Source organism: Lactuca virosa, chromosome 8 (assembly GCF_052849685.1).
Source record: "Lactuca virosa cultivar CGN04683 chromosome 8, Lactuca_virosa_CGN04683_v6, whole genome shotgun sequence".
NCBI lineage: Eukaryota > Viridiplantae > Streptophyta > Magnoliopsida > Asterales > Asteraceae > Lactuca > Lactuca virosa.
The window spans coordinates 333,180,879-333,252,967 of NC_136433.1; the positions used below are offsets into that span (position 1 = coordinate 333,180,879).

The 72,089-nt window shown below is 36.9% G+C and overlaps 1 pseudogene across 2 annotated transcripts; it reads left to right on the top strand.

Annotated features, from left to right (window-relative positions):
- Window positions 1-28,831: 28,831 nt before the first annotated feature.
- On the top strand, window positions 28,832-30,469 carry LOC145132283 (delta(12) fatty acid desaturase FAD2 pseudogene; annotated as a pseudogene). Of its 2 annotated transcripts, none has more exons than XR_013717973.1 (2): window positions 28,832-28,879; window positions 29,121-30,469. The product of XR_013717973.1 is annotated as a delta(12) fatty acid desaturase FAD2 pseudogene, transcript variant X1 (transcript). The 2 variants fall into 2 exon arrangements; XR_013717974.1 differs by lacking the exon at window positions 28,832-28,879 and adding an exon at window positions 28,901-28,986.
- Window positions 30,470-72,089: the final 41,620 nt, after the last annotated feature.

Sequence of the window (72,089 nt, forward strand, 5' to 3'; positions counted from 1 at the left end):
ATAAGATTAAACCATGTTATTCACACATGATTAAGCTATCACATATGATTAAAACATGTTATCCACAGGTGAATATACATATAACAAAAAACTTCATTTGATAATTGTCTTTTTTATTATATGTATTTATTCACATCTGATTAAACAATGTTATTCACATATAATTAAGCTTTCATATGTGTTTAATACCTGTTATTCATATCTAAATATACACAACAATTTTTTTAATAATTTTTCTAATTATGTGTTTATTCACATATGATTAAAGATTTTTACATGTGATTAAAACTGTTTTCACATATAAATATTATTTATATATGATAAACATTACATTAGATTTTTATGAATTAAAATTAGCACAAGTAGGTTTATGAATCTTAATTCTTTTTTAGCATGTTTTTTAAATCCGTTATAATATTTTTACATCTAATCTAATAAAACTAAATATTCATCATCAAATGTTAGCTAGACAATTAAATAAAAAAACATATAATAAATGCAAAAACAAATAAATTAAAAAAAGAGAGCAAAAAACAATGTTTACACATTTGTTAATAAACATGTCATTAGGAAAATACACAAACCAATAAAAAAACTCAACAGCTACAAAAAAGAGATATAAAATGTAATGTGTCTACTCTTGAGCTTTAACTTTTTTTATTGTAACTAGTAAAGTGGCTCCTGCGTTGCGTGTGACAACCGTCAAATTTCGGTCAAGGCAAAGTCAAACTAAGTCAACAAGTCAAACCGGTCAACTCCCTTAACCCTTGTATGTTAGGGTTTACGTTATGTAATAACTGTACAATTCGCTACTTTAATGAGAAAACATCATTTGGAAAATTCGTGTGTTTGATTTTCCTTAGCCTTTACAGTGCTAAACAACATTGGAAATTTAATAAACCCTACTCAAGATTACTTGACTCTAATAGGATCAAAACCCATACACTACGATATAAATTGACGTTAATAGCAACATAGTATAGTACAACGTTATAACTATAATCAAATTAAATTATGATACCATATTAAAATCAAATCAAAGTATAATGCTCTAATTAAATTAAAAGAATCAAACTTGAATGCTATAATTAAACTTCAAATCAAAGTAGATTGTTATAATCAAATAATAACCTATCTTTTATAAAACTCCCTTTTTATAAACTTTACATTAAATTTTATAAAACTCTATTTTTATAAACTTTACATTAAATTTTATAAAACTCTTATATTAATTATGTAAAAGATGCTTGTGTTAGTGGGAAATTATGAAGACCACCAAAAGCAAAAAGATTATTCACATGGTCTCCCACTCACACCTCCCATCCACTTTCCTTTCCTTTTTTTCCCAACACATTATTCTCTTCACCACTTAAACCTTCTCTATTCTTTCTCTCACTCTCAATCTCGAAATTTCCTCCAAGAAATACTCATATTCCATCCAAGAACAATCTATTATACTCAAATCTTCATCCCTCTTGAAGCATTCATCAAGGTATGTTGTTAAAAGTTTCAAATTCATACAAGAAACAAATTAAATCCACCAAAATATCTAAAACTCATTTTATGCATAAATCTGATTTTTCTCAGAATACCATCAATAAAATAAGAAGTTCTGGAAATTTTCAGAAAATAACGTATTTTTATTGAATTATTATAATTATTGCAGTAAAGTAGGGCAATAATTCACATAAAATACTTGTTGCATTCAATAAATTCTAAGAAAATTCTGGGATGACCTATATATTGATTAAACATGATATATGAAGTTTCATGCATTTATATTACTGTTTACTATTATTTATGGTTTTATTGATTAATTAATAATGAAATATATAAAAAATACTTCTCATAGTCACAAACATCTGAAACTTATACACTGGGCTCTATATCGTGTTATAAAACTATGGTTAATTTTATAGAATTTTTGGGAATAATTTACTATTTTTCCCGAATTTTGTGTTGTTTAATCATTAAAATATTAAATAAATACTAAAACAGTTCAGAAAAATATAAAAATTTTACAGTAATTCATATTGTATGAAATAATGATTTCCTAATAATTTCATATTTTTTCAATACTGTTTACTATTTAAAACCATTTTCCTAAGTATTTAAGCATGTAAAAATGCATTTTAATGATTATTTCATATAAATAATTGTTAAAATCTGTAAATAATTATAATTGGGCAAGTTATTATTTTAATAAGAAATTATTAAAATCTGACCTAAATTGAAAATATAAATTAATTATGCAAAGTAATTAATTCAATTTAAAATTCATTTAACAAATAAATACCTTAATATTATAATCAAAATGAATTATTGAATATGTGTCTAATTATTTGTATTAATACTCCATTCTCGTTTAGCAGTTCCTAAACCAAAACTATTAATTATATTAGGTTCTATGTCATTTTGACCCGAACCGTCTATCGTACGACACACGCATTTCGTTTTGGGACTAAAGTGAGTAATCTACCCCATACTTTATAATTTTCAATACTTTTGGGGTGTATCATGTGGTTCTAATATGTTCCAACTTCATTTTATTGTTTTATCACAATTGAGACATTGTTGGGACATTTATACGTGAGTCATTAATTGTATAACTATTGTTTGTTTACGCTACATGTACTTGTAGTGCATTACCATTTTTAGTCTAATCTCCATGACTATGCCCGTATTCTTGAGGTACGTTATGGACAATAATAGCGCTATTGGGTTGACCACCCCGCCTTGGGACGCTAAGGTGATTGATCGCACGTGGTTGAGTGTGTATGATGATTAGATTCTTCATCCTATATATATTTTTATATATATACATATGTATATATAGGGTGAGGACTTATTGTTGTTGTTATCATTTGTTAATCAATTTTTGATTTATAAACCGTTATCTCAAATACAATTGTTTGCCGACTTCAAAAGAAAACAAATTTCAAATTATAAATGTTTCAACTTCACAATTTTCTCTACTAAAATTAGATTACTCACCAACTCTCGTAGTTGACTTGTTTTTACCCATGATGCAGATTTGAAGAATGAAGTTGATGAAAAATAGGTTGTGCCTTAGAAATCCACAAGACTATTTAAATTTGATGTAATAAATGTTGTTCGTATTTGGATTTGTATTTGTATGTGGTGGATCTTGTTTGCATACTTAGTACTTAATTGAATCTAATCATATTATAACATAGTTGTCATGAGACTTTGAACAATATATCACGCCTTGATCGATTCCGACAAGGATCGGGGTGTGACATTGCGGGGGTTAGATGTTTCATTTTTACCATCAAAACCACCAAAACCCTTTTTATTGTAAGAGCCAAGAGGATTGGAAGAGGATCCATTACAGGGGTCCGTCTCCTTTGTATGTGTATGTATGATCCAGTAGTAGACAGAAGAACGCGATGAGTCAGACTGAAATTCGATTTGTAGAGGTGGTAGCAAACACATTTTCTAGCAGTTGGGTTCTTGAGGAGCATGGCTTTCATATGTAAACTCCGCAACATCTTTAACTCTTCTTCTCTAATCTCTATTGCCTTCAAGGTCTATACAGAAGTATATAATGAAGTTCATTTCCTGATGGAAATATGTTAATCCTCACAATAGAGGGCATTTTGGTCATTTGACATAATAGCAAGAAAATAAAATATATCAATTGTGGTAGTGGAAATTGTTCATATGTTGCTATTATTTGGTAGAAAAGTACAATGTTGTAATAGAAGAAATGGAAGTGCGATGATATAAAAACAAATAAGCATAAGTAATTTGCTATTTTTTGGATTTTGTCTTCATTACTCCATGTATACCATTTAGGTTGACTGCAAAGCATGTGGCGTGGGATTTTTCTGATTTGGTTCCCATAGTAAATGTCTTCGAGGGTATCTTTCAGAGATTATCAGACTGCAAAGAAAATTAAATGAATTTTTTTGGTCACGTAGTTTCTAAAAAATGTAACAAACATCATATCATATAACAAACAACAAACCTGACTTGTTATGGCAGCAGATGCAGTGTCCGATGGTGAAGGTAAGGCGATAGATCTACATAGTAGACAGATGGAGGTAGGCAGAAAAGCATGTTATGGCAGAAAAGCACTTGCCTGGTCCCCCTTGGTCATCTTTCTTGGGGCCTACAACAGAAAAATGCACGCATGAGGATCATATGTCACATCAAATGTCATTATAAGCACAAAAGAATTGGTTGGTGTCGTTTTTATTTTTACTATACATGTAATGTAAGGGAGAATGAAAAGGTCAATTAGAAATCAGCTATAACTTACCTGGAGAAGTAACAATCTCTTTAAGCTTTATGACATTCTCATGATGCACCTTCTTTAAGATTTTGATCTCGCAACCGGCAGTTATTGAGAGATGTATTTAGACAGTAGATTTAGATATTAGACAAATTTTGTAAGTAGTTGTTTAACAATGTGTAGCGGAAATAAGTTTTTGCAGAAAATATGTCTTAAACGAATTTCAGTATTTCATTATACTTCATTTATCCCTATAGATGACAGTAATGGAACCAGAATATTATTATCTCACTTACCCTAATGTCAGCAACTCGATTTCGGTAAAAAAAACGTAAAAGCCTGTTTCAAACTAAAATGCAGATATTAAAAAATAAGAATGAAAATTAATTCAAGAAATCATGAAAACATTAGAAAAATGAGATTTAAAGAAAACATGCCTGTAATACTCCCTTGTCGATTATTTCTTTCTTTTTAATCATCACTTTTCAAACGCTTTGTTGTTTTTAGTTGTTCCTTCTCGAAAATTTCTTCCAACCGTGTCTTTTTTTGGTTTCTTTTGGCCACAAATTTGATCTGTAAGTTCTGTAATACAAAAACAACAAAATAAATAAGAAAAAGGGAATACAAATTAATGCATCGTTAATCGTTATTGATTTTAATCAACGTGTACAAATGCTAGAAACCTTCAACCCATTTGATAATAAAACATTTAATGTTTCAACAATAATGACAACCGCAATGTAAATCAAGAGTGTAATCAAATAACTATTATATTTTATCTATAAAGAATTTGATGCGATAATCATAAAAAAATATTAATAATAACAATTGTATAAATCTACTCACCTCAAATGTTGATTCTTCAATATCATTATCATCATAATCCAAGAGAGAATCTAGTGAAAGTGAAGAGGAACGAAACTATGACAGAAATGGTAAAATACATTATTTATTGCAATTTTCCCTAATTTTCAATATACTTAATTAATGGAACCAATAGATAAGTTATAATCACATACTTTATTACTCTCTTTTGTTTGGAGAACCCATATCTTTAACATCCTTCTCTTTTTTCACTTTCCCATCCTTTAACTTCTCCTCAGTTTCCAATTTTTCATTATTTTCAGACTGGACAATACTACCCTTCGTAGATAAAGAGTTCAAGATGACCTTTAGGCAGTATAATAATAATTGATCAATAGACTACATTTAAATCTAAATTTTAATAATATGCTTTACCTTCAGTTCTCTGCAACAAATTGTTGTAGTATTTGTAGTTAAAAATCATACCCACCAGATCATGCAAAACTTTTCAGTCAAATGAAACATAATCCAACAAATCATTAGTTATAGACTTTAAAGTTGTTTTATGCTTACTTTCCTAGAGCTAAACAAATATACAACATCAAAAATGAATTATGTAGCATTAACGTTTCAGTCATTCGATTGGTATCTTGAAATAATCACATTTGCAAATGAAACTCAAGATATTAAAAGTAACAGGTAAAAAATACAATACCAATGATGGCTTTTTCTCCTTGGAAAATCAAAGCCATCTGAAGGCCCGATATACGATGTAGTACCAGTCGAAGAAAGCAAATGTTGCTCTATTTCGGCATCTCTTGCTTACGTTTATTCCAAGTCACTTACCTGCAAGGGCAATATTGTAATTCATTAGTTTATAATAATATTTAACACGTATTAGAGTTTGACACTTTCTTCATACTTAATTTTCACCATTCATACTTAAAACACTTTCTTCAAAGTCAACTTCTCAAAAAAAAAATCCCTCTCTAACTTTATCCTTGCTCGAGACTTTATCCTTCTCTAACTTTTTGAATAAGTCAACTTCTCAAAAAAAATCCCAGCCCCAAATCAATCCTATTTCCAACTACTGTCACATTTTTTTTCACCTGCATTCATACTTAACTTGTTAGCCCAACTGAACTTGCTAGAGGGTATTATTTTTAGAAGATCATGTTATAAAGTAATGATGTTTAAACAAAAAAAATTAACAATAAGATAATAGGGTATGGCTTTTTTCCCCGTGTTTATGCTTCACTTCAACTTTGTATTCAAACATAAAGAGAACCATACCGCACATTAACACCCTGTTAAATTTTGATGCTGAAACTAAAGAGAAAAAACCAAAATTTTGACCATCGTTTGCCAATGGAGCGTTTCTGTAACAAATGCAACTTTCTAGAGTGAAGCTTTTGCGTACCTTTTTTAGCACAATCTACAGTTTTCGTTTCATAAGATGGGAGTAGTGAAAGTACCTAAGAAAAGAGTAAATGTGAGACAAAATTTTCAAAAGATAAATACAACGCAAGGCAACCGGTTTCCAGTAATCAAAAATCAAGACTCATTGCTATTCCCATTATCCAAGCAATAATCACACAATTTGTACAATATCTTTAAACATAATAGCAACTGTCATCCTAAGAAAAAAATATTCGATTATTTATGATTAGGCTAATGATTATCCAGACATAATGGCTCGAAAGCGAAAAGCAAACAGATTGTAATTAAAAGATACAATAAAAAATTTCAAACCCTTAAAACACATTTCAACTCTCAAATCCAAAACTTGATTCGTGGGCCAAATCAAACGATGTATAAAACTGCAAATATTGCTTCTAAAAAGTTATATGTCGTTCCATGATATTTTTTGGAGAATGAAAGCAAGTTATTTGTAGCCAATAACTGAACAATCTGCAACAACTTGTCATTACCGGTTCAAGAAAAGCAAAAAAGATAAAGTCACATCAGGCTCTACATTCCCCGTCTGAATACAATTACACTCAAACCCTTTTGGGCTTGGGAAGCAGGTGTCAACCACAGGAATCGTTCAATATACCTACAAATAAATACAACTAATCATTGATCATCATAATCAATCTGTCACAATATTCCAGTCACAACATAAGACAACGTTATAAGTTACCTTTAACTAACAGAGTAATTGGTTGTGTGGCTGCTCTAGCCTCCTTTTCGGGCGATCACCAAAGTCAATGGAAATAATGGAGGGCAAGCGGGACACTGGAAGTTAAGAATATAAACAATTATTTCACCTTCAACTATTGAAATGGGTAAAACCCCTATTCTCATATTCTAATGTAACAATAAAACATACATGGTGGTCGGTGGACATTTTTGCCCATATCAAGAACAAATGGTGTGTGTGCATGTTAAGTTAGAATCTGCAGAAAACAAAAATAGAATTGATTTAAAGCCGTAACTAAACTGAAAAAATATCAATTTCAGTTCGGATTTGTAGAAAACGAATTCATAAATTAGAAAAAAGGAGTGGGACGACGTTCCAGAAGAGAAGCCATCTCGTTCCATAAGAGCATGGCCTCAATCTCTGTATGTGCTTCAGCCAAATACCCTCTTTGCCCTTTTCCTGCTTTGAATCCGGTGGGTTTGAGTTTATAAAACAAATAATAAATAAGAGAAATAGAAATCAGACATGTAGAAGAGAAAATAATCAACGAAACTTGGGAATTTACAGCATAGAAAGAGGGTCAAATGGCGTTGAAGATGAAAAAGAAAGAGAAGGTACCTGTGACGATTTTTTTGCAGGTCGGTTGAACTGTTAATCGAAAGGTTGGAGAAGTTTTTTGGTTTTTTTGAGATGGTAGACTTACAAGCGAAGGTGAGGCAGAAGTTTGACAGAGCGATGTCGGTAGAACCACCGACTCTACCGATTCCTCCTAGAATCAGAACTCTTGACGTGTGATCGAAGATCGAAGACAGAGTGAAACGGGAAAACTTCGATATTAGAGGTGGTGGTCGGTGGAGGACGCATCGTTGTTCTAAGACGTCGTCTAGGCAGTGGACAGAACCATCTAGAAAGCAAGAGAAAGAAATAGATATTATTAGAGAAGGAAGATAAAGCGGTGGGAGAAAACCGAGAAGCATCGGAGACAGTGACCACACTTTTATCAGATGATTAAAAGTGATAAAATTCACAATCATAAAAAGTGCAGGGGAGAAAACGAAAAACAATACCAAAATGGTCAATAGAGAAAATAAGTGGACCAATTTTGCCCAATTTTTAGGAACTTCACTGTAGCTAAGGGAAGAGAAATTATATATATATATATATATATATATATATATATATATATATATATATATAATTAAACCCAAACCACAAAAGATATACAAAATTAAAAGTTGAAAGTTCAACCTAAAAATAAAACAAACAAATCAAAATAGACTTAGGGGCTGTTTGTTTGTGGTTGTAACATTTTTAACCTCTTAATTGGCCAGATATATCAAAATTCCATATGATTTGGTAAGTGATAAGAAGGAGTCTGGATGAGAAAAATTCCATCTGATACCCTTTTCTTATAAACACAAGATCGTCCGCCACATTTTTCTTTCTCCTTCTTCCCATCGATTCTTCTTCCCCGCCACTCTCCCTTTCTTAAATGACGATTTTTGTTGTGCCAACCTCCGACAGCGCCACCTGTGTAACATCCATAAATTTTACGCCAAATTTAAACTTTTCAATTATAAATAAAACCCAATGGTATTGTTTACAGAAAATGTTTTCAAATCATTATTCAATCAGAGCTTCCCAAAAGCCAGATCATAAGGATGAGGAGCGGTGCGGTCACACCTTCGCCTTCGCCTTGCCATTATCTCCTGAAGTACCTGAAACAATAACTGAAAACTGTAAGCCCGAGGGCTTAGTGAGCTACCCCCAAAATACCAATACCACACTGATAATACCATATCAATAATAATCAATCAATCAACATGCATACTGGGCCATCGGCCTGACTGGACTGCCCTATAGGGCCTACAGTCTAACTGAATCTATACCGAGCCTTCGGCATGACTGGACCGCCACGTGGGCCTACAGTCTCCCCGGACCGCTCATAGGGTATGTTGGCCTTCAGCACAAAGCAGGACCGCCTCAACCCAACCAACGAGCAAATAATCATGTGCGCATAACTAACATATACTGACATATACAGACATCAAATATATCTATCTTACTGGTCATCAATCATAGCAATCTCTCATAACTAGAGCACCGACCTAGCAGGCCACTAACAGACCAATCCCTAAGGATCATATAAGCATAACATACTGTCTATCATAATTCCGATCTATCAGATCATAACCGTATATATCATATCATAACCATAACAACTAAAGGGCCGGCCTTGGTGCCTTAGACCCTTTTAATATAGTGAGGATAACTCACCTTGCAGATGTCGACTCGGTAGATAAACTCCAACTCTCGGATCACTTGCCAAAGACTCCACCACCTATTACCATAATACGAATACACCCATAAGTCCTCAACCTTACGAGGTACTCCATAAACCAACTAGTCAACCCTTGGTCAAAGACAAAGTCCTCAGTCAATGTCAACAGTCCATGTTGACCCTAACTCGCCGAGTACCCTCGGCTACTCGCCGAGTTCCTTGAAGTACTTGCCCACTCGCCGAGTTACTGGGGTGACTCGTCGAGTTCCTTCGGTTTACGATCGAAGCTCTACGGCCACTCGTCGAGTTTCCTTCATGCAACTCGACGGATACGCACGCATACATAACTTGGGGAAATCTCATCCGACTCGTCGAGTTGTTCATACAACTGGTCGTGTCTATGGCAATCTCCAACGGACTCGCCGAGTTGTTCTTCCAACTCGTCGAGTTCATTCCTATCTTCATATGACTCGCCGAGTCGACCATGCGACTCGCCGAGTCCCTTCAGTCCTTTTCGCCATACATACTCATTTGAGTCATGCAGCGGCTCCAAACTACAGATCCAAGCTTCTAAGGCATGTTTTTCACGTAAAGTTGCAAACTTTACGTGCATGCATAGCTATAAAGGCTCCAAATGTCCAATCCAAGCCCATAATGGGGTTTCCTACCCAAAGAAGGCTTCATTCACGCCCAAACCAGAAACTTTATGACTCTAGGACTTAAGAAGGGTCCAGATCTGAAGTTACAACTTCAGATCTAGCCCATAGTCCACCTTATCAACTCAAAGATCCATAAAAGCCCCAAACTCAACCAAAAGAGATCTAGAAGGGAAAAGAAGTAAAGGTGGCGACTTGATACCTCTGGAAGATGCTAACTGAGGTAGATTATGATTCCCACACTTTCCTTGCTCCAATTCCCTTGCCTTCCAACTCCCTTTTCTCCAAAGATCTTCCTCCCAAGGTTAATACACACACAATAGAGCACCACACGAATTAGGGTTTCTTAAGAGCTCTCTAGAACTGTAAATAGGCCAAAGGAGGCTTAAGCCTCCTTAAATAGGGTGCAAAACCCCGGGATTTAGGGTTTCATCTGCCAGCTCCTACTCGTCGAGCCCCTTCATGGACTCGGCGAGTAGGCCACTAAACACGCGATCCCACCCCGCTGCTACTCGACGAGTAGGGAAACCAACTCGTCGAGTAGGACTTAAAACCAAAGAAATTAAAATCAATACCTGAGAATCGGGGCGTTACAATTCTCCCCCACTTGAACTAGACTTCGCCCTCGAAGTCCTCTAGAATAAATAATGTCGGGTAGTGCTCGCACATCTCCGCCTCCGGCTCCCATGTCCACTCGGATCCCCTCCGATGTTCCCACTGCACCTTCACCAAAGGTATTTCCTTGTTCCGTAAAATCTTCTTCTTCCTCTCCAAGATGGCCACATGCCTCTCCACGTAATTTAGGTGCTCATCGACCTGAATATCCTCCAGCGATACTACTGCCTCCTGGTCCATGATGCACCTTCGCAACTGCGAAACATGGAACGTGCTGTGGATCCGGCTAAGCTCCTCCAGAAGCTCTAGCCTATAAGCCACTTTGCCAACCCTGGCAATGATCCTGAACGGCCCAATATATCGGGGACCCAATTTTCCCCTCTTCCTGAAGCGGATCACACCCTTCCAAGGCGAGACCTTCAGGAGTACCATATCACCGACCTGAAACTCTAGCTCGGATCGGCGTCGGTCGGCGTAACTCTTCTGCCGACTCTGAGCGGTCTGTAGCCGCTGCCTAACCTGCTGAATCTTTTCGGTAGTCTGCAAGACTACCTCCGTCCGTCCCATCACCCTGTGTCCGACCTCACCCCAACAAACTGGGGTGCGACACCTCCGTCCATACAACAGCTCGAAAGGCGGGGCGCCAATACTGGAATGATAGCTGTTGTTGTAGGCGAACTCTGCAAGCGGTAGGTGAGAATCCCAGCTCCCACCGAAATCAATAACACACGCCCTCAACATATCCTCGAGGGTCTGAATGGTCCGCTCGCTCTGACCGTCGGTCTGCGGATGGAATGCTGTACTAAAGTGCAGTTGTGTGCCTAGTTCCTCGTGGAACTTCTGCCAGAAACGGGAGGTAAATCTAACATCCCGATCGGAGACAATGGAGACCGGAACCCCATGGCGAGCAACGATCTCGCGGACATATATGTCGGCCAGCTTCTCGGCCGACGAACTCTCCCGTATTGCCAAGAAATGGGCACTCTTGGTCAATCGATCCACGATGACCCATATAGCATCAAACCCCTTCGTCGTTCTTGGCAACATGGTAATAAAGTCCATCGTGATCTGTTCCCATTTCCATATGGGAATCTCCAGGGGCTGCAGTTTACCATGCGGCCTCTGATGCTCGGCCTTGACCATCCCACAGGTCAAGCACTTCTCGACATACCAAGCGATTTCTAGCTTCATGCACGGCCACCAGTAGCTCAAACTCAAATCCCGGTACATCTTGGTGGCCCCCGGGTGTATAGAAAAGTGCGACTTATGAGCCTCCTCCATCACTGTCTGCCAGACCCCTTCGGCCATCGGAACCCAAACCCGACCGTATCGGGTTAACAATCCCCGGTTATCCTGCACAAACCGGGTGTTCTCACCCCTGATCCTCTCCAGCTTCCAGTTCTCTGGCCGCATGCCCTCGACCTGAGCATCCCTAATCAAGCTCACAAGCGGGGAATCCACCACTATCCTCATACATCTTGCTGGGGTAGAAGACCCAGCTGACTTGCGGCTCAAAGCGTCCGCAACCACATTCGCTTTACCATGATGGTAAAGGATCTTACAATCATAGTCCTTGACTACATCCAGCCACCTGCGCTGACTCATATTCAGGTTCGGCTGATCCATGATGTGCCTCAAACTCTTGTGATCCATGTATATAGTACATCGGACCCCGTACAGATAATGCCTCCAAATCTTGAGAGCGAATACCACCGCTCCCAATTCCAGATCGTGCGTAGGGTATCTCGTCTCATGCGGCTTCAGCTGTCGCGATGCATAGGCTATCACTCGTCCCCTCTGCATGAGGACTGTCCCTAGGCCTATGATGGATGCATCACAAAATACTACAAAATCCTCGACTCCCTCGGGGAGCATCAACACTGGCGCCTCACATAAACACCGCCGGAGAGTCTCAAACGCCCTTTGCTGCTCAGGGCCCCACCGAAAATCCACCCCCTTCCTCGTTAGACGAGTGAGGGGTACTACAATCTTGGAGAAATCTCGAATGAATCTCCGGTAGTACCCTGCTAATCCCAAGAAACTCCTGATGTCTGAGGGAGATTTCGGAATATCCCACTGCATAACCGCCTCGACTTTGGCCGGGTCGACCAAAATCCCCTCCTGGTTAACGAGATGTCCGAGAAACTGGACCTCTCGTAACCAAAACTCACACTTCGAGAACTTGGCATACAGCCGTTCTTGTCGCAGAACCTCCAGCAGCTCCCTGAGGTGCTCCTCGTGCTGCTCTCGGGTCTTGGGATACACCAAGATATCATCTATGAATACAATGACCGAGCGATCGAGCATCGGTCGGCAGACCCGATTCATCAAATCCATAAACACTGCCGGCGCGTTGGTGAGCCCAAACGGCATTACCACGAACTCGTAATGACCATAACGAGTCCGAAACGCGGTCTTCTCCATGTCTTCCTCCCTCACCCTGACCTGGTGATACCCGGATCTCAAATCGATCTTGGAAAACCAAGATGCACCCTGCAGCTGATCGAAAAGATCATCTATCCTTGGGAGTGGATAACGGTTCTTCACCGTTAGCTTGTTCAACTCCCTATAGTCAATGCACATCCTGTGCGAACCGTCCTTCTTCCTGACGAAGAGGATCGGTGTTCCCCAGGGTGAACTACTCGGAAGAATAAACTTCTTACCCAGCAGCTCCTGTAGTTGAGATGACAACTCCTGCATCTCTGGTGGTGCCAAATGGTACGACGCCCTAGCGATAGGGGCCGCACCCGGCACCAGATCAATCCTGAACTCCACCTGCCTCTCCGGAGGCACTCCAGGTAACTTTTCTGGAAACACGTCAGCAAACTCTCTAACCACCGGGACCTTTGAAACTGAAGTCTGATCCCTGACCCGCGTGTCCACCACACACGCTAAATAACCAACACACCCGTGGTGGATATACTGCCGAGCCCTGGCTGCCGAACAAAACCTTGATCCTGCCCTGGTGCCCTCACCATATACCACCAGTTCTCCCCCACTTGGGGTTCGAACTACTACTCGCTGTCCCTCACAATCGATCATGGCGCCAAAACGACTTAGCCAATCCATCCCCACGATCACGCATACTTCCCCCATGGGAATAGGAATCAAATCTATTGGGAAAGATACCCCAAAAATTTCCAACTCACATCCCCGGTAGACCGAAGAAGCAGAACCCCCTTTTTCGTTGGCGATGGAAACTCGCAACGGACACTCAAGCTCATCTACCGGCACACTGAACCCCCTACTGAAAGTCTGAGATACAAACGACCGACTCGCCCCCGAGTCGAATAAAACCAATGCAGGCAAAGAGTTTACTAAAAACGTACCTAAACACAGGTACCCACGATAAGCACAACATAGATACAATAACTGAAACAGAAAATAGAAACATACCAGCAACCACATCCGATGCTGCCTTGGCCTCCTCGACCATGAGCTGGAAGGCGCGCCCCTGAGCCTTCGGAGGCTCCACCTTGACTGGCCTCCCATCCCCAATCCTCAAAGTAGCCGGTGCGGATCCCTGCGCCGACTTGGCTGCGAGCTGCGGGCAGTTGGTCTTCACGTGACCAACCTGATGACACTGGTAACAAATCCTCATATCTGTTGGAGGGGCGGACTGGCGAAAGTCCCTGGCATAATGCCCCTCCTTGCCACATTTGTGGCAACCTCCTCCTCCTCGACAAACCCCAGAATGACCCAGTCCACACTTCCCACAAGTGCGGCTCTGCTGACCCCTGGTCCGAGTATCAGTGGTCTTAGACCGCTTAGGTGCCGGCTGAGACTGTGCCGGAACCTGACACTGCTCCCTCAACTGCAGCTCAATCTCTAACTCACGCCGCCTCGCGGCTTCTTGAAGATCCAGGAGGGTATCACAACGCTGTGTAGCCACAAACTGTCGAATATCCGTCTTGAGCATACTCAAATAACGAGTCATCTGAGACTGCTCTGAAGCAAACTCCAGGCAGAACATAGCCCTCTCCGTGAACATACGAGTAATCTCCATCACAGACTCCCCATCCTGCCTCAATGTCAAAAACTCCTGAGCCAGCCGCTCCCGCTCAACACGTGGAACGTAGCGGGTGCGGAACATATCCCGGAACTGCTCCCAAGTAACAGCAGCTCGCTGGTCATCAGTGTATGACCCTGTCGTCAATCTCCACCAGTCCTTTGCCCCAAGCCTCAGCAGGTTCAGGGCACACCTGACCTTCTGGTCAGCAGGACATGAACACGTGAAAAAACAGCCCTCCACGTCAGATAACCACCTCATAGCCCTGATCGCATCCTGTGTACCATCAAACGTCAGGGGCTTCGTGTTATCGAAGTCCCGGTACTGGAAAGCCCTGCCGGCTCCTCCTCCAACCCCTGCCGCGGTTACAGCCGATGTGGCTGCAGCGGCAGTTGTCTCTGCTAGAGCTGCATATCGCTCATCAAAGTACTCAACCATCGCGGTCTTAATCGACCCAAACATCTCTGGCAGCTGCGCTCGGAATGCTGCAGCAATCTCGTCGTGCAGAATCTCCCGGATCCTGGCATCCAACTCCTCTGTCCCTATCTGTACCACGGGCTCAGGTGCTACCGGCACCTCCGACCCTCCGTCTCCCGATCCTAATCCTGATCCGGATCCAGTAGTAAAACGTCTCGTCACCACCATACTGAAAATATAACCAAGATGTCAGATAAGCAACATATATCGGGAGACCAATTCCCACCACCCTAGGGGGTTGTGACTTCCTTGCTACGTGTATGGGTCATGTGCTTTCAGTAGTATGGGCCCATACTACCTTCCGCACCTACCCATATTTGTCTCAAGTATCACCACAACGCCCTAATACTATCATCAACATAACATGCGCTCAACCCTCAATCCTAGGGGAATATCGACTATCTCGCCACTGGTCTCACCGCTTCTACAACTCACACATCCATGAAACTTTCACCAACCCTGCAGCACTAGTGTATGCTAGCCACACATAACGCTGGACCCGATAGACTTTCGAATATCCAATCCTACACCGAGGTCGAATCAGACATTCTCAGGCTATAAGATCTTGGTTATACACAGCCGTAACGTATACACTAAACACCTACAGTTATGATGTCAATTCCATATACAAGAAACCTTAGGCTAGTAGGCATCATATAATCAGGCAAGTCTATCATGCGATTCCTGAAGATTCCTAGCCTAACACTAGCATGCTATTCTATCATATCATAATATCAAATAACTGTATGGTATTTTGGGGTTTACTTACAGGCTCCGGCTGATCGTACCCTCTGCATCCTCCATCCTTTATTTTGAAAACCATTTTAGAATTTATTCCAAAAATTCCCTTGATTTGAGACTGGGTTCACACGGGTGTTTCCCCCAATTCACTCAAACCAAGGCTCTGATACCAACTTGTAACATCCATAAATTTTACTTCAAATTTAAAGTTTTCAATCATAAATAAAACCCAATGGTATTGTTTACAGGAAATTTTTTCAAATCATTATTCAATCAGAGCGTCCCAAAAGCCAGATCATAAGGATAAGGAGCGGTACGGTCACGCCTTCGCCTTGCCATTATCTCCTGAAGTACCTGAAACAATAACTGAAAACTGTAAGCCCGGGGGCTTAGTGAGCTACCCCCAAAATATCAATACCACACTGATAATACCATATCAATAATAATCAATCAATCAACATGCATACTGGGCCATCGGCCTGACTGGACCGCCCTATAGGGCCTACAGTCTAACTGAATCTATACCGAGCCTTCGGCGTGACTGGACCGCCACGTGGGCCTACAGTCTCCCCGGACCGCTCATAGGGTATGTTGGCCTTCAGCACAAAGCAGGACCGCCTCAACCCAACCAACAAGCAAATAATCATGTGTGCATAACTAACATATACCTAGCAGGCCACTAACAGACCAATCCCTAAGGATCATAAAAGCATAACATACTGTCTATCCTGATTCCGATCTATCAGATCATAACCGTATATATCATATCATAACCATAACAACTAAAGGGTCGTCCTTGGTGCCTTAGACCCTTTTGATATAGTGAGGATAACTCACCTTGCAGATGTCGACTCGGTAGATAAACTCCAACTCTCGGATCACTTGCCAAAGACTCCACCACCTATTACCATAATACGAATACACCCATAAGTCCTCAACCTTACGAGGTACTCCATAAACCAACTAGTCAACCCTTGGTCAAAGTCAAAGTCCTTAGTCAAGGTCAACAGTCCATGTTGACCCTAACTCGCCGAGTACCCTCGGCTACTCACCGAGTTCCTTGAAGTACTTGCCCACTCGCCGAGTTACCGGGGTGACTCGTCGAGTTCCTTCGGTTTACGATCGAAGCTCTACGGCCACTCGTCGAGTTTCCTTCATGCAACTCGACGGATACGCACGCATACATAACTTGGGGAAATCTCATCCGACTCGCCGAGTTATTCATACAACTCGTCGCGTCTATGGAAATCTCCAACGGACTCGCCGAGTTGTTCTTCCAACTCGTCGAGTTCATGCCTATCTTCATATGACTCGCTGAGTCGACCATGCGACTCGCCGAGTCCGTTCAGTCCTTTTTGCCATACAGACTCATTTCAGTCATGCAGCGGCTACAAACTATAGATCCAAGCTTCTAAGGCATGTTTTTCACGTAAAGTTGCAAACTTTACGTGCATGCATAGCTATAAAGGCTCCAAATGTCCAATCCAAGTCCATAATGGGGTTTCCTACCCAAAGAAGGCTTCATTCACGTCCAAACCAGAAACTTTATGACTCTAGGACTTAAGAAGGGTCCAGATCTGAAGTTACAACTTCAGATCTAGCCCATAGTCCACCTTATCAACTCAAAGATCCATAAAAGCCCCAAACTCAACCAAAAGAGATCTAGAAGAGAAAAGAAGTAAAGGTGGCGACTTGATACCTCTGGAAGATGCTAACTGAGGTAGATTATGATTCCCACACTTTCCTTGCTCCAATTCCCTTGCCTTCCAAGTCCCTTTTCTCCAAAGATCTTCCTCCCAAGCTTAATACACACACAATAGAGCACCACACGAATTAGGGTTTCTTAAGAGCTCTGTAAAACTGTAAAGAGGCCAAAGGAGGCTTAAGCCTCCTTAAATAGGGTGCAAAACCCCGGGATTTAGGGTTTCATCTACCAGCTCCTACTCGTCGAGCCCCTTCATGGACTCAGCGAGTAGGCCACTAAACACGCGATCCCACCCCGCTGCTACTCAACGAGTAGGGAAACCAACTCGTCGAGTAGGACTTAAAACCAAAGAAATTAAAAATCAATACCTGAGAATCGGGGCGTTACAACATGTCTCCGCCTTCGTCGCATCCCCGCACGCCGCCTCCCCCACCGTTGGTAATTTTCTTACACTATTTCTTTATGTTCGATTTTTTAATCCACCTTTTGGTCGATTTTTCAAGCCCTAAAAACCTGTTAGGCTTGATTTGTATCAACTTTGTGTTTGAACTATGTTCTTGCTACTCGAATTTTTTAGAGTTTATGTGAAATCATTTTTTTGCTAGCTTCTTGCTCTGTGTTTGAAAATCCACAAATATATGTTCACTTTGTTACTGAAATATGCTATGTTCAAGAAAATTGTTGATTCTTGTTCTACTTTAACTAGTTTATGATGTTTTTGACCTACAGACCATGGGCACATGGTAGTAGTGCTCTTGAGTAGAGGATATTGATATTGAGATTTAGAATTTTTTATATGTCAAGTAATTTAATAGAATTTTAGTTAAAGTTATGGATATTTAGACCATTTTTGGTTAACAAATTTGTTGATTTTAAAGTTATGTTGATTATTTGATATTAAATTGTATTTAAATTCATGGATTTTATGAATAAGTTGTGTGAAAAACTTTGTTAATAGGAAATCCGTATAAAGGTAATCTTGAAACTTGTATTCATGAAATTACAACTTATGGATGTGAAGGGAGTAGTTTGAGCAAACAAAAATAGTTCAAATGGTTAAAATCGTCATTTTCATCATTAAAAGGTAGAGATTTAGATGCCTTACCAAGCATCAATTTATCATTCAGATACAGATTCACGCAGGGCATCTACATCATCCAGACCTTTACATCATTCAAGTATGAACAATCAAGATGCTACCAAACATCCCCTTATTTGTTAAATCTTAAACTACTGCCATGTTGGCCATAACCTGGTTGTGGCTATGAAGTTATATATCCACTATATATATTTGAGGAACATACTTAATTATAGCCAGGCTGAATTGGAGTTAGAGTTTGATACTTTTGATTATCTAACCTGGATATTCACATACAAGAGGCTTACATAGAATTCAAATTATGCATCAATATTCATATATACCAGCTGGTTTAGGCATATCATTGAATACATTGTGAACAACAAAATTTGTTCATCAAACCATGATTTGGGCTTAGATTTTTGCCTCCATCAAGTTCAAACAAATCAAACCATCGGATTGCAATTAAAAGATCATTAATCGATATTAAAGGATGAAGAGAGAAGGCAGGTTGGCTATGTAGAAAAAACCTTCGATGATGAAAGCCTTTGCGTTGTCGAAGAGAAGCAACTGTGGTGTTGGTGGTGTTGCTGAATAGAAAGTTGTGGTGGTGGTGATTAACAAACAGTAAGAACAAGGATGAGATATATGTTTCTGGAAGAGGAGAGATAGAGGCACGTTGTTTCCGATGGTGAGAGGATTAGAGGTGGAGGGAGTTTGTGAACAACCTGATCTGGAGAAAGTGGAGAGTTAGTTGGTCGGTGAATCTTACTTTTGTCCGGCGATTCTAATGGTGGTCTCAACTACTCCCATTGGTGACAATTAATCAGTTGGTTTGGCAAAAAGCATTAAAAAAGAAAAAAAAAATCAATTAAACCCAACGTCGGAGTGGGTGTACCAACCTACAAGTTGGGAACATATCTCACCCACGTGTCACCCATATATCAATTTCTTAAGATTTATTTTTTATTTTTATAGATAAAAGATATTAGTATTATCTAATAAGATTTTATAATTATTTTATCCAATAAAAACTAAAATATATATATATATATATATATATATATATATATATAAATTCATAAAAAAAAATCTCTGTAAATAGAGTATAATATTGACATACTTCAACATCCAATCCCCGATTCTCTATTTCTAATCTCTTTTGAATTTGTAAATAGCGACGCAACTTGTTGCTCGTTTGCTTTCAATTGATTTGTATTAAACTATTATAAATGGTAACATAATTTTAATATATAATTCGTATCCATACTATGAATGTAAAATATTTTTATTCAATTTATATTTAAACTAAATAATTTATTTATTTCAAAATAAATAAATTATTTTTATTTTTTCTAACAAATTTTAGTAAAATAAAAATAATTTCAAAGTATAATTATTTAATAAAAAGTTGGTTTTAGTTGGGTTGTTAATGGGTGTGAAAAGTTGGGTGTAATTGGGTTGTATATGTGGAAAATAGAGAAATTTATTTTTTAATGAATAGTTGGTTAATTTTGGTTGTGAATGGAAGTAGTCTCAATGGTTGTCCAACTTCAAACGAGACTGAGATAAACATGAGAGCGACTGATAAAGTATGTGGGTGGGGTGGGGAAGGGGATGGGTAGGGCAGATTTTTTTACTTTTCCAATTAATACAATAATTAATTTTATAAGGTTTAAAATTAGTGGGTCATATTGGTTTTCGCGTTCTCCATTGTATAATTGTTTTGGTTTGATCTTAATCTAGAAAATTGAGAGTAAAAATAGAAAGATTATAGGAAATCTCCAAAAATGTCCCAAAGTTTTGGTCCACCTAGTTTAGTCATAATTTAATTTTTTTTTATGAAAAAGTCCAAGATACTGGCTAATGTAATCAGACCATCCCTTTTTACATGGTGAGCAAGTAAACTGCTAAGTCGCATGCCAAGTTTGCAAAGATGTAGATACTGAAACTAGAACTTGGGTTATGAAACACACTTCCCGCCATTTGGGCTACACCACTTTTAATGATTTCTTTCTTTCCACTTATATATAATCGTCTATTTTCTGAAAATTATTATTATTATTATTATTATTATTATTATTATTATTATTAAGACAAAACTGCAAAAATATCCCTGTGGTTTCTCATTTTATGTGGTTAATGTCCAAACCTTTGAAAAATTGTAGATTTGGTTATTTTTAACAAGTTTTGTTATGGTTTTGGTCCCTCTTCCGTTAACTTTAACAGTTTCGCTGTTAACTTTTTTAAAATGACTATTTTACCTTTAGAAGCCATTTCTGCATCCAAACTACAAGGACCATTTCTAAATATCTTCTTTTTATTTTTATTGAATTATTATATATTAATAAATGTTATTTTTAATATATATAATTTATATATTAATAAATATTGTTTTATTAGATTATTTATATCTTTTAAATTAATTTTTTTTAATTTCTTTGTTAACGGATATTTTAATTGGATTACTCTATATGAATAAATATTATTTTTAATATATAATATTTATATATTAATAATTATTATTATAGTATACTATTAATTTAATTTAGTTAATTTTGTTTAATGGAGTAATTATTTTTATTGGATTATTATATATTAATAAATATTATTTTTAATTTATAATATTTACATCCTAATAAAGATTACATTATCAGATTATTAATTTCTTTTAGTTAATATTTTTAATTCCTTTTTTTGGATTAATTCTTTTTTATTGGAATATTACTATTAGTTTATTATTTTTTTATATAATAAATATTATTTTGTTGGATTATTAGTTTATTAGTTTATTTTTAATGCATACTATTAATTCCTTCTAATTTTATTAGTTCCACCACAAAGTACACAAAAACGTTGCCTCACATCATCGAAAATCGTCGGTATCACCAAAAAATATCTTCATTGGAGGTCATACAGAAACTCACCAACCTTTTCCAACCAATGATGACGGTAACAACCTACGATAACGCCACTACCATCACCCGATCAACACCACCACTTTTAATGTTTATAGAGGTTGTTGTAGGTGGCTACCGGGGATGTTGGGTAGAAAAAGTTAGTAGGGTTTATTTCGAACCTCTGATAAAGGTTTTTGACGGTGATCCCGACGATTTTCGTTGATGAGCAGGCGACACTGTTGCGTATTCCGATAACTTTGTAGTGGAACTAATAAAATTAAAAAGAATTGATATTATACAATAAAAATAAATTAATAATATAATAAATAGTATTTATTATATAAAAAATATTAAATTAAAAGTAATATTCCAATAAAAAAAATTAATAAAAAAGGAGTTAAAAATATTAACTAAAAGAAATTAATAATTTGAGAATGTAATATTTATTAGGATATAAATAATATAAATTAAAAATAATATTATTATTATAAAATAATTCAATAAAAAAGAATTACTCCAATAAACAAAGTTAACTAAAATAATTTAATAATCCAATATAATAATATTTATTAATATATAAATATTATGTATTAAAAATAATAGTTATTCATATAATAATCCAATTAAAATATTCGATAACAAAGAAATTAAAAAAAATTAATTAAAAGCTTTAATAATCTAATAAAACAATATTTATTAATATATAAATAATATATATTAAAAATAGTATTTATTAATATATAATAGTTCAATAAAAATAAAAAAGAAGATATGTAGAAATGGTCATTATAGTTTGGTTGCAAAAATGGTCCGTGGGAGTAAAATCGTCATTTTGAAAAAGTTAGCAGCTAAACAGTTAAAGTTAACGGAAGAGAGACCAAAACCACAACAAAACTTGTTGAAAATGATCAAATCTACAACTTTGCAAATGTTTGGACCTTAACCACATAAAATGAAAAACCATAGGGACCTTTTTGCAGTTTTGTCTATGATTAAAAAATATGTTTCCAAAAACGTTTTACAAATATATTTCTAAATACACTTTTAAATATGTTTTCAAAAATATGTTTTTAACAATGTAAAACGTAATTTTTTCAAAAACGTATTTTCAAAAAGTATTTTTTGACAACTTATTTATATTTACTTTTGTTTAAATAATAATAAAAAAACTATAATAATAATGATAATAATAAGACAAAATTGCAAAAATGGTCTCTGTGCTATGTATTTTTTTGGGGTTTTAGTCAAAACCATGAATTTTTTGGAATCGTGGTCCTTTTGGACTAGCTTAGTTGTAGTTTTGGTCCCTGTCCAAACTAAAAAGACTAATATACCCTTAATGAATTTAGTTTTCATTTTTCTTTCACTTTTTAAAATTTATATTATTGTTAAATATAAAATTGGGTCCACATCTCTCTCTCTCTCTCTCTCTCTCTCTCTCTCTCTCTCTCTCTCTCTCTCTCCAAACCTAATTACTCACATCTACCTCATCTTCTTCCATTTCCCGTCTTCTCTTGGTGTCATTTCCCGTTCTAAAGATATTACCATTCATCGATCATTTCATCATGTAAACCGGAGTCGTTGTGAGGAGTTGTTCTCTGCTATCAATAGACATAATGAGGAGAGCATCCATTTGTTGTTTACACTATGAGCTGGTGGTGGGATTGAGCAATTACTAAATTCAAGAATCGATTACCTTGCACAGAAAATGCTCGATGAGGCCCAAATACCAGAGCGTTGCCCTAATCCTTGGAGTCACTAACTTCAAATCTTGAATGCCTCTTACATAGTGTAAAATTGCCCCAACACCAACGATGGTGGTTGTTTAGGATATGATTTGCTAAAAGTTAAAGCAATGCAACAATCTGAACACCTTCAATGCCTTCCCCGACTGATGTAAATCATATTAGCAACGACAAAGATACACAAAAGGGATTATGCTAAAAGCTTGAAAAGTAACAACGATTTAAAGAGATCACAAGAATTGAACCGGGAAAAAAGATACAATAGGATAGAAATCAGAGTTTCAGATTTCAGATCTGTTCTACAATTTAATTTTTCTTTGAAGTTCAACATCTCTAAAATTTTAAGCTATGACAGAATACGAGATAAATCCTCATTTGATTACTGGGTTAAAAGTCAAATCCTTTAGATCTGTTCAACGATTTTAAGAAAGAACACTGGTGTTTCATTTTTGGAAATCTGATTTGAGACCTACCTGTTAATTTCTTCGAAATTTTGACTCGAATGGAAGGACACCACTGTAACGACCCAAAAATCCTTTGTTAGCGACGTTAGTCTTTCGTTACTCGAATAGTTGTTAAAGTAAAATAATTTCGATTTGGAATTATTAAAATGAAATAAGTTAAATAAAAATGGTTAACATGAATTAATCAATATTTTATAATTTATATAATTAAATTAAATTATATGAATCAAATGTTTAATAAAAGGGAGGGTTAGAATTAATTCAAACCAAAGTAAAAGGTGTAATGTGAACAAAGGAGAAAAGGTTGAGGATTAATATTGTAATTTGGAATTTAAAATCAATTCAATGCTACGTGAACGTTTCTTTACATATGTTCCTGTTAATATTGTAATATATGAACGTTTCATTTACCGTCGCCATTAATGAAAAAAAAAAAAAACAATCGTACGTTTCACATATTAGAAGTTTGGAGAAGCCTCGGTTCGACATATGTTTCAACAACAACGAAGAGATAAAGAAAAGGAGAGTTGTGTGAGTCAATCGGAGCACAGCCTACCTTCTCTGGCAATAACTAGTGACGGCCGTAGGAAAAAGATGTGACTGGTGTTGTGGTCATCACGATCAGGATAAGATGCCACAATGTCGGATTCACTCAATGCTAATCCATGTTCATCATATCTGAAGTGCGCAAGCCAACTTGTGATCAGTGGGAGGTTTGTAACTTGCCGACAAGGTTGATCGGTGAATATCGGCAGCAAAGAAAACAACCCAGATACAACCCGGTTCTGTCGCTCTGTTATTTATTTCAGCTGATTAAGGCTACGTCTTCCCGATGATGATTTCATGGGTCTTAGTGGTAAGAACAAAGAAGATCATGTTTGGTGGTGTGCGACTCCGGTGAGAAAACACCATCACTATTGAGTTGATCCGTGAAGCAGATCAATTTTGGATGCGTTCTCATATCTTGCAACGGGTGGACCGGGTGGTCCCCCGATACATGTACTTTGGTGTGGTTACCGATAGGATTCCAGCCAATAGAGTTGTTGTCGGCCCAACGAGAAATAAACAACTCTACATTTTTGTTTATGCATGACCAGAGAAGTTCATGTAGTAATGGCGTTTTTCATGTTAGTGCGATCACGTCTGCGGTCTATTCTTAAGCTGTGAAGCAACAATGGTGATGTTCTGTCATAACCCATGAAGTCGTGTAAGAGATAAGCGAGATGCTCGTCTGCCAAGTATTCCTTCTTAATATGCATTGGATAGAAAGGTTACAATTAAATAATGAAGCGTTATTTGGTTGCTTCAAGTGGGAAATGATGTTACATCACTTTGCAGATTGCTTTAGAAGAGGTACACCTATGACTCTTTTTTAATTTTAGTGGGTAATCCAGGTGACGTATGTATATACAGTTGAAGGTGAAAGTAACCTGGCAGTAAGTAAGCTATAAATAAAAAAAAGCATCTTAAAATATTGTTATGGTCTAATTCTAATTTGATTAGATTCAAGGAAACAGAAAAAAAACGATATGGTGGTTGTTATTAGTTCATAATTATAATGGGGTATATATATGTATTGTTAGTAGTCCCAACAAAATGATCTTACGCTATTAATTTAAACGCTAGTTTAAGGTTGTCATGCCAAAATAAATGGTGGAAATAAGTGTAAAAGAATGATGTTTAAAATAATGTCTTTTGTTACTTCCATAGTTTATGTCAAGTTAAAATATGTTGAATATAATTAAAAGGTAATTAAGGGCTTTAGGTGGAAGATAATTCCTTATAACGGCAAATAATTTATGAAATCTTAATTTACGATGTAATAGTTTTTAAACATATACACGTTTAGACTATAAATAGTTATGAGACGTTTTAAAGACTTAAGCTAAATAATATTTGTGTTTAGGTCTTTTCGTGGATTAAAAGGGATTACAAGATGAAATGTGTGAACGCTTAGCTTTTGCGGTTGCTTATTCGTTATACTACTCGTAGCGGATTCGAGGTGAGTCAACTTGTGGTTTTAAAAGTACATTGTTAGGAGTATCCCATATTTTAGATGGATTGGGATGAACCTAGTTATCTAGGATGCATGTGCCCTTTTGATGATTGATTGTTATGCCATTATTGTTGAAATGTTTTATGTGTAATGATATCTAAGGTGTTGCATGCTAGACTCTTTCTTGTTTGGTGTGAGATGTGAGTTAGGGTCATGCTAGATTGAGTGAAGTGTATGACCATTATGTGATGAGAGCATGTTAATTCTTGTTTGAAAATATTTGTTTAAAATGTTTTAGGACAAGCATGCTAGTGTTGTATCAACTTCATTGATGTGTTGTGTATGTAAGTAGTGTGTGATGTAAAATGTAATAACTTCATGAATTTACATGTTTGCATGAAAATAACCCTTAAAGAGGTAATATGTTAATAAAAGAATATTCATAATAATTACATGATTACTTGAAAGGCTAAAAGTGTAACTCCTTATTTAATTAATCATTATTAAATTAAAAAGGGGAACACACTAGCGGGGCGAAGGGTAGAAACCTAGACATAGGTATATACCCAATCCGGATATTATGATGACCTAGTGGGTTGAAAGATACCTATAGGAAAAAGAGCTTAAGCCAACTTTGACGCCGACTGGTTTTTCTAGACAACCACTCGGGACATGGTCTTGGTATACCTTGGTATACCGGGACTGGAGTGATGTTGGTCAAGCGGTGGGACCAACGCAAACATCACGTGAGATTTGGGAGGTGTATCTGTTGGTATTGGCACCGCTCGTACCAATCCTGAACGACAACGCATGTATACGTATGTGCACAGTCGGAGTAGCGAACGCAACGCACCGGGAGCAATGATTACGAGTGAGAGTCACGCCTCACTTAGTGCATTGGGTCGTGCCGGTCACGTTAGTAGTGAACGGGGTCTTGCTTTGGGGATTTTTGCGGTGAATAAATAGACCCTAAATAAGAGGTAATACTTTAACAAAATATTATATAATAATATTCAAGTGGTGAATCGATAAGATTAAATTAGTTACAGCAGTGTTGAGGAGAGTAACTAATAAAACAAGCTCTAACTGAAGAACTAAAATAAACTGAGCTAAACCTGTGTTTGTTATGAGGTGTGATGTTGTATGTCTTGCTAGTGAGTCGTTGACTGAGTGTGGATGTTTTGTGGAATCTATCTATGATATGTGTGTTCTCTTAACACTGTACTATATTGACTCACTTAGCTTATGCTAACACTTGTTCTTTGCTTGTTGGCTTTCCTTGTGTGTTGGAACAGGTAGCTTGACATGATGCTTTGGTGAGGATGGGAGCTTTTGGGTAGTCTTAGTTAGTATCTTTAGTTATGATACCATTTGGACATGTGGAGTTTCATCATTATGTCTTTGTGAACTTTAAATTTTGATGGGTGTGTTTTGACACGAAAATAACTTTGGTGATGTTTTTGAAATAAACCTAATAAGTCTTCCGCAACGTATTCTGATAAATAAATGTTTTTAAAAATAAAAAAAAATTTGGGTGAAAAACCACGTTGTTATAACCACCGTCCTACCTGTTTCTCCGCTGCCCAGAAGTGCAACACCATTGCCACCTTATAGCTCCGTCGACCACCCATTAACCACCGCTGCCACCATCTCAACACCACCTCCTTACACCGCCACCACTGTTCACTGTTATGGGTTTTGTGAGGGCTGTCAATTGTCAATTTCAGGATCTTCTACATGGATAAACGAGAAGAACGCACACGCACACACATACACTTGCAACTCGATTGTGGATTGTGTATTTATGTGTTCCTCAGTGTGTATATGTGTCAGTGTGTATATGTGTGTGTTCCCATTATCCCAAAAATACATTTCTTGAAGGTCTTACTAGACTCTAACGAGAGAGAGAGAGAGAGAGAGAGAGAGAGAGAGAGAGAGAGAGAGAGAGAGAGAGAGAGAGAGAGAGAGAGAGAGAGAGAGAGAGAGAGAGAGAGAGAGAGAGAGTCCCATTTTATTATTAATAAAACATTAAATTAAATAGAAAAAACATAAAAAACATATCAAGAGGGCAATTTAGTCATTTCAGTTTTTGGAGGGACCATTTTCACATATAAACTAGTCTAAAATGACCACGAATCCAAAAAATGTATATCACAGGGACCATTTTTGCAATTTTGTCTAATAATAATAATAATAATAATAATAATAATAATATTAAGAAAATAATAGACTATATCTATTTGTAAAAGAAATATATAAATGAAAGTTGAGTAACCCAAGTGGCCGTTAACGTGATGTGTAGCAAAATACCCGAGTTCTAGCCTTCTTGTTCCCATTTCTTAAATATTTTAAGAAATGGTTATTGGTGTGACCTTCTCACTACCTAATTTATGTTTCGGCATTTATTTAAAAAAAAAAAAACAAAAGTAGCTGACATGGCATGCATGGTCACTGTCACATCATCACATATTCGATTTGACCTATGGATAAATATGCAATGAGATTTCCAAAAGGAACGGTAAATTGAACTAAAACTTTAAGACTATAAAAATTAATTAGAGACTAAACCGTAAATTGAACTAAAACCGTAGGACTTTATTTGAACGTCTAGTGTATTAAACTTTGAGACTTTATCGAAGATTTGACAAGATTATAAATTTTCCGGATAGTTTACCAAAGTCTAAAGTGTATTATTTGGAGTGCTCAATTAATCAAACCACGTGTCTAATCCACTCGCCAACCAGCCCTACTAGTTAACACGCTAAAACTAGATGGTAGCCATTCATGCAAGCATGTAATTATGGACAACTGGATATCCAATAGCCCTACTTCGCTTACCACACTAAATACCCATCTCTCTCTCTCTCTCTCTCTCTCTCTCTCTCTCTCTCTCTCTCTCTCTCTCTCTCTCTCTCTCCTATAAATACGTTGCTTTCTCCAATGAAATTCACACATTTAGAGAATCTTTTACACAAAGAGAGGAAGACCGCTCGAAGACTTAAGTCAGGTGCTTCCCTTCTCCAATGATCTTCATAATTCTTATTAAACTGTACGAAACTTTATATCGGCAATGATATATATGAAGTAGATATACATAAAATACAGAATCAAAAGGTATCCAATGAACCACATGCATGTTCGTCTTGCTGTTACATTTCCAGTTCACGAGTTCATTCGCTCACTACTAACAAGAATTGGAACTTAAATCAGATTGCATGACTATATATGCACCATTTTTCTTAATGCAGGTCACTGTAGAACATGGTCACAGGTGGGCAAATGTCAAAACCATCAAAAGGAAGCAAAAATTACGATGTGGAACCCCTCCAACGAGCCCCTTACAAAAAACCTCCATTCACAATTGGGGATCTCAAGAAAGCAATCCCACCGCATTGTTTTAATCGCTCCATCCTTCGCTCTTTCAGTTACCTTTTATACGACCTAACTATTTCCTTCATCTTGTACTACCTCGCCTCTCGTTACATCCACCTCCTCCCCCGCAACCTCTCCTATGTCGCATGGCCTGTTTACTGGTTCTTTCAATCCTCTGTCCTAGGTGGTGTTTGGGTCATAGCCCATGAATGTGGCCACCATGCCTTCAGTAACTACCAATGGGTCGATGACACCGTTGGGTTTCTACTACATTCTGCTCTCCTTGTCCCTTATTTCTCTTGGAAATACAGTCACCGCCGCCATCATTCCAACACCAGTTCACTTGAACGCGATGAAGTCTTCGTCCCTAAACTAAAATCTAATCTCCCTTCATTAGTTATCTACCTAAACAACCCACCTGGTCGAGTCCTTTATATCTTGTTTGTCCACACCCTAGGCTGGCCTCTGTACCTAATCTTCAACTATGCTGGAAGGAACTACGATAGGTTTGCATGCCACTTTTACCCAAACAGCCCTATTTACTCGAAAAGTGAACGCACTCAGATCATTGTTTCAGATGTTGGAGTCGTTATTGTCACTTACCTCCTCTACAATCTAGTAATGACCAAGGGGCTCACATGGGTGTTCTGTACGTATGGCGTGCCACTGCTCATTGTCAACATTTCACTTATTTGTGTTACATTCTTGCATCACACGCACTCTTCATTGCCCCATTATGATTCAACAGAATGGGATTGGCTGAGGGGAGCTCTTGCAACAGTCGATAGAGATTATGGGATCTTGAACATAACAGGCCACAACATCACTAATACTCACGTCACCCATCATTTATTCCCGAAAATACCTCATTATCATGCAATGGAAGCCACGAAAGCAATCAAGCCCATATTGAAAGATTATTACAGGTTTGATAACACACCGATTCTGAAAGCCTTATACAGAGAAGCAAAAGAATGCGTATATGTTAAATCAGATGATAATGAAGAGGCCAAGGGTGTCTTCTGGTTTGACAATAAGTTTTAATCACGGGAGATTGTATAATTGTCTTTCCCAAATAAGAAGTTGAAGCCTAGCTATTGCTTAGTAATTTTATATTTGTGTTCGTTTTGATGCATCTAAAATCAACTTTAGACTTTAGATTATATATGATAAGATGAATAATTTGTTACTACATCAAGTAATTATTTGTTTAAATGGCTCTTCACTTCTAGTTTCTGATGGTAAGAGTTGATCAAGAAAATCATTATTTACTATGCCAAACTCAACCTGTCATAAACCTAACTGATTCTTATGTACTTATTAATTAAGTGGGTCTATTTCTTGCCATCTTCTTTATCATTTTTAAAAGAGAAGAATGAACATAAACATTCATATATCATTCTTGATCCCACTAATAATAAGTTGTGGATTTCCATTTTAGGAAACCAACATGCCGGTCCTAAGGATTCAAATGCTCTGGACGAGCCGGAAAAAAATGCCCTTAGTGCGCAGTTGTGGATCCAGGATCAAAGTAAAGGGGTATCCCAAAAAAACTTCAGAAAAAAATTACACTACTGCGAAAAAAATTCGAAAAAAATTACACTACAATTTTTTTGAAGGGCATACCAGGCTACCCAGGAACCACCTAGATTCGCCTATGCCCTTAGGCCTTAACGTGTAAGGAATAAATTACATAATCTGATAATGGCATGGGATAATCTATTTTCGGTTAATGCTTCCACAAATGACAAGCAAGTAAAACAACAATGATAACATATATAATTATAAATCAAACGTTCATTAAAAGGACTAGACGTCTAGACTTTAGACCCAAAGAAAAAAAAATGCTACAGTTTAGTATTTGATATGAATGAATTAAATTTATCTAATAAATACTTACTTTCATAAGTCTTTTTCAATTTTCATTAGGAACGAGGTTTTCAATAACACAACCTTTTATATTGAAAGATTTCCAAATTAACCTCAACCTTTTATAAATGTGATACGTATATTCTTTGTTTCACTGTTAATGCGTATTCTCCAAGATTTAGTCCTGCCCAAGACATTTATTACTTCTTTTTCTTGTCTCTGGTCGTGACTTTGCCCACAAGTTAATTCAAATTGTGTGTGAATTTTGATTTTGCTTCATTGATCTTAAGTTCAAACGACTAGTTTAGAATGAAATAGATAATATCATGTCCACCCTAAATCTGTAATCGCATTTGGTTGTTCCATCAGGGTTTAGAAATCTATTAGGATCAAATTCCGAACGATTTTCCTAATATTTTGGATCCATGTGTATTGCCCATACATTAAAAAACACATTGGAACCCTTTGGGACCATGTATCCACCTACATTGCAAGACATATTTGGACATCTCCCTATCAAGAGAGCATGGTCGGTAGGGCTGTAAACGAACCGAACGAACACGAACAAGAGTGTGTTCATGTTCCTTCGTTTAAGTTAGCCGAACAAATGAACGAACACGAACGAATAAACGAACAACTTTTTTTGTTCATGTTCGTTTGTTTAAAAATTTACATTGTTCATGTTCGTTCGTTTATGTTCGTGAACAAGCTAAACGAACATAAACGAACGAACATAAACAAACGTAGATAAATAAACGTAACTAACATACATAAACATAAACGAACATAGATAAATAAATATAAATAACATAGATAAACATAAACATACATATAATATAGTAATGTAATCAAACACAATTGAACATATATGAACATAAAAGCAATTTAAATGAACGAACATAAACGAACATAAACGAACAATATAAACGAACGTTCACGAACATAATTGAATGAACGAGACCATTGTTCATGTTCGTTCGTTTAACTAAACGAACGAGAATTTGTGTTCATGTTCGCTCATTTATTAAATAAACGAACTTCCCGTCGAACGGTTCATGAACAGTTCGCCAAACGTTTGGTTCGTTTGCAGCCCTAATGGTCGGTGATGAACTGATGAATGATGATAATCAATTACCTGATAATGATTGATTATGTGATTCAAATGACTGAATGAGACTCTAAACCCTTCACCCTCCCTCGTCGTTGTATGTATTGGCTTAGCTGTCTAAGCCCATAAATATAAATGGTATAAACTTAAATTGATGGTAGCACAATCCTTTTAGGTTGCCCTCATACTAGAAAATTGACATGATGACTTTTGGAGAAAGAGGTTGAATTTATTATTGAAATTATAAATTAAGATAATTGATTTATTAATGTAATATATTAATTAGAAATCATATTGTTTAATTAATATTTAATCAGAAATTAATTTGGAATTAATTTTGGGATTAATGAAATTAATTAAAAGTGTAGGGGTGCTGTTTAGCAATTTATTGATAGTTGAGAAACTGGGCTCTTGGGCCACCCTATAACAGTTGTACGAAAACCTCTGGGGAGGCCCTAGATTTTTCAGCCAAGGCCTTGGATGGGGAGTCCATGGGCTGCTTAGACCTTAAGCTAAGGAATTAGGGTTTCCTCCAGAAAACCCTAGCTTTGGCTCTAAGCTACCTCAGCTATATAAGGAGTTGTACCCTTTACAATTTCGGACACTCTAAACCCTAGAGGGATAGCCGAAAATATCAAGCCTCCTCCCCTCTCTCTTCTCTCATCCTTTTGCTTAGTTTGGGTGTGAACCATTAGAGGCGTGATACTTGTGACGCCTGCTCTCAAGGTTGAAGAAGAAGTGGATTTTCATTGTTATTAAAACATAACAATCAAAGGTATGTTTACTAACCCTAGTTACAAATTTCTAAATTATATGGAGCATGTACGAATCATACAGAAAGGGGTTCAGTTGAATGATCATGTTCTGATTGGGTTTGATCACGAGCAATGAGGACGAAGCAGTTTGATCTTGAACAGATGAGGAATCCGCCATTGTTGAGGTAAGGAAGAAGATGAACAGTTGCAAATCGCCTTGTGTATTTGAGAGAATTTGAAGAAGGTAAGAAGGTACAATTTGTGCGAGAAACCCTTTATATACCGTTTCTAGGAGAGAGAAAGAATCTTCGTGATGATGATACGATCACTGAAACGTCGCCTGAAAAAACGCGATGTGACAGCTTGGTTTCCCCAGATAGACTTCAACAAGCGTGGGTTTAGGAACCGTTCAAATTCACGCGCCCAAAATCTTATCCACATATGGTCTTTTCAAATTCACCTTCGCTCCAGATGTGTTAATAACCACTTTCGCGCCTAAAAGAAACTTCAAACGAGCCATAAGAAACATCAACCAGAATTTTGGAAAATCACAAAGTATTTTCGTGCAAGAGTGTGCCAAAAATTAAGAAATAAAGCAAAATGTGTATAGGATGTGAGTGATGTCTGTTAGAAGACATAAAGCAGATGATTCCGGGCACGAATCTCTTCCTTCAAAGTCAAGAGAGACTTGAAGTGCTTGCGTGGTTTCCCGAGAAAATACGATCGAGCGCTTGTAAAGAAACACCGAAAGGCTTCTTTTAAATAATAGTCTAAGGGTGGCTTATCTTCAACCGAACATCGATTCTTAACATAAGACCGAACGTTGGATGAAGTATTGTGAGACTGATATGGTCTGTTGAACAAGTAGGTTGGATATAATTTGTTGTGACTAAAGATGTTATAAATATCTCAAAAACAAAAACAAACTGGATCTTGTTGGGAAGAAATGCCTTGGTGTTAGACAATTTCATAAAAAACCACTCAAAAATAAAATGAGATTTCGTTAGGTAACAAGTAAGATCTTGAATATAAAGATTCACCGTCAATTCATTGTTGGTGTTGGATTTTGGGTCTCACTTAGCACGTGGTGTATGTATCTAAGATCATAAACACATATTTTATGCAACCATAAACCTCAGTGGTAAAAGCTGAGAGTCTCAAGGGTTACAGTGTTGAACCGAAAGTTGATGGAGAATGTAAAGGAGGTGGTTAGGGAACCGAAAGTACCTTTGCTATATAAACGTGACAAAGCAGAAAACTCTTAACTCATTTGAGAAGAGTAAGGTAGCTCATGACATGAGTGGATTTACCAGCCTAATTGGGAAGAAACGATAGGTATAAATCGATTCATTAAGGCCTTGCTCTTAGTCTTAGAGGCTTCGGTCGTCATGCAGCAGCATGCTTCTAGGGACACTTAACTAGTTCATATTAAAAGAATCATACCTGCCTTAGCTCCAAATTATGTTGCACTGAAGTAGTTGAGACCTAGTAAAGAGAACAAGCAAACAAACAAACCACACAAACAAAACAAACAAACAAAAAAAAAGGAATAATTAAGAAACAAAATAATAAAAAAAAACTTTTGGAAAAATATTTTTGGATTTTTGAAATTTTTGAAAAATAAAAAAAACAGAAAAAAATAAACAAAAAGAAATTAGCACAAAACACTCTAAAAAGAAACTCTTAAAATAGAGTAAGTAATAGACTTAAAAACGAGTGTACACAATATACAGCCGAAACCAAACCGTAAAAGAATGAAGCGAAATAAGCCGAGCGTTCGGTTCATTTCGGTTCCCTAAAATTCCGGAGCCGAAATAGACCGAGCGTTCGGTTCATTTCGGTTCCCTAAAATTCCGAAACCGAAATAGACCGAGCGTTCGGTTCAATTCGGTTCCCGAAAATTATGGAGCCGAAATAGACCGAGTGTTTGGTTCATTTCGGTTCCCGAAAAATCCGGAACCGAAATAGACCGAGCGTTCGCTCTATTTCGCTTGTCTAATTTTCAGAGAGAGATTTGAGGATTCGGTACCGACTCTGCTTCCATCATTCCCAAACCTTGTAAAATTTTATTGAAGCTTGCTTCTGGTAAGGCTTTAGTGAATATGTCGGCCAGTTGATCAGAGGACCGAACGAAATGTACTTCCACGTTCCCATCTTCTACATGGTCCTTGATGAAATGGTATCTTAATGCAATATGCTTTGTCTTTGAGTGTTGCACTGGATTGTGACATATTCTAATCGCGCTTTCTGAGTCACAATAGAGAGGTATTTTCTTCATACTTAGTCTGTAGTCTCTTAGTTGGCTTTGTATCCATATCACTTGAGAGGTACAGGATGCTGCAGCTATGTACTTAGCTTCGGCTGTTGAAAGAGACACACATGTTTGCTTCTTGGACTGCCAGCTAACAAGTTTACCGTCAAGGAATTGGCATCCACCAGTTGTGCTCTTTCGGTCCAGTCCACATCCTCCAAGATCGGCGTCAGAAAAGGCTTCAACAAAAAATCCAGATCTAGCAGGGTACCAAAGACCGAGAGAAGAGGTTCGCTTCAGATAACGGAAAATATTTTTCACTGCCACCATGTGAGGTTCTCTTGGATTTGCTTGAAACCTGGCGCAATAACAAACAGAAAACATAATGTCTGGTCTACTAGCCGTTAGATACATAAGATACCCTATCATTTGACGATAGAGTGTTACGTCAACAGCAGGTTTTTCCAAAGACGATGTTAACTTTGTGCCAAACGCCATAGGAACTTTCACTTTCGAATCACCCGTCATACCGAACTTTGCCAGCAAGTTCTTCGTGTAGGCCTCCTGGTTGATAAAAATACCTTCTGGTCCCTGTCTTATATTCAAACCAAGGAAAAAATTAATCGGACCCATTGCGCTCATTTCAAATTTAGTCTCCATCAACTTCCTGAACTCAGCCGTTAAGCTAGGATTTGTGGAGCCGAAGATGATGTCATCGACATAAATTTGAACTATCATTAGATGTTTGCCTTCTTTCTTTCGGAAGAAGGTTGGGTCAACCGAACCTTGCTTAAATTTTGACATTTTAAGAAAGCGAGTTAAAGTTTCATACCAGGCCCTCGGTGCTTGCTTCAGACCATAAACAGCTTTATCTAACACATAGCAGTGATCAGGGTATTTCTCGTTCACGAACCCAGGTGGTTGCTCAACATACACCGTTTCTTCTAGTTCTCCATTCAAGAAAGCACATTTCACATCCATTTGGAAAACTTCAAAGTTTTTATGAGCAACATATGCCAGAAAGATTCTGACCGATTCCAACCTTGCTACAGGAGCGAAGGTCTCCTCATAGTCTATCCCTTCTTCTTGGCAGTATCCCTTCACCACCAACCGAGCCTTATTGCGTATGACGTTGCCCTCTTTGTCCAATTTATTCCTGAAGACCCATTTTAAGCCGACCACTGAAGCATCCTTTGGAGTGGGAATCAGCCTCCAAACTCGATTACGTTCAAACTCAAGGAGTTCATCTTGCATTGCTTGTACCCAATCAACATGATCAAGTGCAGCATTAACCGTCTTTGGTTCGACTTTGGAGATAAACGAATTAAACATACAAAATTCAACATTAGAGAATAATGTAGTTTGTTTCGCTTTCAATTGAGAACGTGTGAGAACTCGCTCAGATGATTCACCAATTATTTGTGCTTTGGGATGATCTTTAGTCCATTTCATTAGAGGAGGGTAATTAGGGTCATAGGCTGGATCCAACTCTGCATTTACTTCTTCTTCAAGTTCTGATTGATCACCTTCGTCATTTATATTCGCATTCTCCCCCTCAAATGGCGAAGCGTATCCCTTGTCAGGTTCAGAATTCTCCTCCTCTGTTGGAGTTGGATGCTCCCCCTTGACTGGACTTTTATGGGTTGGGGAGTGAGTTGAATTCTCCCCCTCGACTGGACTATTGGTTGTTTTTGGTGTAGATGAACCCTCCCCCTTGAACGGTGAGCCGTTGTTTTGAGGGTCAGTTGAGGGTTGACCACCAGTCGGTTTAGGAGGTTCATTTTCCATTTCTTTTGCAGCTTCATCAATGATCTTTTTCAGATTGTCGATTTTGTTGTCTGCTGCTTTCGCCTCTGAGTGTGCAGCCTTCTCTGGTTCATCAAATAGCCTTATGTACTCTTGAAACAGGTTGGAAATTGGAACTAAGACTTGTCCTGATTCAGGAAATATTTCCCCCAAGGCACTTTCGCTTCTTTGGACTTTCTTCATGTAGTTATCATCAAAGGTTACATAGTATGTCTCTTCAATACGTTTGGAGCGTTTGTTCAAACCTCTGTATGCCTTTGAAGTGAGTGAATAGCCAAGAAAAATTCCCTCATCAGCTTTGACGTCAAACTTGTTTCAGTTTTCTTTGGAAATAAAAATGAAGCACCTTGAACCGAACACGTGGAAAAATTTAACGTTGGGCTTTCGATTGTTTAGAATCTCATACGGAGTGATGGAGAATCGCTTGTTGAGTAAGGATCGGTACCGAGTATAGCACGCGGTTGCAACTACATCAGCCTAGAAGTATAGCGGAAGAGAAGCGAAGCTTAGCATGGTTCGGGCTGCCTCACATAAAGAACGATTTCGTCTTTCAACAATCCCATTCTGTTGTGGTGTATAGGGGGCCGAGAAGTTGTGAGTTATTCCCTTGTCAGTCAGAAAATCCTCAAAATCTTTATTCTTGAATTCAAGCCCATTGTCGCTTTTGATATTCCTCACCAGCTTTCGCAACTGCACTTCCACTTGCTTGATAAACATTTTCAACTTGGGAGTCGCGTCTGATTTCTGTTTAAGAAAGAAAACCCAGGTGAAGCGTGAAAAATCATCTACTATGACAAGAATGAACTAACTACCACCGAAGCTTTCGATAGCCGAAGGTCCACATAAGTCAATATGCAGAGGTTCAAGAGCTTTAACAATCTTTGTATTGATACGTGTAGGATGGCTCTTTCTGCTTTGTTTGCCCATCTCACACGCTGTACATAGGTGTTCCTTATCAAACTTGAGAAGAGGAAGGCCTCGAACATGATCACCAAGCACCAACTTATTAATGTCTTTGAAGTTCAGGTGCGATAGGCGTCGATGCCACAACCAGCTTTCATCAGTGTTCGCCTTTGATAGCAGGCAAATTGCTGGTTTTCCTCAAATTGGGTTGAGATTTAAAGGATACATCTCTCCCTTGCGTTCAGACTTCAATAGAACTCTTTTGGATTGCTTCTCAATTATTTCTGATCCCTCATCATCGAATGAAACCTTCAAACCAATTCCCACAACCAATTGTGATACACTGATGAGGTTGTGCTACAACCCTTCCACATAAGCTACTTTTCGAATCGAGAAGTCTCCGTTGGTTATCATTCCATATCCTTTGATTGTGCAATAAGAGTTATTTCCATAATTCACACATCCACCATCCTTAAGGGACCGAAACTCCCTCAGTTCTTCCCTCCTTCCTGTCATGTGACGCGAGCAGCCACTGTCTATGTACCATTCGTCATCGAACTGCTCGTCATTAATAACCTGCAAATTCAAGCATATTTAGGAACCCAAAGTCTCTTGGGCCCTGGTGAGTCTTTTACAGAGAAAGGAATAGCAGTAGAAATATCAACCAAATAAGTTCTTTTGATTAGAGTGGTTTGGTCTTTTCTTTTGATGGTATACACCTTGATTTTGTTTTTATCTTGTTTAAATTGTGGTGTATTAGATGGTGTGTTGTTAGATGGTTTTGGAATATTCTTTTGAATCCTAGGGTTAGCTGACTTTTTCTTATTATTGATATCAGAATCTGAATCAAGCTTTCCCTTTCCTTTGATGTCCTTCACTGAATTCGGTTTTCTTTGGGAGTAGGAAGGACCAAAACTTGACTTTCGGTTCTTATCCTTGACGTTGTGACCGAAACTTGACGTTCGGTTGTTAACCTTGACATTGTGACCGAAACTTGACGTTCGGTTCTGAGCGCTGGTGTTGGAACCGAAACTAGACTTTCGGTTCTGAGCTTTGGAATAGTAGGAGATTGGACTAAAATTTTCTTTTCCTTTTGGCTTTTCATTTTCTTTGACAATTGACTCTTTCTTGGAAGGAACGTAGTTGGGGTTTTGAGATTGCCAATACCGTTTTCGCTCATTCAGATTTTTCATGTATCTCTGATTTCTTTGGCGTTTCTGTTCAGCCAACTGCTTTTGAGATTTATGAATATTGAAGCTTGATTTTGGCTTCTCCTTTTGAGTTTCGGTAGTCTTGGAAGGAACATTCGGTGTTTTCTTTGGTTCTTCAGGTATCTCTTTTGTTCCACTTGTGCTTGGTTTGTCAAAACTTGAGGGTTTGTTGATGGGTTTAGCAACATATCTACCTTTTACCCTCCATGAGGTTTGCTCTGATAAGCCGATGGTTTCGTCTGCGTTATCAATAGGGGCTGACCAGAAATAATCATCGCACCCTTCAGCATTGTCTGTGTCGACCAAGATTTTCAATTATGCTGTTTGTTTTGCAGTGACCCCTGTAACAGTATATACCTGATTTGGCACAGTTTGAACCTTTCGATAAACCATTGCTTTCGCTTTGAGTTTCTGTGGCTTGTCCTTTGACAGACAAGCATATTCAACCAAGTTTTCAGATATGAGGGGTTTTTATTCTCGGTTTCGCTCTTCATAAATTCAGAGCAATCAACCACATCTTCTACCGAGATTTCGCTCATCTCACTTTCCTCATCAAATTTAGACGTGTTTTCTATATTCATGTTATGTTTTGAAATTAATTTGGCATTAGACGAGTCAAATGATTGAATGGTCTCGGACTTAATTTTTAACCTATCATTTTCATCTAAAAGATTTTTGAGCATACACTTATGTTCCTTAGAGTCAATGAAGGTCTCTATCTTGTCTAGTCCGATTTTATAAGCGATGGATGTCTCTTCTGAGGACATTATGAATTCACATTCAGCGATGACCTCATCCTCCTTAAATTCAAGGAAGGGTAAGATCATCTTATGAATCTTTTTCCCTATTTCACAACTTAAGTGCAACTGAGCAATATTTGTATATAAGCGTTTAGCAATTAAGCAAAAAACATTCCGTTGTTTCAAAAACTTTAAATTGTCTCGTTGCAAATAAATAATCTCATCCCTAGCCCTATTTAACTCCGTCTCCTTCAGCTCAATCCACATACTTCTCTCCTCACTCTTTGAAGACACCCTGCTGAGTTGGTCAGTTAGGTTAGAGTTCGCTAAGCGAGTTTGCATGAGACTACCACTTAAGTTAGAAAATTTAAATTTTAATTCATTTAATTCTTCTTCATAATTTGTTACTGGAACTTTAAGTGATTCAAGGATGGATTGTACCTTTTTGGTCAGCCGATCACAGTCGTTGATCTTCTCACTCACGGGCTTGGCTGCAAAGCACTTGTCCTCAGTCAGGTTCGACTCCTTATGCTCACTTTCGGTTGGTCTTCCAGCTGTAACCATCAAACATTTTCCAGCTGAACCAGTATCCCTCGCCACATAAGCTCTTCCATGTGTGGGTTTTCTTACTTCTTCATCCTCAGAATCGGTTGACCAGACTTCAACGCCACCGAACTCATCTTCATCTACATTTTCCTGCACAATCAAGGCATTCATTAAACTGTTAGTTTCCTTCTTTCTCTTGATTTCTTCCAACTTTCGCATGTAGTACGCCTCATCATCTTCACCATCCCTTTTCTCAGCCATCTTCCTTAGCATGTAATCTTTGGCAAAGTGATTCTTGCCATGACAGTAATTGCAGTTGAATCCAGAGTCTCCTGCAAGCTTGATTTCCTTCTTGTCATCATCCTTTTGAGAGGCATTCTTCGTTTCTTCTTTCACCTTCTCAGAACTGTAACTTCCTTGCCAGTTTCGGTTCTTATTGACAGGGAACTTCTTTCGTGCAAACTTCTTTGGATTGGTGACCATCATTGCATATTCTTCGCCTGTAAGGTCACACTCAGACATATCTGACTCCTCCTCTTCTTCTGCAACACTTTTGCCTTTTGAGACAAGGGCCAACGATCCCACACCCGAAACTATCTTCGCCTCCTTGGTTACCACATTCTCATGGGATTTAAGTATGCCCACCAGTTTCGCTAGTGAGTAAGATTTAAATTGTTCGTGAGCTTTCACTGTTGAAACCACTGCCATCCATTCTAGTCTTAAGCCATTCATCAAGGTTACTTTTTGCTCGATCAATTTTCTTTCTATACCATGCTTGATCATCTTGCTAAGGAGATGATTGAAGCGATTGAAGGTATGTATCAGTTTCTTTTCAGGTTTTTGTTCGAAAACTCCAAATTCTGAGAGCAACAAGGTTTGAATAGAGTGTTCTAGATCTTCATCGGTTGAGTAGAGTTCTTTCAACCTATCCCAGATTTCTTTAGCCGTCGTGCATGAACTAACTAACCGAAAAGTGTCAGATTGCAGTGCGAATCTGATCATTCTCATCGTCTTCACATTACATAGCACCTTGTCCTTTTCATCCTGTGGCATCTTATCTACGTCCGCCACGAGCTGATTATATTCTTTTTGAGTCTTCACTGTCCTGTTCGTTCCAGAGTGAACAAACGGCTCAAGCATGATAGCTTCCCAGATGAGATAACCATTATCTTCAGATCCAACCATGTAATCTTCAAAGTGATGCGCCCATACTTCATAGTCTTGAGTGTAGAGAATGGGAGCCCTTGTAGTAGATCCAATGCTGTTGGAGATGTTGATGGGATTAGTTTGAGAATCTTCGTGAGACATGGTGAGCCTTTCCTTAGAACTGCTAGAATCAGACCTGTAAACTTGAGATTAGGGTTTTATCAAACACACGAGTTACCGTCGACAGGAAGAAGACGACTTCTTTATATTCGATAAAAGCGGAAACCCTAAAAAATTCTTAACACATAAGGAATGTGTATTGATCACATAGTCTCCTGCTCTGATACCAATTGTTAGAACAATGTTCTTATCGGATCGATAGATTCTAAGCAGAAACAAAATTAAAGACGTAATGAAGAACACAGGAATGGTTTAACTGATGTCGAATGATTAAACTTTAACACCTCAGAAGAGCTCGATTAAGAACTCCGACTGTAGAGGTGTTTAGGGTTACAAAACAATAATAACTATAATCACGTTAGTTTCTAAGGCATACATGCATGCACTATTTATAGCTAAACCCTACTCAATAATCACGGATGAACAGGCCCAATCCGGATATACAATACTAAGCCCATGACGCAACATAAAATACCCAACAGAAACCAGTTGAAATATATCCTGAAACATTTTTGTTAATGTATTTATAATATTTGGAATCTAGGAAAAATGATCAATGAACTTTAAAACCCATTATTATGCTTTTTGATGTGTTTAATGCCAAGAAATTCGAAATAAATAGTAAACAGTGAATAAAAATAATCAAACTGTTTAATTTTGGTTAAAATGTAATTTACGACTTTCTTCTAGTTTATTGTGATATTTAGAATAGTTTAACTATTTTTCCTTGATTTATTATCTTAAACAAGCATTAATTCATGAAAATTTATTAAACAGTGGAAAAATTCGTAAAATTTTAATCTGAGATCCTACTATAACAAAATGTATCTTGGTAAATTTTCATGATTTATGGAAAGGTGTAACTAGTTTTCCCCGATTTAGTCAATTAAATACACACAAATCGTGGAAAAATAGAAATAAGTTATAAAAATTTCCAGAAATATTTATCTGGGTGTTACACAAGATATGGAAGCTGCGATTTTTTTTCTGGTTTTTAGGGTTTTGGAATTTAATGAATATTTGGATATCAAAATAAATTAAATTTTTGAGCCTTCAAATTATTTTATGGTATTATAACTCTTTTCTGGTTATAAATAATGCTTGAAATTTGTTTTTGTCGGTTTATTAGCATTCTATGTAGTGGTTCCAAGATTCAAGTGAAATTGAAGACTCAAGTATACTAGTCCTAGTTTACAACTTTGACTTAAGTTCCTATGAGACTCAGACCTAATTTCTACTACTAGGTCAAATGCATGTTGTCTGTACATGAATGTACAAAAATGCTCGAGTCATGGAATGACCCAAATATGGATAGTCACTACAGTTAAAGTAGTAGTAGAATTCACATATCAATGTGAAATCTAAGTACACTATCCCTATATTCTACTTGTTTCCAAGTTTCTAGTAGGTTATGACTTAGCCTCTAGTTACTAAATCTAGCATGTAGCGTGCCTATACGTGCAACTAAGTTTATTTAAATCTAAAACTGACTTGAATTTTGATGGTTGTCACACTCTCCCCCAGTTGAAAGAATTTTGTTGTGAAATTCAATTGGTGTCGTATTCAATTAGAACTTAGTCAGATACAAGTATATAGTTGGAGAGGTGGTGACCTGAAAAACCTTGTGATCATATTAGATTAATTCCTCAAGGGAGAGTCATATTCTTTAGATATAATCAGGTTAGGGTTTCCCTAATTCGAGTTCTAACATCTACATTGTGGGAAATTAGGATCACGGGAATCATGATCCAACAATGAAGACCTAGTCAAAAGAAATTATATAGTTAGATATTATCTAACTTAAAAGAGCGTTATAACTTTTACTGAAGCACCAATTGCATTGAGTGCTAAGTCCGTATTGATCCTTAAGTCGTGTTCTAAATCAATACTAAGTGTAAATTCTCCGTCTAATAAAGAAGAGATTAGGGACAATATGCTCACTTCCGGGTTGACTACTAAATTAGGAAAAGATATATTCCAAAATGGGAAGAGGTAGCATGAATGAAAGAAAAACAATCGAGGGTAAGTTCCTAAGGATACGTACTAAGGGTAGGCAACGAAGTTTTGGTACATCTCAAATGTAAAGACTATTTAAGTGTCGTCTACAAAATAAATTACGAAATGATCGAGGATCTTCGATACATAATTACTATTATGGGTACTCTCATTACAATAAAACCATATTTAAAGAACATACTTAGAGAGTCATTGAGGGAACTTATATAGAAATATTTAGATTACAATTTTTAAAATATTATACAATTGTTTAAGTCAAGTAAAAAAAATCTACAAGGAGTTAGAATATATATGATAACAAATTAAAGAGTTAGGAACTCAATGGAAATGGCAAAGTAGAATGCTATTTTAAGAAAGGTTTAAGAATATCGATCATTGAAAATGGTGCATTCTTAATTTATAGATTCTAAGACAACATTCTTTTGGAGGATAGGTAATTGTAATAGTCAAAACTTTTTAGGTTTTTAAATAAAATAAGAAACATAAGAAAAATATATTCTTCACATATATTTTCCTGGTTTAGAAAAATGATAAGCACAAGGTTAGTCATCTTCTGTATTAATTGTAAAGGAAATAAAATTAAAATTGCATTTTTAATCAAATATTTAAATTGAGCACAAAAGAACAATGAAAATAAGGATTACCCGTTTACAAAATATTGTTGGATTTGGTGTCTAAGCCCATAACTATAACTGGTATGTACTTGACCCGATTGTACCATGGTCCTTTTGGGTTGCCTTCACCAGTGCAATTTGATAGGATGGATTTTGAGAATAAGGTTATTTATGGTTTATTAATATATTACAAGTATAATATATTAATATGCAATTATTTAATTAGTATTGATCAAGAATTAATTTATTAATTTTGTGATCAAAAGAGACTAATCAAAAGAGACTAATTTTGTGATCAATCATTCTTGTAGTGTGGGCTAATGATCCATGATTATCGGCTAAACTAATCCATGGATAGTCCATGGAGGTTAAACCCATAGAGCATGAGAATGTGGAAATTCATGGGTTATTAGGGTTTACCAAGTGTAACCCTAGCATGTCCAACACTATAAATAGAACCCTCCATAGACCAAAATCGGTTGCACCATGTTATTAAGATAAGTAGCTTATTCTCTTGAACCATCCTCTTGCATATTGGTGTTTGTGAACCATTAGAAGCATCACACTTGAGGTGCTCAAGCTTTTAACGGTCAAGAACTACAAGTCCTTCAAAAGGTATGTCATCTATCAAGATGTTTTATTCAATTAGCAATTTGTATGCTAGTTAGGACAATGCTTTGGAAAAATTTGAAAATATGCATGTATAATAGAGAAAACATAGATCCAAAGAATTTAGGGTTGCATGTGCACCATAGGAGTGTTATAGTGCTCAAAACCCAACATAGAGTACATAATAAAAACAAAAACATATATGATAAGAGGTGTAGTTGAATATATCAAGGTTAACCAAGTCAAAATTATGCCTCATGACTATATACATATTAATTGCTCAAAACAAAGTGGCAGACTTCTAGGTTGTATACGTATGAATATGGTACCAAGGGAAGAAAAATAAACAAAAACAAAATTGGACCATGTATTGTATTATTATTATGGGTGTGTGAGACCTTAAACCAGATAGAGAGCAAGAAATCAAGTGTGAGGGAAAGAAAAGGAAGGTAGCAGCAGCAACGATTGCTATTGTTAAAAATTTTGAGGACAATATCTGTAGGTAAATTTAAAACTAGGTTGAGATATATTTTGAACATCAAATCTTTGATGTATGTTGATGATTAAATAAACATGTGGAAGTTTTAAAGTGTTTGCTAAGGTTTGCTAAAAATTCATTAGTTATCTATTAAGTTCAACTCCATTTGTGAAAAAGAAGAAGAACTAAAACTGGTTGAAAATTTGACAGTTTTGACCTTTCAGACCGAAGTCCAGCAATGGTTAAACAGGATAAGGTAAAGAATCAATATATTTAGAAGAATAGTTATACATTATTGAAAGTGTGTCACTGGAAGTTTAAAAGCGAACACTAAGTTTTGCAATTCGGTAAAATTTAGAAACTTTATAGATTATAAAACTAATTTGAAACAAAGTACAAAAATGAGGTATGTTTTGGAATGTGAGCATTATAGATGTCTTATAATCATGTTTGAAGTAAAAGTTGCAAAAATATCATGTTGGGTTTCGAGAAAACACATTAAAGTAAAGTAGAATATCTAATTGAGAAAACGGTCAAAAGAGTCAAAACAAAAGTGGTTTGAAAGATCGAATGAAACTTTTACACATAACATGAACATCAATGTCATATGTTTAGGTTTTATCATAGGGTTTAAACATTTTTATAAAGAAAATGCTTTTAAGTTTTCGAAATGTAACAAAATCATGACAATGTTTAAAATTATTTATGTGCCTTAGAAAGCACAAATAGCTACTGAAATATATTTGAAACAAAATTGGAATGGCAAGGTTAAGATCAACATCAGTTAAATTAAGTTTTTAAGAAAAGTGCCAAGTTGAAGTAAGTTAGGAAAAGTAAAGTCAGTAGTTTTTAGCGAGAAATATGGCTTACATGGTTAAGAAAGGTCTAGTAAGTTATATGAAGTGGTTATAAAATATTGTACTGATGGTAAATAAATCTGGTGAAGTGAAATAGGTTTGGTGAAAGATTAAGAAGCAAGGAATAAGTGGGTTAGTGTAACTAGTCGTACCTAATACTAAGGCGGGTATAAGGAAAGTACCGATGACTTTTCCGCAGAATAGATGACATGAAAAATTGTTTGTAAAACATTTTTTTGGTGTAGATGCAGTTCCGCGCCTTTTATAGGGGTCAAAGGTAAAGTTATAGATTTGGTGTGTATTGTAAAATGGTGTAATACTTTATGATAATAGGAATGTCAGTAATGTCAATAAGGACTCAAACAAATGTACGAAATCGATAAGGGTCGAAAGAGGATTCAAAATTATAGGAAAGACTCATATAACGAGGTAGCACGATGTTTGATCGGGCATGAAAATTTAACGTTAAAGGTTAGGTATGAACCATGTTAGTAATTTGGAAAGTGTAAGATTATTGTATACTCGGGATGATCACTAGTCTATCCGGGGGTCTGAAACTAAGACTTGTAGACATTCGTCATAAGAGGGATGGTTTGTACGTGAATTAAGATATGTGAATTAAAGATGGTAGGGTAAGAACTACCTAATGAAAATCTTTTGGGTCAAAGAGATATCATAGGTTAAGTTTTAAGCTCAAGATGGAAACAACTTAAAGCTAAAATCGTAGCGTAGAAGGGAGGTCTCACATATAAGTAACAAAGGGTTAAACCTCTGTGTCTCCTCGGGAGTCATATCAGGGATGCTCACCAATGGTATCCAAGCGATTACTTGTGGCAACTTATCTAGCTCCTAACGCGATGCTCAAATTGTCACTCGTTTCGGTATCAGAACGCCATTCCTAGTCATGACTCTAGTATGCAGACGATATAGGGGTATCAAGGTAATATTGGTATTGGTTTCGACTTAAGATTATTACTAGTGGCTATCTAGCTGATAACCTTACATCTAAAGTCAATAGCTACCGAGGAATACTCATTCTCAATACTAAATGGATTGTTCCTAGAGTGGGTAGTAATATAAACTAACTGGTTAGCCTAGCACTTGATAAGGGATAAGAATATTTCTAAACAAAGACATTGTGATAAAAGTGCACTTAGTTTCTAAGTGTACCAAGATGAATGCCTATAATATGCAATGCCTGTATGCACACCGAAAAATCTTGTTTTTCAGAAGTTTAAGTTGAAAATTGTTTTCAACATAATTCAACTATAACCGTTTATACTCTCACATTAATTTTCCTTAATTAAGAATAGTTGGTAAGGCTATACTTAATTAAAGTCCGATAATGTGTACTCGACTTAGTTATACCAGTAGTATGTTTGATATTTTTGAAAGTCGTTTTGAAATTTTTTTGCTATAGTTGGGGCTCTCCAAGGTAAAACCGTTATTCTCTATAAACTTTGGCTCTAATACCATTTCTGTCACACCCCGCTAAAGCAGAAACACAGGACGCGACAATACAACGGGACTTATAACAAAAGTTAAAAAACAACACCAACCATAGTATTAAAAAGCTTTACAATTTACAATAAGTTTTGAACAATTTTAAAAAGAATTACAATATAATTAAAAAATAACACATGCATAATGCTTCTACAAGTGTTGTGTCTTTATGCCACTTACTAGATGATCCCTGAAAACGCATGTAAAATGAACGTTCAACTACTGAAATAGTTGGTGATTTAACAGGTTTATAGCATAAATAAGTTCAAATCATGAAAATCGGAATATTGATAAAAGTTTCCATAAATGGAAGTTCGTTGCTAGAATGAGTATACAAGTTTGCATAAAAAGTAGTTCATTGCTAAAATGAGTAAACAAATGTATAAACCGTAGTTCGTTGCTAAAATGAACAAACAAGTTTGCATATCAAAGTTCGTTACTCACATGAGAAACGAAGTTCGTTGTTATCATGTAAAATAAAGTCCGCTTCCAACAAGAGAAACAAAGTCCGTATGTGCATAATAAACAAACCATGAGTTCACAACCCAAGCCTAATGACCGAGTGCCCTCTTGAATTCTATGTCTATCGCTAACATTGGGAGAAATATGGTAATATGCACTCCGCGAGTGTGCGAGTGAGGAATTGTCTACCTCCTAATAGCGCTATCCATAATGACCATGGGCTCAAAAGAGTTAATGAGTTGTGTGAAACATTCCAGGGACTTATTGCGATACGGGCCTCATGAATCAAAATAACACACACATACATAGCAAAATACAACAACCAATTTGATAAAAGTCAAATGAAATACAACGAACATAAAGAGTTTAGGACATGCTTTTCCACCCCAAAACGTAAAACCAAAAATAGGGTCGTGAATACTCACAGCTTATTTCATGATGATGCTAACGATGCCTTGAACTACATTCGGCTCGTACCACTATCGATTTCTTATAGTAATGGTATACACTAGTAAGACCTTAGTTGAAAATCTAACACCAGTATACTTACTTTGTATAGTAGAATTTTGCCAGTATTTTGTCAAAATTTGGTTTTGTATTAAGTTTGAAACATTGTTTTGTAAAATTCAGATTTCTAAGAGTAAATTTATCTAACAACAAATTTAAATGGAAAACCCCATTTTTGCAATGTTAAATGTGATGCACTTATAACATTTTAGAAGGTGTTTTAAATGATTAAATATTCAAAACTAAATCAAATCAGTAATAAAATTTCTCAAACTTTCTATTTCAGTTTTAAATGAAGTCAAAGACCTTCAGATAAATTTTCTTGAATTTTTTTGACTTGTCTAACTATTTTTCACTATTTTAATTCCTTGAATAATCATAAATTAATGGAAAATTATTAAATGATCATGAACAACTCTTAGAATTTGTTTTGTAGATGTTTCACAGTATCCTTAAAGTGAGGAAAATATTACATGCCACTTTTGATCAACAAAACCTGGTTTTTGATATAATTCTATTTTACACCAAGAAATTCTAATTAAATAGTAAATGGTAATTAAAAATCACAAACCTTATTATTTGTGTTCCAATTGCTGTCAAAGACTTCCAAAAAATGTTTCATGAATTTTAGATATCTATAGCTGTTTTTCCTTTAATTAACTACTCGAATAAATAAAAATTCAAAAAAAATGGAAAAAAGTTACTACAAATTGGCAATATTTTTTCACAACTGGTACACAATGTGTTTAAGTTAGGAAAAATATAAAAATTGGTTTTTATATAGTGGAGTCCGATTTTTGGATTTATGGGTGTTTAATCTTAGGAAAATGGAAATAAATAGCAACGATAAATCCTCAAACTTTTTGGGTAATTTATTTACAGTATTTTGAAGATAGGAAAAATCATCAATGAACTTTTCAAACTATAAAACACATTTTTATGATTTTTGACGTGTTTAATGCCAAGAAATTCGAAATAAATAGTAAACAGTGAGTAAAAATAATCAAACTTTTCATTTTTGGTTAAAATGTAATGAAAGACTTTCTGGTAATTTCTTGTGATATTTAGAACAACTTAACTATTTTTCATTGATTTATTCTCTTAAACAAGCATTAATTCATGAAAAGCTATTAAATAGTAGAGCAAAATTGTTAAAAATGTAATGAAGGGCTATTTTGATGTTGTTCATCCAGTCATTGTAATTGGTGCCATCCAATGTCACCCTTGAGCAGATGGTCAACAATGAGTAGTTTTGATTGAAGGAGCAAGAACCAGAATCATTTATTTGAAGTAGAAAGGTAGTTTTAGTGACATAAGAATAATCCTTAATATAGCAACCTAAAATGAAATATTAAGGCTAGGATCCAACTACATAATTCACAACTTAGAAAAGGGATGTCGTAATCTAATTGTAAATTTTATAAAGGTGTGTAAATGATGATTTACCAATTCCACCATTGAAAACAAAATTTGAAAGAAATTAAGTTAAGTGAAATTTCTAGATCTTTTGAGATTCATTAAAACTATTAAATGACATGTTTAATCTCAGATTATGCTCTTCCATTTATGACTGGATACCGAGGATCACAAACAAGATGTGAATAACCATGCAAACTAGCTTGGCACTCTCGATGTCATTCATCAGCTCATTTTAATATGTAGGTTTACCACACATGCTCCATTAATCAATGATAATTTTTGAGATGCCCATTATTGCTCTTTATAGTCATTATTAGTGTGTCGATTAACCACACGCAGTCCACTAACTACTATAAAGTATAATGTGCAATTTCATGGATTAGCATACAAATTCACATTTTTCCTAAAGTAACTAAGATTTGGATTTTTTAATAAAAGGAGTTTAGTTACTTTAATCGCATTATACTTATTAATGAGAATCAATTGTCATATCAAACCCATTCGGCTAATGACCCTCGACCATACAAGAGAGCGGTGGGTAAGAATGAATATCCAATAGCGGTCATTTTCTAGGCCGATTCCTTAAACTCCCATTATAGTATGACTTCGTGAATGAGGCATACTAGCGGTTCGACTGACTTATTCTTATACATATAGTAATTATTAAACTTTTAATCTTACATATAGTATAAGGTATATTTTAAAACTTTTTAAAAATACTAGGTTTATAATAAATTTCGAAAATTTATATAATTTAAATTTCATATAAACCAAATAATATTTGACATTAATTATTATGATTGATTAATATCTAAATCAAATATTTACACACTTAAAAAATTAATCATATTAATCAATAAAATAATTAATCAAGTCAAAGACTTATCTCCTAACTTATAGGTTTTTATTTTAACATCGAATATTCAACAAATTCGGATTTCGAAGATATTTAAAGCATATAATTACGAAATAACAGAAGATTATGCAGATAATATCAAAAAATTTGGATTTGTTCAGATCTCACGTCGTAAGCATCAATGCTCACGTTGTGACATGCAACAAATTCAAAAAATTTAGTTTGATCGATTCACCAATGTGAAATCACACAAAAGATAGCCATAGGCTCTGATACCACTTATTGAAAACGTAGGTTAGAAAACATTGCACTAAGCGGAAAAACATTTAACAATTAAATGATTAGGGCACATGCAACCTAAGAAGGATCTATGTCTTTCACATAAAGGCAACATAATATGAACAATCAAACTACAAAATTTTCCTATTAAAATCTAAATCCATAACTATGAATACATACTTTGTTTATTGTTGAAGGAAACAACCAAGAATCCTTTTGTTGATCTTTTGGAAGAAAGCACCACAATCATCGTGCCTCTAGTGGTTCACACCCAATACAAGCGAGAAGGATATTGAAGAGATAAGAGGTCAGAGGTCAAATTTTCGGCCAACCCTTGGGGATGAATAAGTGCCGAAAATCAAAGGCCTAGGGGCCTTTATATAGTGCATCAAGGAAACCCCGGATAACCCTAAAACCAATATAATAATATTATCTTGAATTAGTATTTATCCAACTTCGTAATTATCCTCCAATGATAATTTTAGAAGCCCTATAGCCTCTGGAAACCGTCCACCCTATGTGTGGAAGTTTATTGAGCCTTTCTCTTAACTATTAAACAATTGCAATTTAGTCCCTATACCTTTAATTAATTCTTTTAATCACAAAATTATTTCCAATTAATTTATGATTAAATATTAATTAAATATTACTATTTCTAATTAATATGCTACTTTCATAATATATTAATAAATTATTTATTTCAATTTATTAATCAAATAATAAATCAACTTCTCTCTCCAAAAATCTTCCTGTCCAATTGTTAGATTTTAGGGCAACCCAAAAGAACTATGCTAATATCAATTCAAGTTTATACTAATTATAGTTATGAGATTAGACACCTAATCCAACACTTTCCTCCATTTGATGCAGATCCATTTCAACCTTCTTAGGTTGATGGGGAGAATTGTCATTCATCCTTCGAATCAAATGTTGATGGATTTCAAGATGCATCAGATCAATTCGTTGAATTTGATCCCATTCTGAACAACAATGAAGATGATGTTAACTTCTTTGACTTTCCAAACGATGGCGACGTCGACATATCCGGTTCAGAAGTTCAGTGGGAGCATCATCCTCAAATTCAAATTGTTCAGGGGGGGGGGGCAACACAACCCCATTTTTTATATCGGATCATCCGTTGCACAAGAACTTCCGAGATTACATATCTGGACAAACGTGACGGGTTTTAGTATACTACAACATCCTATGGTGCACATATAACCCTAAATATCTTGGATCTATGTTTTCAATAATTATACATGGAAATGGTTTCCAAGGCATTAAACCTATAACTAGCATGCATTTTCATATACCAAATAAGGTACTAGTTAGAGTAACATACCTTTTGTGTTGTAGCTTGATTCCATGGAGCTTAAGAGCCAAGTGCCTCAAGTGTGACACCTGAAATGGTTCACACAACACCAACAACAACTTGGAATAACTTGAGAGAAAAGTCCTTATGCTCAAAATCGGCTAACCCTCTCCTATGAACCCTTTTTCCTTGGGGCCGATTTCTTGAGCCATGGGATCCTTATATATTGTGGCTATTAGGGTTACACTATGTAACTCATGTCTTTCCATTTTCTTCATGCTCCATGGGTTAAAACCTCCATGGAGTATCCATGGGTTACTCCATGGGTTTAGCCCAACATGAAGAACTATGGATCATAAGCCCACATATATAAGAATGAATGATTTACACAATCAATCCCCATATATTTAATTAGTGTCTTTTGATCACAGAATTAATTCCAAATTAATTTTTGAACAATACTAATTAAATAATATGATTTCATATTAATATATTAGAACTTATAATATATTAATAAATCATAAATATCCTTTTCTCATAAAAGTCTATCCAAATCGTTCCGATGCCATGCAACCCAAATGGACCATGACAAGTCGGGTCGAATACATAGCAATAATAGTTATGGGCTTAGACATCTAATCCAACAGTATCCCACTTGGATACGTCTATTACTATTATTGCGTATGACTCCAAAACCCGACTAGCAATCATAGTTCTTAAAGCCGTTGCCGTACTCTGAACAAATCAATGACGCGTCCATTAGATAACAAATCATATATTCCTCCATTCTAGATATCATATTGACTGAGACATGGATTATAATCATTCTCTCTGTCCATCTGTTGTTTCCCGATTTCCGATTTATGATGACCGACTAATTGAACAAATCAAATCAGCCCAGGCCCGACCGAGCACTTACGTGTGTCATCACTAAATCATCGAGGGGCCCACAAATATCGCTTTTATCCCTCCAAGGGTAAAAGGAATGGATAAATTTCTACTCATATGCTTGTTCTACTACTCGTTGAATCATACACAAAGGCACATTTTATAACATCGAGTTACCAATGCATTTTCATATAATCAATGTATAACCAACTCATAGTCAACAACTCATATCTCTAGGTTTGAAGAATATAAGATATTATCGTCTCACGATCAATCAAGATAAAATCCATGAAGTGATACAAGTGAGCGTGGGTTTAATCCAATACTCAGAACTTATGAGCACTCATGAATGTTGTAGCAACTCTTGCTATGTCCAACACCTTAGACATCTACAAGCCAACTTCATGACAATCTTGATTCATACCTACTTCCAAGATATAACTGAGTCTGGAGAATTTAAATAACTTAGTCATTCGGAAAGAATAACCTAGCTATTCTAGAAGTCAAAACATGCAAAGTGAAGCACAAGAATAATACTAATCCTCTATGGTCCCAAGCACCTTTGAGAGTAAGTAAAACACCTTTTATTTAAACACCATATTGATTACTCATTATTCATTGTATAATGTTTCAAATAATCAACTTTATACTTGAATCACAACAATAGTCATGCCATGCTCCAAGCATGCACACTATGTTTTGTCCAAACAACAGTTATGCCATACTCCAAGTATGCACACTATGTTTGTCTATGATCCTTACTTTGTGAAATAGACCAATTTAACATGATTCCAATGATTCTCATTTCACAATCCCAGATCCTTATCATAAATGTAAGAATTCCAAATTCCTTCCACTTACCAAAATTTGTTAGATTCTAAACTTATATGCATTGATCCTCTTGTAATGATTATGCACAAAGTCACAAAGACATGTCAACAGACATTACAGAGTATTCCAATGGAGATCAATTCCATGGAAACGAAGTCTCATATTCAAAGTACATTGCTTTGAACATCCTTCTTGCATTAAGTTTTCCAATCTTACACAGATTTAAAGAAAAACTTCCACCTATGGAAACATTTCCATATTCCCATTTTGACTATCATTTATGAACAAGAGTTGCCTCTTTTCAGAATATGTCAATATGGTCATTTCCAAAAATTTACACCATACTTCCAACAGTGCATGAGCAACCAATCTTTGGTAAACCTCAGATTGTCCTCGACAATTGCTTAATCATTTTAGTCATATCCAATTCTAGACCTTTTCCCCTCTTAATGCCCTGGGCATTTGGAAAAATTAGAGAAGATAAATATTATAGCACATGTAATCGATCCTATACCCGAAGCATATGAGACACGATTCATGATGTCTCACATAAAAACATGAACCTAAATCAGTCTTTTGCTACAATATGTTGTATTTGCCATGTTTTCATAATTTGTCTATGAAGAGGGATGTCGTAATCATAATCGAATTTGAGAACGCAATATATATATATATATATATATATATATATATATATATAGAATTTCCTTATGTTGAACCATTCCAACATAAAATTCATATATATATATATATATATATATATATATATATATATATATATATATATATATATATATATATATATATATATATCCTTGACTAAAGATGATTAAAATCTCAATCTAAGCTTTTAGAATTGAAATGAAGTATAATTTCCTCTCCCTTAATTATAGAAAAACAACTTTTCCCAAGTGAAACTTTTGTTTTCTGTAATTAACATTGCTAACTTGCAACACTTAACATAGTTATCATGCTCCCACTAACATGATGATTATTAACATAACACTTATGCTCCCACTAGCTTTGACATGTACTCAGAAATCAGCTGGACTTCTAGAAATCAATACTTTATTGACTTTCTTACCAAAGTTCAGATTTCTGATACTAGATGCTTTGATAAAACTTTATCAGAATCACACACCCTTCCTTAGATAGCACACATGTGTGTCTAAACAATTTTAGAACTATGAAAAGGGATGACGTAATCATAGTCTCAATTGTTTAGACCTTTTCCATTCTCACAAGTCCATGTTAGTGTGCCGGTTAACCACACACGCTCCACTAACGACTTTGAGAATGCAAATATCATAATTGCTATCTACTTAAAATCCACTTAGTGAAATCATTTCCTCACCATCATTTTCTTGAATCGAAGAGAAACCTTATGACACTTAGATTTTATGGTATATGAGTTCCTATCCATGTGAATTTGTCATAACCATAATCACAAGACAAGGTTAGTGACAAATCCAAACTCATATGGACCGAACTTGTGCAATATTAACTTCTTTCCGCTTGGCAGCACAAGGCCTACCATTGCTTCCAAGTATTTATGCAAACAACTGAGAACTCATAGAACTCACATGCATAGTCAACTTTTAACTGGAAGGGGCACATAAATAAGAGTATGTCAACACGATAGGTTACAAACCTCAAGTCGTGCGCTAGTGATAAACTACAGGTTTTATTCTCGATTAGTTCTTGAAACTATTTCAGGATCTTTAAGACTCCCACTGACCTCTTGACATATAAGATTCTCTTGTCGAGAACCATTCTTTGACAAAGCAAATATTCAAGAGTTGGTGCGGATTATTATCAAGACAAACACTTCACACAATTGGCCTTAGTTGGTCTTTGTTTTATCCAAAACATCACAACTTACCAACTTCAAATGTTCAAGAGTAAGAAAACATTTTACTCTACATTTGACAAGTGTTATAAACCTTCTTAATATTATGTCACTCAAGTTACAATCTTGGAGTATTACTCTAAGACTCAATTTTGGAACGAAGTATGATTCATCTTTTGATTTAACCAATTCAACAATTCACGATTCCTCTTCTTAGTCAAACAAATGCACTAAGATGTCCTTAGAGAATCAATTGTGAAATGGTATCTTAATCACTAAGATAATCACAAAACACGATACTAAAGTACTCTCCCATCTTTTCAGATTGGAGAAACTTTTATCTTTCTGCCTAATTTGATTCTTCTCATTCGTTCTGCCATACATTGAAACTTTTCCAATGTTTCAGAATTATACTTAAACTTGTAAGTATAACCATATCTACTAAACTTTAGTAAATCATGACGAATAGTCTTGTCGTTCTCTGTGGTGGACCTGACCAGCGCACAATCAAGTGTACCCGATCCTATAGTCCTTCACTTGACTCACATATACATGTGATCAAGGAATTAGTCTTAATTTCCCAAAGATGAAAATTCTCATTCATCATACAAGTTGAGAATCTTTCCTTATTTGGCAAATTATGACACTACCATAAACGAAAGAATCAAATCCATTTTCCAATATTGCTATCAATGGAATCATATAAACAACAATTTTTCACAAATGCCATTGTAAGGATACTTAAAATAAATAAAATCAAAACCATTTTTTTCCTTTATTTTAAATCTTGCGGAAAAACTTATCCTTACAATGCAAATGCATATGAAAACAATGTTGTTATCTATTCCTAAGCAATCTATAACAACTCTTAAGCAGCAACTCAAAATTATGATCACCGAACCAATCGATCGAAATCCATCTTCGCGATCAGAATCAGCATATACTTCCTTTAAGCTTCCTCTTTTTTCTTTGATCTTAAAACATCAACATGTGACCTAGTCACATCGTGTAATAAGAATCTCCATAGAGGAAATTAATAGAGTTAGATAGTGGACTTACCTGAAGTAGAGTCAAACTTTTTGACTTGACCAACCTTATGATCTTTCAGGTAAATAGGGCAGCTTCGCAACCAATGCCCCTTCATTTGGCAATAGGAACATATGGACTCTTTGGGAATGGTTCACCGGACTATCTCAGACTTAACCTTTCTCTTTACCATTTGGTCAACCGAGTTGACTATGGCCGACCCGTTTCCATTGGGAAGAGAAAGCTTTTCTTGATTTCCAATGTTACCATTGTCAATGTCCATGGAAGTTTGGGAAGTCGATCTTCCAATCAAATTTGCTTTACCCGTTCTCCAAATCATTGCTGATTTAGCAGCATCAAGCAAATAGGTAAGATCATTAAGGGTCATGTCATGGTCTATCATGTAGTAGCCCTAAAGGAACTAACTATGTGAGTTAGAAAGTGATTGAAAAACCTGTTCAACAACCAACTTCCTCAAGACCTTGACACCCAACTCTCCCGGCTTGTCAATATGTGACTTTATCTCCAAGATATGAGCACACATAGACTTTGCTTGCCAATAGGGCTTGAGTAACCTTGAACTTTTCAAGAACTTGTGGGTTAGGGAGAATAATTGGAGGAGGTGAAGGAAGAGATGTGTGATTTCCATGAACCAACAACGGGACATCATCTTCATTAGGAAAGCTTGTTCCAAGGGATTTGGGAAGATCATAGTTGTCTGAACCAGACATCTACAATGAGAGATATTCAAGTTAGTTGATTTCAGTCCTTAATATAGCACCTAATATGAAATATTAAGGCTAGGACCCAACACGATACTTTTATAACTTGGAAGAGGGTGCCGTAATCTAAGATATAAAATATTTGAAGGTAGGTGAATGACGATTCACCAATTTCCACCATGAAAAACGAAATAGGAATTAGGTTTTAACTGGTTTGAAACTCCTAGATCTTTTGAGATTCATTGAACTATTCAGTGGAATGTTTAAATCTCAATTGTGCCCTCTCAAGTTTGTGACTGGGATGCCGAGGATCACAAACAAGGTGTGAATAACCATGCAAATGTACTTGGTACTCTTAATTTTTATCACCTGATCGATGTGCCGGTTAGCCACATGCGCTCCACCAATCTATGATAAACCTTAAGCCACCCTTTGCTAACCTTGTTAAATCCAGGTTAGTGTGTCGGTTAACCACACACGCTCCACTAACGACTTAAGCAAAGTGCAAAGTGTAATTTCATGGGTTAGCACCAAATTCACATTTTCCTAAAGTAACTAAGATTGGGAATTTATAAAAGGTTTAGTTACTTTATATTTATCATTATACTTATAATGAAGGGAGAATTATAGTCCTGTCAAACCCGTTAGGCTAACGACCCTCCACCAGTCAAGGAAGCGGTGGGTAAGAGTGGACACCAATTAAACTGCCATTTTATAGGCAGTAACCTTATACCCCCTTATAGACCGGCTTCGTGAATGAGGCCTACTAACGGTAAGACTGAAATTGTTCTTATACATATATATAACTATTAACTATGAATATTATAATAGTATAAGGGTTGAATTTTAACTTTTAAAATTCTAAGGGTTTACCTTGGAATTAAAGTATTCATGGTGAAACCTTACAAATTCCAAAACTTGAGGGCAAGTTTTGAACAATTCAAAAAACTTTTCAATTTCATAACTTATGAGTTTAAAGTAGTTTTAATGAAAAACTCTTCAAGTTCCATAACTTAAGGACAAGTTATGGAAGACTTTAAAGCATTTTAAAAATGAGACTTTTCATTTTTATAACTTATGGAAATCTTATGAGTTTTAAAAATCATAAATGTGACTTTTTATATAACTTGAGGATAAGTTACAAAAATACATTTCATGAACAACTTTTAGATCAATTTGGATTGAAAACACATTGTCACATAACTTTTCTATTAATCTAAGCTAACTCATAAGAACAAGATAATTTATATCAAACAATTTTTCATGTAATTAGCCTAACCATTAAACTAATACAAAACATGAATCCATTGACAATTATCTTTGAAATTGGATTAGCATGAACATTACCACATCAAAAACAGGTTTATAGATTCAAAAACAGCTTAGGGTAATGTTCCTAGTCCAATTCCAACCTTAAAAGTCGAAAATATGTTGTCAGGGGCTCCTACTCATCGAGTGTATGAACCTACTTGACGAGTAGGATGAATTTCTTCATGGACTCGGCGAGTCCATCACTGGAATCGGCGAGTCCAGTGCCCAGAAAACCAGAATTTTCGATTTTTAAGCTATTTCAGCAAGTATAACTTGAAAACAAGCATTGGCTCTGATACCACTGTCGGGTTTTAGTATACTACAACATCCTATGGTGCACATACAACCCTAAATACCTTGGATCTATGTTTTCACTAATTATACATGCAAATGGTTTCCAAGGCATTAAACCTATAAGAAGCATGCATTTTCATATACCAAATAAGATACTAGTTAGAGTAACATACCTTTTGTGTTGTAGCTTGATTCCATGGAGCTTAAGAGCCGAGTGCGTCAAGTGTGACACCTAAAATGGTTCACACAACACCAACAACAACTTGGAATAACTTGAGAGAAAAGTCCTTATGCTCAAAATCAGCTAACCCTCTCCTATGAACCCCTTTTCCTTAGGGCCAATTTCTTGAGCCATGGGGTCCTTATATATTGTGGCTATTAGGGTTACACTATGTAACTCATGTCTTTCCATATTCTTCATGCTCCATGGGTTAAAACCTCCATGGAGTATCCATGGGTTACTCCATGGGTTTAGCCCAACATGAAGAATTTTGGATCATAAGCCCACATATATAAGAATGAATGATTTACATAATCAATCCCCATATATCTAATTAGTGTCTTTTGATCATAGAATTAATTCCAAATTAATTCTTGATCAATACTAATTAAATAATATGATTTCATATTAATATATTAGAACTTATAATATATTAATAAATAATAAATATCCTTTTCTCACAAAAGTCTATCCCAATCGTTCAGATGCCATGCAACCCAAATGGACCATTGCAAGTCGGGTCGAATACATACCAATAATAGTTATAGGCTTAGACATCTAATCCAACAAAACGATCATCCTCCAAATCAAGTCATTAGAAATATCAATGCTGGTGTTCAAACTTGCTCTACTACGAACATCCAAAATGAGTGTCACTTCTCTGCATTCATATCAATGGTTGAACCAAAATCCATTAAGGAAGCTTTAGAACATGTTGATTGGATTACAGCTATGCAAGAAGAGTTAGCAGAATTTGATAGAAATGAAGTGTCGACTCTTGTCTGTCCTCCTCAAGATCACCCTATTGTTGGCACAAGATGGTTCTTCCTAAACAAGATCGATGATGTCGGAGTTATAATCAGAAACAAAGCGAGATTGGTGGCCAAAGGATTTAATCAAATTGAAGGACTTAATTATGACAATAATTTTGCTCCTCTTGCTCATCTTGAAGCCATCCAAATCTTTATCGCCAATGCAGCTCACAAAGGCCTTAAAGTTTACCAAATGGAAGTTAAAAGTACATTTCTCAATGGTGAACTGGATACCGAAGTGTATCTTCAACAACCCCCTGGTTTTGTAAATATTTCTTATCCAAACTATTGTTATAAACTTAAAAAGTTGTTTATAGCCTCAAGCAAGCTCCATGCGCCTGGTACGAGACACTCACTGATTTTTTGAAGCATTCCGATTTTCAAAGAGGAATTCATGATCCTACCTTATTCCGAAGATCGAATGGAAACCATCTCATGTTAGTCTAAATATATGTTGACGACATCATCTTTGGATCCACGGATTCAATGATGGTTGCTGATTTCGCAAAGTTAATGGTTAGTCGATTCTAAATGATCATGAATCGTGAATTAATTTTTTTCCTCGGACTCCAAATCAAGAAAACCAACATAGGAATCTTTCTTCATCAAGATAAATACATTTCCGAACTTCTGAAAAAATATTCAATGGACACCTGTGCCTCTGCAAAGGTTCCAATGGGTTTCGGACACAAGATCTTCTCAGACCCATCAGGTGCTGCTGTTGATCAGAAGAAGTGTAGGGGAATGATTGGATCGCTACTCTACGTTACTGGAAGTCATCCGGACATCATGTTCTCTACATCCATGTGTGCTAGATTTCAGGTTAATCTAAAGATGTCTCATCTTCCGGCTGTCAAGCAAATATTATGATATCTCAAAGGAACAAAGAACCTCAGAATTTGGTATCCGGAAAATGAAAGTTTCTTGCTTCAAGAATATTCTAACTCAAACTATGGAGGTCTTCAACTGGATAGAAAAAGCACTTCAGGAGTTTGTCAATTTTTGGGTGGAAGATTGGTTAGATGGCCATCCAAGAAACAGAACTGTATTGCTCTCTTAACAGCCGAAGCAAAATACATCGATGCTGCAAGCTGCACTCGCAAGTTCTTTGGATGAAAGCTCAGCTTGGACCATGGTTATCGATTTCAAAAAATTCCAATCTATTGTGAATATCAAAGTGCAATTATGATTTCTCACAATCCAATTCAGCACTCCATGACCAAGCACATCGATATTCGTTACGATTTCAATAAAGATCATGTTTTAAAAGGAAAGATCAAACTCATTTTTGTTCCATATGATGATGAAATTGCTGATGTCTTTACTAAAGCATTAGACGAAACAAAATTAAATGGGTTTTTGAACAAAATGGAAATGATGATGCCTGATCCACAATTTTTCCAAGAGGCTTGTACTCTTTACTAGAAATATTAGAAAGTAAAATAATTCTGAAGTCAAATTCATTTCTCCTTGGAATCGTTTCCTCTCGTAAAATATAGGATCATCTTATGTGTCTTTTTGACTAACCTCTTCTTCTAGGTTTTAAGTTGTTCAGATTTCCTAATCTTTTGAAGCTTCTGACCGATATAGTTACATCGGTGTACTTGAAATCATCTCATCTTGTAGTTTATGTCAAAATCAAGTGTGTTATGAAGTTCATCTCAAAATTCAAATCTGAAATGGTAATGTGATTTCATTTCTTCTCTTCTTCCGAGCTCTGTTCCTTCAATTCTTGGAATCTCAATCTTTTTGAACTAAGTCCTCTTAGATCTTCATGCATTTTGCCTCTGATATTCAATTTGAGATTGTGCCATCGTGAACTCTATACTACGTACTAATGATGTGTTCATATTCTTTTCCAAGTATCTTATGAAATCTCATCTCGGAATCTAATTGTTCCGAGATCCTTATTTGTAAAAGAATTTTAAGGGGTCCATTAAAGTTTTTAATCCAAAATGTTTTCTCATTTATATATTAACGGTAATTTTTCTTGATGATTATCGTTTAATTCTCAATATATGTGCTTTGGCACATGTTCCAATAAAGTGCATTACAAATAAGAACAGAAACGACGGTTTTCTCTTTTGGTACAAACGAACTTCCCATCTTTTGTGTGCTACAGTTGTTAAGGATGCCGTTTTTGGTAATGCATTAAATGCAACCCATTTAGCGTTCGAGTTTCATCATTACTCTCTTAGACCTGTCACACCCCAAAACCGGAACGGCGGAATCGTTCGGGGGTGGAGGACGTCATTATCAGTATCACAACAATGAATAGTTGTAAACAAGCAACAACATCATCCATTGCATTAATAATATAATTTAATACAAGTGTGTTCTGTTTAGTTTAATAGACACCAAAAATATGAAACAAAATAAAAGATGAGTCTTGAACGAGCTCCATCTTCTCAAAACCTGGCACCGGTACCTGTCTACTGGCGACCTGAGAATACAAGTTATTTTGAAAGAGTTGATCAGCTTTAAAGCTGGTGAGATCATAAGTATTTTAGTGTCATTGTTTGTAAGAAAGTGTTTGTGAGTATGCGATGTGTAAGTTTGTAAAAGTTTGTGAATGTTTGTAAAATGTTTGAATCTCCTAGAAAACCCTATGTTTTTCTACTAAAAGTAGCCTTCTACCAAGGCATCAAGTGTTTGTATGTGTGTCTCTTGTAAGAGTATGTATTTTCCCAAATCTGACTATCATTAAACAAAAATATAGTTTTTACATTACTGTTCATTGTGTGAAGATCACAAAGTGAATGCAATGGGAAATAAAATAATACTGTAGTGTTGTATTAAGTTACTACTGCTGTACTAACTACCTTAAACCAATTGTTATTTAAAGTACCATGTGATCGGCCTGTACCATACTACCGACTAGAAACACGACGATGTAAGATGTCGGAAGGAATGACGTTTGGCACCCATAGACTTGCAAGTCCCACTGTAGCTAGCAGCAAGGTGTAGGATAGTCAATCCAGTATAGATCTATACACAAACTCCACGCTCTCCACTTAAGGAGATTCTGGATACAAAACGAGCCATGACAAGTGATGTCATGCCAAGTTACGTGGCTCACATAACTGTAGTAGTGTTCTTGTATATGTATTGTGTGTACTAGCTGTATTGTATGTTCTCTCTCTGTCTAGTATGTATGTATGTTCTCTCTGTTTCTCATAATAGTATGTTCTCTTGTATAATGTATAGTATGTACTAGCTGTATTGTATGTTCTCTCTCTGTCTAGTATGTATGTATGTTCTCTCTGTTTCTCATAATAGTATGTTCTCTTGTATAATGTATAGTATGTGCTAGCTGTATTGTAATGTATAACATGTACTAGCTGTATTGCAATGTATAGTATGTACTAGCTGTATTGTATGTTCTCTCTCTGTCTAGTATGTATTGACTCATGTATGAACTGACTCATTGTATGTTTCATTGTTCTAGTAATAGTATTAGTAACTTCCTAAACTACACCTATTATAGTTTACTAGTAACATTATTTGTATGTATAAACATGTTTGTATACCTTTGCTACCCAAACGTATTGAATAGAAAGAAGGAACTTTTATATATATATATATATATATATATATATATATATATATATATATATATATATATATATATACATAATATATAACTAGGATTCAAACGACCTTCGGACAAACAACCGATACCCTAAGTCCACAACCAAACAAGGAACAGGAGGTAAGGTTAGCTATCAGTCCTAAGTCCTTTCAATCCTACTTATATAACTATATCTATATAGATACACATTTAACAAAATATAAGTTTAAAAGAGTTTAATAAAAGTATTTGACATGTAAAAGAGTTTGTAAAACAGTTTGAAGTAGTTTGTTTGATAACACAGTTTGAAAGGTAAGAAATCCACTTGTTTGGTAGTTATTAATCACATGTGATTGATATAATAACTATAATAGTTCAAATTGTATTCCCCCCCCCATAAAAGCATTTAAAATCATTTAAAAGGTTGATTAAGGGGTATGAACTCACCTGTAGTGAGTGGTTTGGATGAACGGATGGTATAGGATGCTAAGTGTCAAGTGAAGACTTGAACACACACACACGGATCCTAATTAACATATAATAAGACATATATGTATCCAATTAGTCATTTAACAACTAATTAATCAAGTAAAGACACCCTAAAACATGGATAACACTTTGATTCAAGTGCTAGTAGTACCAAGGATTGCATCTAAGGGTTGTAGGGCTTTGCTTTTGAGTTTATGGTCCAAGGGTAAACTCTTCATGAGTTTACGGTTTTGGGTTTACGGTCCCAATGGGTTTACGGCCGTACACCCATGGTAACTTCTACCCTTTTGTGTTTTGAGGTCTTATAAGTCATAAAGAAGTATCCTTACTTCAAGTCTAAGCCTTAGGAAGTAATTGTGGCACCATTGCATTACCTTGTAGAGTTTACGGCCCATGGACCATTCCTCATGAGTTTACGGCCGTAAACTCATGTGTGATTGGTTCTTTTGTTTGTTTAAGGTCCTATACTCCACAAGGAAGTGATCTAGACTTGTATCCAAGGCTTAGTAACGGACTAGGGCTCACAATGGCCCTTTCATTAGAGTTTACGGTCAAAGGAGATTGCCTTGGCCATAAACTCTTATGATCTTATGTTTCTTGATGTTTTCTAGTTGTTTAACAAGTGTATCAAGCCTATAACAAGCTAAGGTAAGAGTACTTACAATATAGACGCTTGTAAGGGTGTTAAGAGTCCAAGAACACTAGTGTGTGTTCTTGGTGAAATGAAGAACACTTGAAGATCTAAGAAAATGGAATGATTTCATGGATGGAATCATGTAAGATCACTAGATAATGGAAGAGATCAACTAAATAAGGAAAGAAACACTTACAAAGTTGAAGATCAAGAAGGAAAATCGGATGCTACTTGAGAGAGAAATGAGTTTCTAGGCTTGAAATGGTAAAAAAGTGTATAAAATGACTAAGTGTCATATTTATACTCCTTAGAGTTTACGGCCGTAAACACCATGTTTGGGCCGTAAACTCCAAACTCTTGGAGTTTTGGAACTTTATTGACGCATAATAAACCCTAGAGTATCCTCTCTCTAGTTATCTCTTGCAGTACTAGGCTTTAGAACACTCAAACTGACTCCAAAAAGCTTAAAAGTTAGTAGAAACAGTTCTGACTTCTATTGAAGTGAATGGTTGTACAAAATAGAAATTTCGGGTTGTCGCATCATCCCCCCGTTAGAAGGAATTTCGTCCCGAAATTAGAGTTTAAGCAAATAAGTAGTTACAAATAACTAAGTAAAAAGACGAGGATATTTCAGTTTCATCTGATCCTCTCGCTCCCAAGTGAATTCAGGTCCTCGCTTGGCGTTCCATCGAACCTTCAATATCGGGATACGACTTTGTTTCGTTTGGTTGACCTCCCGGTCCATGATCTCCACAGGTTCTTCCACGAAGTTGAGGCTCTCGTTGATCTCGATCTCGTCGAGTGGGATTACAAGAGTCCCGTCGGACAGACACTTTTTCAAGTTCGAGACGTGGAAAGCAGAATGTACGTTACTGAGTTCGCGGGGTAAGTTAAGTTTGTAAGCTACAGGGCTGATTCTAGCGAGAATCTCGAAAGGACCTATGTATCTTGGATTTAGCTTTCCACGCTTTCCAAAGCGTATTAAGCCCTTCCAGGGTGAGACCTTCAATAGAACACGATCTCCCACCTGGAATTCCAACGGTTTCCTTTGTTTATCTGCGTAGCTTTTCTGTCGGTCTCTAGAGGTTTTCAATCGTTCACAAATCTGAACGATCTTCTCTGTCATTTCCCTAATGATTTCCGGACCCGTGAGAGTGCTTTCAGGAACTCGTCGTTTAGCTAACTGGGTATCACCCACCTCAGCCCAGCACAGAGGGGATCTGCACTTTCGGCCATAGAGGGCCTCGAATGGAGTAGCCTTTATGCTCGTGTGATAACTGTTGTTGTAGGAAAATTCAACAAGGGGTAAATGAGTATCCCATGCTTTCCCAAAGTCGATCACACAGGCTCGCAACATATCTTCCAAGGTTTGTATAGTCCTCTCACTTTGTCCGTCGGTCTGTGGATGGTAGGCTGTACTCATGTCCAGCCTAGTTCCTAGGGAACTTTGTAGCGACTGCCAGAACCTCGAAGTGAATCTACTATCTCTGTCTGAGATAATGGATATGGGAACACCGTGCAGTCGTACAATCTCCCGAATGTAGGTTCTTGTAAGCTTCTCCATCTTGTCTGTTTCTTTGATAGGCAGGAAGTGTGCGGACTTGGTCAATCTGTCAACGATGACCCATATGGTATCAAGTCCACCCGTTGTCTTGGGCAACTTGGTTATGAAGTCCATAGTGATCCGCTCCCACTTCCATTCCGGTATCTCCGGCTGTTGTAGTAGACCTGAGGGTTTCTAGTATTCGACCTTGACCTTGGCGCAAGTAAGGCATTTACTCACGAAGGTAGCATTCTTTGCTTTCATGTTAGGCCACCAGTATAGCTTTTTAAGATCCAGATACATCTTATCTGAACCTGGGTGGACGGAATAACGAGTGTTGTGTGCCTCGGTCATGACCAAGTCTCTGAAACCACCGTGTCTCGGTGTCCAGATCCGATCCATGAAATAAAAAGCTCCGCCACCCTTGACTTCTAAGTTCTTATCCATCCCTCTAAGGGATTCACTCGCCACATTTTCAGGTTTCAAAGCGTAGAGCTGAGCCTCCTTAATTTGCATGGACAAATATGAATGGATAGTCATAGTCAATGATTTGACTCTACGACCACAGTATTCTTTCCGACTTAGGGCGTCAGCTACTACGTTGGCTTTACCCGTATGATAACGAATTTCGCATTCGTAGTCACTGAGTAGCTGGACCCACCGTCGTTGTCTCATGTTGAGCTCCTTCTGGTCGAATATATGTTGTAGACTCTTGTGGTATGTAAAGATAGTGCTTTTTGTACCATACAGGTAGTGTCTCCAGATCTTCAGAGCAAACACAACTGCTCCTAGCTCGAGATCGTGAGTGGTGTAGTTGACCTCGTGTGTCTTCAGCTGTCTCGAGGCATAGGCGATAACCTTACCTCGTTGCATTAGAACACAGCCGAGCCCTTGATTTGACGCATCGCAATAGACAATGAAGTCTTCTATCCCTTCGGGGAGGGATAGTATTGGTGCGGTGCACAAGGCTCGCTTGAGTTTTTGGAACGCTCTCTCCTGCTTCTCTTCCCAGTCAAAGGCTACGCCTTTCTGGGTCAGTGTTGTAAGAGGTTTCGCAATTCGGGAGAAGTTCTGAATGAACCTGCGATAGTAGCCAGCGAGGCCTAGAAATTGACGAATTTCTGTAGGCGTCTTCAGTGCTGACCAGCTCTCAATGGCTTTGATTTTGAAAGGGTCCACGTGTATTCCCTCTTCGCTAACCACGTGTCCTAAGAATTCGACTCTTCGGATCCAAAAATCGCATTTTGAGAACTTCACATAGAGCTTCTCCGAACACAGCGTTTCTAAGACTAGTCGCAGATGTCGACTATGCTCCTCCTTACTACGAGAATAGATAAGTATATCATCGATGAAGACGATGACGAACTGATCCAAGTAAGGACGACACACCCAATTCATTAAATCCATGAATACTGTGGGCGCGTTTGTTAATCCGAACGGCATCACTACGAATTCGTAGTGCACATAACGAGTTCGGAAGGCTGTCTTCGGGACATCCTCCCCTAGCACTCGTAGTTGGTGATATCCGGATCTTAGATCGATTTTTGAAAAGAAGTTCGCCCCTTGCAGTTGATCAAATAAATCGTCTATACGAGGCAGAGGATAACGATTCTTGAAGGTCAGTTTGTTGAGCTCCCTGTAGTCGATGCACATACGAAACGATCCGTCTTTCTTCTTGACGAACAAGACTGGAGCTCCCCAGGGTGAGAAGCTTGGTCTTAGAAAGCCCTTGATGAGCAGTTCGTTAAGTTGACTGGACAATTCTTGCATCTCTGCAGGTGCTAGACGATAGGGCTATTTGGCTACTGGGGTAGCCCCTGGAACTAAGTCGATCTGAACTCGACTTGACGTTGTGGAGGTAATCCTGAGAGTTCTTCCGGAAAGATGTCGGGAAAGTCGTGTACTACTGGAATATCCTGAATGTCTTTCGTTTCTTGGCTCACATCTACCACATGAGCAAGGAATGCACGACATTCCTTTCGCAAGAATTTCTGGGCTTGAATGCTCGAGATGATACGAAGGTTCGTGCCGGGTTTGTCGCCATAAACTACCAGAGTTTCGCCAGACGGCAGATTAAGGCGAACAACCTTTTCATAACACATGATGTCGGAACGATGAAGAATCAACCAATCCATGCCGATAATGACGTCGAAACTTTTAATTGAGACCGGCATGAGGTCGATCGAAAATGAATGGCTATCTAGAGTTAGGGTACACCCTATGAATATACTGCTAGTGCTTACCGTCTTTCCATTAGCCATTTCAACAGTGAACGGTTCTTTAAGTGCTCGTGATTTTTGCTTAAGTAAATGAGCAAATTTTTGGTTCACGAAACTCCTCTCCGCTCCACTATCAAACAGTATGCATGCATAAGAGTTATCGAGGAGAAACGTACCAGTGACCACTGTGGGGTCAGCAACCGCCTCCTCGTGGCCTATGGCCAGAACTCTTCCCACTCCACCGGCGTTCCCTGCCTTCGGGAAGTTCTTTTTGTAGTGGCCCACCTCGCCACAACCGTAGCAAGCTTGGCCCATACCAGCGCCGGGGACTTGGGTGATTGGTTTCGTTGGAGCCTTGCAGAAGCGGGCAGTGTGCCCCTTCCTGCTGCAGTTAGAGCACTGCATTTCTCAGCAGGCTCCGATGTGGTGGAAGTTGCATTTGTTGCACTTGGGCAAACTTCCAGCGTACTGCTTTACTGGAGCAGCAGCGACAGGTGCTATCGCAGCATGAACTGCCACGACCTGCTGCTTTTTGGCAGCCTTCTTCTTCTTTTTGTCATCCCAGAATTTCCGCTTGGAATCAGCGGTTTTGGCGGGTTCTGAGATGGCCAGGGTTGTTGTTGTTGACGGGGTACGGACCCCATGGTCAATAAGCCGCTGTGTCAATCGCTTGGCACTATCGAATGTAGTGGGGTTTGAAGCCAAAACATTCCCCTGGAATGGAGGCACCAGCCCCCATATGTATCTCTCTATCTTCTTTCCCTCTGTATGAACCATGTTGGGACAGAGGGCCACCATCTCGCAGAATCTGGCGGTATATGTCACAATGTCGGAGCCTTTCATGGTTAGGCTCCACAGTTCCTGCTCCAATTTCTGGATTTCGCCCCTCGGGCAGTACTCTTCAATCATTAGCTCTTTCAGAGCTTCCCAGCCCATAGCATTTGCCACTATAAGGGATAGTGACTTGACATGGCTATTCCACCATGTCAGGGCTTTTGCCTCGAAGGTGCAAGCAGCAAATTTGACTTTGCTTCCTTCCAGGCATGAGCAGATCTCGAAGATCGACTCCGTCTTTTCGAACCATAGCGAGAGGGCAATGACTCCGCCAGTCCCTTTAAAGAACAGTGGCTTGCAGTTGGTGAATTCCTTATAGGAGCACTCTCTCAAGCGCACAAGAGCTTCACCATGGGTCGAATGAACAGGCGTTTCCGCACCACTGGCGTTGGTGGAATGATATTGAGCCATGACTATAGCCACAGCCGCAGCTACAACAGCATTCAAAGCTGCCGTATCGATTTGGGGAGCAGGTGGGGTTGCAGTTATCGGAGGATCGCGCCTCGTTGATCGGCGTGGAGGCATCTTTTAACTATAAGTTTACAACGATGAAGATATTGATAAGAATTTAATAGGGAGAATTTGATGAGAATGACTCATGGACTAACTCTCCATAGCCCAAGAACACAATTAAATAGCACGATTGAATGTAGATTTAGTACTAAAAAGATGATAGCATTTGGATAATAATTTCCATGAGATTAGATATCTGTCAATAATACTGGAATTACAGATGTAACAAGTTCGGGAAAAATGACTTAGAAGTAGTCCTTACATCAACCAAGATGGGAAAATTTTGACAGAATTACGACCTAATCAAGACCTAACAGGTCCAAGTTCTAACAAAGATAGGAAATTAGACTAGAGTTTTTTTTTACATAAATTAAGTTATATCCAAAAGAGAAGTCGAGGAGACTCTATCTGCGACGAGAACTACGAGAGTGAGTTCTTGGTTCTGACAGAAGGCGTTCTATGTCCCTCATACGCCTTTCAGATCTTGCTTGCTGAGCTCAAAGTTCCTTGACTTCGGCTTGGGATGCAGCTAGCTGTTGCTGCAGAGTCCCATTGGTTATCCTAACCCTTTCCATAGCTACCTCGAGTTGGCGAATGCGGACCGTGTTAACGCCAGAGTTGGCGTCAATCTCCAGGACTCGGTCAATAGATGCTCGACCTTGCTCGGTGTTCCGAGAAATCCTACGGACCATGATGGGCAGGACACGATCAGCGGAACCTCCCTCGGTGAGGTTGTAAAAGCTTCTGTCCCCATTTTAGGGAATGGGTTGACCCTGTTCCTGACTCCATCTGTTCAAGTTGGTGGCCCACAGAGGTGTGAGTCCTTGAAATGCTGGACGAGGGTTTGGGTTTGGAGCTACTGGGGGTAGGTTGTTGACTTCTGGCTCTGAGTAAGAACCATCAGAAAAGCCTTCAGCTTGGTGATCATCCAAAGGGATTGGGTGATCATCTTCTAGCTCTTCTCCCAGCCATCTTGCATTGCCGTTGTTGGGATAGTACGGGTCTCCGGGGATATGGAATCCAACCATGATATCTACGCGAGAAAAGGGGTATAAGAAATAAGCACATAAGTAATTTATAGTAACACAAAATACTCCTATAGTATTTTAGGTTTATGTTTTGTTCTAAGGTTTTCGTTATGGTATTGTTGGTAAGTTTTTAGACTTGTTGCAACCTCACAACCACACTTAGGCACAAGCTAGTCACTCCTTGGATAATATAGTTGATCAGGCTATATCTTCCCAGATTTGACTATATGTCTCTAAGTCTACTTGTGCTGCCCAACAATCGTAATACTTTTGTTCTGTCCTAGTGACACTGATTTTTAGTATGAATGCAGGTATGTATACTTGGTTAAATATTTTATTATTTAAAAGTATAAACTCTTTATCAGAGTATTTTTAAATCCCGCCGTGTTTATAGTTCGTATATCTTTTATTGATTGATATACTCGATTCACTATAAACAATGCTCTGATACCAATCTGTCACACCCCAAAACTGGAACGGCGGAATCGTTCGGGGGTGGAGGACGTCATTATCAGTATCACAACAATGAATAGTAGTAAACAAGCAACAACATCATCCATTGCATTAATAATATAATTTAATACAAGTGTGTTCTGTTTAATTTAATAGACACAAAAAATATGAAACAAAATAA